The sequence below is a fragment of the Hibiscus syriacus genome, unplaced genomic scaffold (genome assembly GCF_006381635.1).
Source record: "Hibiscus syriacus cultivar Baekdansim isolate YM2019G1 unplaced genomic scaffold, ASM638163v2 tig00110332_pilon, whole genome shotgun sequence".
Lineage (NCBI taxonomy): Eukaryota > Viridiplantae > Streptophyta > Magnoliopsida > Malvales > Malvaceae > Hibiscus > Hibiscus syriacus.
The window spans coordinates 7,376,255-7,448,343 of NW_024062688.1; the positions used below are offsets into that span (position 1 = coordinate 7,376,255).

The window sequence follows — 72,089 nt, forward strand, 5'->3', positions numbered from 1 at the left end:
CTCAGAAATGGGTTGATTTAGCTGGCTTTGCAAGAGAATTAAAGCAGATTGACAACTCAACCCCCGAGCATGAGTGGAAATTAAATTGGCTTTTGAAGGAGATAGAAAAGTTCGGAGTGAAAGTTGTCCGTTATATGTAAAGTTTGTTTGATGAACCGAAACCTTTGTGTTCAATGAAAGTTGTTTTAAGATGGTCACTCTGGAATGACACCTTTTGTATTTGCATCTGGCATTTGCATTACATGTATTTATTTAAGCATTTTACATGCATTAATTATAAAAACACAGAAATAATTTATGGAAGGTTATGTGACAGTAATAACAATATCATCCATTCATACTACTTCCTCATCGTCATGAATAAGCAAATGGAAATAATGGAGCAATCTCATAAGGGATCACAAGATCAGTTGCAAGAGCAGTTAGTCGGGTCACAACAAGATACGGGGAATCAAGCATCGGGTTCTTTGCAAGGCGTATCGAATCAAATGATCCAGGTACTGGTACCACAGGCTGCTAGTAAATAGAAAATAGAGGATAAAGGAAATCAATCTCATCAGACTGGTACATCAAGAGTGATAATTTGCCCTGGAGCGTCTAACTCAGACCTAGGGACGAGCCTCATCAATTTTGAACAATTTGAAGACAAATTCAGGTGGTTGAATGAAGCCATTGAAGATATGAAGATTGTTAATGCCCCTCACAAGGAGTTAGAAGCTAGAGAACTTTGTTTGGTCCCTGATTTGGTCATCCCACATGAATTTAGGGTGCCTAATTTTGAGAAATATAATGGCACTAGTTGTCCCATAATTCATCTAAAGATGTTTTGTAGAAAGATGGAAGGGTACCTAAATAATGACAATATTTTACTTCCATGATAGTCTTGCTGGGCCAGCTATAGTATGGTATAACCGTTTGAACAAAGAACAGATCAAGACATGGGTCAACCTAGCTGATGCTTTTCTGGGACAATATCAATATGTTAAAGGCTTAGCCCCAAAACGTCATGACCTTCAAAGGATAAGAATGAAAGCTACTGAGAGCTTTAAAGAATATGCCCTAAGATGGAGAGGAGTGGCAGCACAAGTTCAACCTCCTTTGTTAGAAGAAGAAATATCATATATGTTTCACGATTCTCTTCCAGCTCCTTTCTTTGAGTTAATGTTGGGAAAGTCAACGAATAACTTCAAGGATCTTATGACAGCTGGAGAGTTAATTGAGGATGCAATCAGCAAAGGAAACTTGAAAGACACTTCTAAAAACCCAACCGATCAAAAGGAACAAGCTGATGAGGTGAATGAATGTCACGTCAAGAGCTCTCAAAGCCGTAAAAGAAAATGGGTAGCGGGTTACTCGAGATTTCCAAAGAAAGTCCCAAGATCAAAAAATGCTTTGAAAGTGTTCCAAACTCCTATCTCAGATCTATATCCCCATTTGATTGAAGGTTAATACCTCACACTGAGGCCAGTGAAAGTGCAACCAGACCCTTCTGCTCATAGCTATGATAAAGATAGTGTCTGTGATTTCCACTTGGGGGCATTGGGACATTCTACGGGAAACTGTAGGCCGCTGTTAAAGGAGATAGAGATGCTTGTGGCAAATGGGACATTAACAGAGGAATTGGTGGAACAGTGGATTACGAGCTCGAGTGGGGCATCAAAGAGCATTATGTAACATCCGTTTGAGTTAAGTGCCACGACATTAGATGGGTAATGAGGCCTCCTAGATAGGAAGAGATCATTTCATTCTATCATGAAGCTTTATTCCATTTGCAAAATCATGTTTGAACTTGTTTTTCATCATTTCTCAGTTTTTTTGTATAATGATATTTAAATAAATTCATGTTACTTTAAGGATGGTAAGCATTAAATCGAATTTGCAACTTGAAATTCTTTGAATATCAACTGAATTAAAAACTCTTTAAATGATTAGAGTTATAAATCTTTGACAAGATGACAAGGTTGAAACCTGATAAAACAAGGACCTTGACCTTATCCCCAGAAGATACAATCGAACACCATACCTTTTTATTGCAGGGACCGATATAGCCTTCTTCTATCATAATGGAATGAGCCATAGGCTTGGTATTCAGGTATGTATAGGAGCGGACAACGTAGGGCATCTTTTGTGTATGATGTCACGAAACTGAATAGACCAAACTTTTGTTGATGACGTTGAATGATGATTATGATCTTTACGGATGAAATAGTCGAGTAGGTGAATCTAGTTTAGGTCAGTTACTTGGAAATTGAACTCTAACGATGAGATTTTCTGACTTTCAACAACACCTAGACTATGACAGGTTCTTCTTGACAAGCTTAAGAAATTGGACCCGTATACCCAAATTATAATATTATATGTATACAATAAAGCTTGAGCTGTCCCTCTAGAGCAATTGGTTAAACGCCCCGGCTTTATGGACATAATTTAGCTAGCCTAATAAAGGTGATGATATTATATATATACAATAAAGCTGAGCTATTCCGCTAAAGCAATTGGTTATAGAGGAAACTCGAAAGCCCTGGCTTTATGAATAGATTATATTCAAACCATGACCTTGATCGGGTACCTGGCAATTTGGTGTATGCTCCACTGTGATTGTCAAGTCAAAGACTTTGTGATGAGACGAACCCTTCAGCTAGCCCGATAGAGGCAAATTACAATAAAGCTGATTTCAGCTAGCCAGACAATGGCAAATTAAATCAAGTTTTTCTAAATAAGGAGTTTCGGTAAAGATTGACTAAGGGAGTTAAGGAAAACCTGTTATAGTCAACTTCACACGAGCACTCAGGAATTTCATTTTTAGATCGATATTTCTGCACTGCCTTTGTTAGAGGAGTCTACGAGGCTTGAACAAATGGAAGATTTCAGAGAACTGAAATAGAAGTGTTCTATAAAGTCTAGTAATTGATTATGCAAGTTGTGTCATTTTGTCCGTATTCGATTAAAATACCAAGCCAGAAGAAGGGGCATGTTGTGATGTTCACGAAGACCGAGAAAGAAATATAAGTTTGTTGGCTGAAACCTTAAAAAATAGGAAGCCAACTGAAGCCAACCCATCAATTTTGACACTTGTCAAAGAGTTATAACTCTGAAAAATTAAATAGTTATTGATTCTTTTGATATTTTTTGAACTCATGTTTATGATTTGATTTGATTGTGAGCCTGAATTAAGGGGCAATATTTTATAAAATTCTTTCATTCTTTGATCCCTATAATAAGAGAAAAGGGAAAAACATTTTCAAACATGACAGTTTCAAGTGTGAAAGGTCCTTGAAGCTTGTGAGACTCATTATGCCTCTATTAGAGAAAAGGAATAAGCAATGCCAGAACATGAAGCATTCCACGATCTTGAAGTAGATGGTCCAAGAGAACAGAATGAATGAAGAATGAAACTTATAAAATTTCCTTGTGACGTTGTCAATTACCCATCAAAAAGAAGATGATCTCATTATTCAGAAGGGGCACATATTACAGCTTGTATAAAATGCAAGACATTTTGTTAGAAGAATTGGTCACTTCTTAAGTGTTTATGACAATGTGAATAGACGCCTTCAAACTACTTGACAACACTACTATGTAGTGACACGAGAATGAGAACATTCAAGTTATGATATGTTGGGCACAAAGAGATCCAAGAGTACCCACTTTGGGGCATGACCAGAAACCCATATCATGTTGGGATGACAAGATTCAGATCAAGAAGATATTGAGAATGAGCCTCACAACTTGAAGTGTTAGGGGCAGACCGTGAATTTGAGCAGAGCTTACCTTGTAAAGAAAATCAACTGAGCATTGATCAATGTCAGAGTCCTGGAAGAACAACTCTGAAAGTATAATTGAGCCAAGGACGGAAATGAGGCAACACAGTCGTATTTCTTACTATAGCAAGATGTTGAGAGAGAAAACACTTTCTCCGAAATAAAGAAAGAAAACAAAGACGATAAGAAGAAGATCAGAGGGCTTGTCAAAGATGCAAGTAGGAAACTGTGAGTTGCTACACGAGCATATGAAGTAGACCCTTGAAAGAATGATCAAGTAGAAGAAGATCGAGCTTACCATTCTGGAGCCAAGTGAAGATTGATTCAACATTTATGCATTCATGAAAACATCATTTGCATAAAAGAAAATGCATTACACTGATACATTTAATTGCATTAGTATTTCATGCATAAACACATGATTTTTGACAGATCTTCCAGTGAAAAGAGAAGATTCATGATGTCAAAATCCCGACAAGTTTGAAGGGAAAATTTCTAACCTCAAACGCAAGGAGTTACATTTAGAGAGGCATACCCTGAAGAATTGAGAGGTCTAATCCACAGAAGAAGCATTACTCTGAAGTGATGACCATCAGATATAGAAGAAAAACAAAGATTTTTGTGTATAAAGAAGTGAATCGATCGACTGGAAAGACTTGCACACATGAGATTGGAGCAAGTCAATCTTAAGCCTTCACCGAAGAGCAGTGAAGCAAACCATCCATAAGACCTTTGGGTAAGATGTTTTCAAAAGAATTTGAAAATAAAAAATAATGTTTTAAGAAGATGGAATTTTTGAAAACGAAGAATGCGGTTTTCAAAATTTCACAATTTATAAGTCCTTCGGGCCATCAGTAAGTCTTTCGAGCATGATGCTTAAATCTTTCGGGTCATCTGTAAGCCTTTAGAGCAAGATGATAAGTCCTTCGGGCCATCCGTAAAACCTTCGGGTAAGATGTTTTCAAAAGAATTTGAAAATGAAAAACGATGTTTTGAGAAGATGAAATTTTTGAAAACAAATAATGCGATTTTCAAAATTTCACAATTTTTAAGTCCTTCGGGCCATCAGTAAGTCTTTCGAGCATGATGCTTAAATCTTTAGGGTAATTTGTAAGCCTTCACGGAAGAGTAGTGAAGCGAACCCATAAGTAAGTGTCATCAGTAAGTCTTTCGAGCATGATGATGAAGTCCTTCGGGCCATCAGTAAGTCTTTCGAGCATGATGATTAAGTTCTTCGGGTAATTTGTAAGCCTTCGCCAAAGAGTAGTGAAGCAAATCCATCAATAAGTCTTTCGAGCATGATGATTAAATCCTTCGGGTAATTTGTAAGCCTTCACCGAAGAGTAGTGAAGCAAATTCACCAGTAAGTCTTTCGAGCATGATGATGAAAATCCTTCGGGTCATTTGTAAGTCTTTCGAGCATGATGATGAAATCCTTCGGGTCATTTGTAAGTCTTTCGAGTGAGATGATAAGTCCTTCGGGCCATTTTAAGCCTTTTCGGAAGAGTGTTGGAGCAAGCCATCAGATCATCAGATGTGAGAGGAAATTGAAGGTTCTCGAGTACAAAGAAGTGGATCAGTTGATTAAAAGAAAATGTGCACGAGGAGTCATTAACCAATTCAAGGTCTTAGAAAGAGAGATGTTCAGATGGCAGCCTAGTCCAAGAAGATTCTCATATCTAGCTGTTGCGAGACAAGATCCCGCAAGAGAAATGGATTCTCAAAGATTCCCTTAAATTTTAAATTTTTCGAGTATAATGTTTTTCAAATCTGTAAGCATACATTAATGAGTGGCAACGTTTGTTTTTCAGGTTTAACCTTCGAAGTTGAGCCTTCATGAAAGAATAGTGAAGAATAATCAAACCATAAGATTGTTCGCTACTCCCTGAAGCAAGAGGGAGCGAACCCGTAGGCAGAAGATTGTTCGAGTTTTACTCCCTAAAGCAATAGGGAGCGAACCCGTAGGCAGAAAATTGTTCGAGTTCTACTCCCTGAAGCAAGAGGGAGCGAACTCGTAAGCAGAAGATTGTTCGAGTTCTACTTCCTGAAGAAATAGGGAGCGAACTCGTTTTTAGAAGATTGTTCAAGTTCCTTAATCCCTGAACAAGAGGGAGCGGACACATCATTCGAAGATTTTTCAAGTTTCATTTATCCCGAAGTAACAGCAGAGTGCTTTAATCTTTTGAAGTTCTCAAGACCGGACAAAGTCAATCATCTTTTGATCTTTGCTCTATTCTCGTTACACGACAACGAGCAAAGAGGGGCAGCTGTAGATGCTCGTTTTTGTCCGGGGTTAGATCGCTAAACCCGACCCCAAAATCCGTTGAAGGCCCGATTCAAGTCCAATGATCCAGTAGAGCAGCCTATGTTCCACGTGAGAATTCCCTAAAATAAAAACGGTTATGGGGAGTTAACAAGCATGAATGAGAAGTTACCAATAAGATTGAGGTTTATAATCGTATGAGGAAACTGAAAAGAGGTTCGGTTTTTATTTGGGGGTAACCATATCGAGAGGACCACGAAAAATGAGAGGAATTTTTTACACCATAACAGGGGGGACATCCATCAGTTATCGCGAGGACAGAACCAAAAATAACCAGGGGAACCACGCTTTACTGTCTTGTAATAGGGGTATTCTGAAACGGAAATGAAGGAGAAGGTTTCCAACAATTGCAAAATGAGGTATTCTAAAACCTACGAAAACAGGGTGTAATAGGGGTCATTCCCTATTTTTTTTTCAAAAGCAATAGCAAGTATTGAAGGCAATTTTCCTGCTCATTTTCCTTTTAGTGTGATATGGGGTGTGTTCATGGTTTGAAACAAAAAATAAACAAAGGTATGGATTTCCTTCAACAATTGCATGCAACCATATTTCCTTTTCCATTTATTACTTTCGAATCAAAGTAAAAGAGTAAATAGATTTGGATTTTTCGAGTTACCTTGTCAGTGGGTGTCAATACCGGAGCAAGCTTTGGGGTCTGAGGTTGAGGAGTCTCGTCGGCCGTAGAACTTAGGGGTCGTTGCTTGTAGGTTCCGGGGTCGATTCTTGGGTTGTAAGGGATGAGAGTGAGATGATAGGAATGGAGGAGATAGGGAGAGAAGAGAGCATAACGGCTGTTGGACGATAAATGAGGGCTAGGTTAGCTCCTTACCCAAAATACCAGATATATTTTATGGCCAAAACGGCGCCGTTTAGTGAGTGTTTAGGGATCCTGTTTTACGCGTGGTTATGTGCCGTTTGAGCCATTCAACTTTTTGGTTTCATGCATTTTGGTCCATAAATCATGTTTTCCTGTTTCCAATTTTGCATCTTTATTTTATGCGTTTTAATTTTCAGTCCCAAATATTATGTTATTTAGTTTTTGTTAATTTAGACATTTAACTTCTAAATTGTTGCATGTTCGTTTTAGTCACTAAATCACATTTTTCAAGTTTATAATTTTATCTTCATGTTTGTAAGTGTTTCTTTTTTTTAGTCATCTGTTTATATATTTTTTTTACTGTTTACGCATTTGGCTCGTAATTTTGGTTAATTGGCATTTTAGTCTTTAAATCTAATTTGTTGTGTTTTTAATTTGATCTTTGTATTTCATGCGCATTTAATTTAAGTCACAAATGTTGGTTATTTTGTTTTTGTGATTTAGACATTAGGGCTCCAAGTTTTTACATGTTACGTTTTAGTTCAAGTTTAAGTTTCTTACGTGTATGTATGTGTGATTAGTTAGGGTTCGTTTCGGGTGTATACTTATCCTAGGTTTGAGTGATGATGATATGTGTGCATATGTTATTACGTGGTTCATAAGTATGGATTTAGGTGTAACATATATTTTTATTTAATTAATCTTTGCATGATATCATTTTTGCATAATTTACATGATAGCCTCACGTGCATAACTTGACTCTTATTACATAATTTAACTAAGGGTAATATCCTTTTAATTTAAAATTGTTGAAGTGGGCAGTCATAACTGATTTGAGGTCTACTTTTAATGATTTTAAAATAAAAGTGTATCCCGAAAGTGAAACAAAAAAATTGATTTGTCACCTAAAATTTGGGAACGAGAGATAAAGAAATGTTCGTTTATTTAAATATATCGAGAAAAGGTTGTTATATCTTTAAGATCTGGTCTCGATATTTGTAAATAATCAAACATTCTTTATCTTTCTAAAATGACTTGGTAATTTTAATTTAATTCGTTTGAGTGTTCTTGAATGTTTTAAATTTACATTTTTGTTTTATGGGATCAAAAGCCAAATTAAATTCAAATTTGTAAAGTTCATTGCAAAGACGTTAATTAATCGACTAGGTACCGATTTAGGGCGTCGTGAGGGTGCTAATCCTTCTCCATACGTAACCGACTCCCGAACTCGATTTTGGTAACGCATACCTCAATTTGTTGTTTTAATTAAAATTAATTTTTTATTTAAAATGACAACATTTTTGGGTGCCCAATCACACCCTAATCAAAGATTGGTGGCGACTCTTCAAACCGTATTTTTCGATCTTAAAGAAAATCTAAAATTTTTCGAAATGAGAGGTCTTTTAAATCGCATTTGTTTTTAAATTAAAAGAGAAATTAAGAATTAATGTGGTTTTCAAAATCTCACCTTTTAAGGAAAAAATCGTTTCGACAAATCTAAAATAGTTTAAGGATAAATTTATAATTTAATCTTCGTAGAATTTTTATTATTCAATGAGAGAAGAAGGATATTTTAAAAAAAATAAGGGCATTTTAGTCTAAAACGTTGATAATCCAACAATACCTAAGGAAATAGAGGTAATTACATTCCCAGTAATATACCTCAAAACATCTACTATTGGTAATAAAACATTACCAGGAATGAAATTTCCGGCCAACCAAACATGGGAATGTGGATTTCATTCTCATGTGAATCCCACATTCCTTGAACCAAACAACCCCTATAGGTTTTGGATTCTGAGCATAAACAAAATTGCAAGGTACTTAAAGTTCATCATCAAATAGTTGAGTATCTAATATTATTCTTTGAGATTCTGGATTTAAACATCGCATAAAGAAAAATATGTGTTTTCCATTGTAGTTGAAAGTATTTGAACATATTCTAATATTTTTAGAGTAATATTAATATTTTTAAATAATGAAAATTTTGTGTTTAATAATTTATATAAAAAATATTTTTTTTCAAAAGAAAAATTAAGATGTCATTTGACAACTATGAAGAGGGAAGTGCTTTTGGAGTGTAGCGAACAATGGCAAATGCATGTTAGAAAATAGAGCTTTTAGCTTTTAAGTAGCATGGGCGTATCACAGGAAGGTATCATGAGAAAGCAAAATGACAAGCACCCAACAACTTATTTTAGCTTCCATGTTAAAGGCAAGTATACATGTTCTACAATCCATATAAACTGCAGTAAGTTTTAACAAAGCTAATATTGCACACCAATCCATGAAGCAAACCAGGAAACAGATTACGCCGCAGCGACAGCCTCCGAGGGCTTTGCTTCGGCTTCTGTTTCCCAGAAGGTAGTCTTCTTTCCGGTCTTTGATACGGTCTGCAGAACGGTATCGGGTTGGATGTTGCCCTTTACAGTCACTTTCTGCTGCTCCAAATCTATATCATATGATTCTACACCTGAAATGTGTTCCATGACTGATATATTAGTTAATCCTATCAAACCAGATAGAATAACAGCAACTGATTATGATGGCCCATCTCTCCGGCTAAAAAGTTAGAAGTGGAATATATCATTAGATGGGGGTATGATTTTCCTACAATCCGTTTACCAATTATGGAAAGATGACGAATGCAAAATTATGCCATCATAAATCAGTATCCGCTAAAATGAAATTGCTTCCTGTCACTGAGTCCAACACCTCTCTTTTTCCTTTCTCCTTCGGGAAGTGGGAGGCAATATCCATGTTACTCGGACTCAGAGATGGAACAGGCAGCGCTAGCGAGGGAAGTCGTCCCCCTATCTTAACAATTTCAAATTATCATACAATTTAAGTATTTTATTCACCCTCAAATTTCATAAATACGTCCCTAGCATAAAATTGTGTTTGTCCTGCTCGGACTTGTTGATGAGAGGACTTGTTTATGAGCATGAATCAAATACAAATACGTATCCTACATGAGTACTTGTTTTTTATTGACATTGGTGATTGTAAAACTTAGTTTAAGATAATTTGAACACCAAAGGTGATGATTACAGAAAATGAGGGTTAAAACAGACCTTCCATTTTCCCCAGAACTCTCTTAACAGCTCCAACACATCCCTGGCATGACATGCCAACCTTGAGAACAACAGTCTGCAGATTGCAATGAATCAATGAATACCCAGTTAAGTTAGGGTCTGTTTGTTTAGCTGTAATTGGTTTTCCATAAAATGAATTACTGAAATTTGAATTACTGGAAAATGAATTACTGGAATTTGAATTCTGGAAAATGAATTACATTTCTGTAAAATGAATTACATTTCTGGAAAATGAATTACATTTTTGGAAAACATCTGGAAAACGTTTTATGATGTTTGGAAGATGTTATTTAAACATTTTTTCGGTATATTTTAGTGAAATAAAATTTTATAAATTATATTAATTATTTATTAAAGTAATAGTACTATATTATATTTTAAAAATATTAATTAGTATATTTTAATATCTTTACTAAAATATTATTGAAATATATAAATAATATTATTCATTATTAAATATATAAAAAAATTATTATATATTATTAAAATAAAAATATAATATCTTATATTATTATAATAGAATTGATTATTTTATATATATTAAAAATATAATATTATATTATAAATATTAATAATATATTTTAAATATTTTAATAATTAATATTTTGATGAAAATGATATTAAAATATTTTGTTAATATTAAATTCATAAAATAAAATTATTTTGAGTATTTTTGCTTTGAAGTGAAAAGTTCGGAAAATGACTTACGGAAAATGAATCCGTAAGTCATTTTACAGAAAACACAAAGGAAATTCTGTTACTAGGAAAATGAATTACATTCCGGAAAACGAATTACGTGAAACAAACACGGGAAAACGTTTTCCGGAAAACGAATTACGTGAAACAAACACGGGAAAACATTTTCCGGGAAATGAATTACGTGAAACAAACACGGGAATTCGGGGAAAACCAATTCCATAATTCCAATTACGGGAAACAAACAGACCCTTAATTCACCTTAGCAATTAACAACCATGAATCAAGAATGGCCCGACGGGTATGCGGGACAGTAGTTCCTCTTGAAAATTTTAAATTATCATATAATTTAGATCTTTTCTTTATATTTTCTATTAATGATCTATTTTTGTTCCTAAAATTTTATAAGTAATACCCAAACATAAAATTTTTAGCTAGTTAACAAATATTCTAATCTTCAAACATCCTCATTAATACCCCTCCTCCTGCTAACAATATATATTGATTAAATACCTCATGTACTAAATGCATAATTTATTTTTTTGATAAATTACTCGTGTAATAGTAAATTATTATTTTTTTATCCGTTTTAGAAATTAAATTTTAAATTTATTTAAAATTATATATTAAGTTTAATTTTTATTTCATTTTAATATTTTTATTTAAAATTTAATATTAAATTTTAAAAAATAAAAATTTAATATTAAATTTTAAAAAAATAAAAATTTATTTATTAAAATACACCAAAATTAATTGTCTAGATACTAAACTTATAAAATTTTTAATGACGAATACTAAAAAAATCAAACGAAAACTGATAGTTGAAATACTAAATGATTTTTACTCTTTTAAGAAAAAAGTGAAAAATATAAATACATCAATCTTCATCTCCAAAGTATCAATACCAAATCATTCCTATTCGTTTCCTTTTTTAAGTTTTAGCTAGTCATTTTCCCCTTTATCTTTGAAACCTAAATACAAATGAATCAAAATTTGATATGATGAAAAACAAAAAAAATAGATCTTTAAAAAAATTAAAGAAACAAAAAGAAATTTGACCCAGAAAATATTCCAAAAAAAAAAACTAAATAATAGAAACGTTTAAAGATTCAGCCAAGAAAAAAAAGTAGGTACCTGAGACATGGCTTTAAACTTTGGAAAAATGGAGAGGGAGGAGTAGATATTGTTTAGCGTTGGTATGAAGCAGCAAGGTCGAAATTTATAAAAGAATTGTGGTGTTGTGCACGCGCTTTTACAAATATATTTAAGTCTTATCATTTTTTCTTCTTTATAAGAATTAAAAAATAATAAAATATTTCAAATATTTTAGTTATTAAAATTTTGTTCAAGCATGGATTCGTATGGATGTATGGGTAAATTTTATCTAGATATATATAAGTTGTTATGGTAATTCTGCTGTGTAACAATTAATATATATATATATATATTATTTTCATTTTATAATTTTAAAAAAAGTTTATATATATCTTAAATATCAACTTTAAAAATAAATATATACATGAACCATTTTATAAGTGACCTTTGATATTTGATTGGAATGATATAATTTAAATATTTAAGCATCAAATAGGAATCAAGTGATCTCAGTAATCAAAGAAATTATTATTATCCATAAATATTACCTCGAAATCATTTTATATTAGTAAAAAGATATTATCTCGTAATCATCCCACATTTAATACTTAAATAGTTTAAGACAAATAAACGATTCACATATATGAATTTGATTTTTTTAAATAGTTTAAGATAATTAAAAAATAATTATTCAAGATTTTTTAATACATTAACAACATGTGTTATTTTAAAAGCGAGTAAAACTAAAATTTTTAGTTAATGATAAACTTCAAATCATATAAAGCGCATGAATTTCAGTTTATTAAACACTCGCTTTCTTGTTATTCAAGCAACCATTAACCACACTTCTACTTAAATATAGACACGTATAAAAATTCAAAAATAAGAATACAAATTTTTAATGTTTTGTTAAAAAAAATCCTGTAAATAAGTATTTTTTTTAAAAAAAATTATAAGATTTATAAGTGAAGGAATAAATTTTGAACACAAGATATTGATCTAATATTTTTCGGTAAGCTTTCAAAAAAAGTAAAATAAAAAGTGAGATCATTTTAATAAATGAGATATTTATATTTAAAATTTAGAAGAGGAGTGAGAAATTTAGGGTCTGTTTGATTCTAAAAAATATAGTCTATTTTCAATTTCATTTTATTATAAAATATAAAACATTGAAAAAAACATGTTTGGTTGTGAAATTAGAAAATAATTTCTAAAAATTGAAAAACAAAAATAAGTGATAATATAAAAATAAAAAAAAATATGTTTTCAGTATTTTCATTAAATTATTTTGAAAATTTGAAAAATAGGAAAACACAATATTTAGTTTTTTTTTAACTTAACTTGCAAATATTCAAATCATCTTAACAATAATTTTTTAACTTATGGTATCTAAAACCCTCAAAGTTTTTTTTCCAAAAAATCAATATGGTCCCTAAACCTTTTTTACTCTCAATTTGATCCTTAAACTAATTTTTTTTATAATTTTTTAGTATTTCTATATTTAATGTATTAAATATCTTAATCATTGTTTATATTTTATATCTTAAATGTAAATATTTTAAAAAAATTTAATTAAGTCTTTAAACTTTATAAAAGTAACAATTAGGTCCTCGAACTTAGTCAAAAAATCAATTAAGTCCATCTATCACATTGTCATCCATCATGTACTTACTAAACAGGATTGTGAACTATCACATCAATATTGTACGTTGTCATGTAAACTTTGTGAACTATTATGTAAGCATCATGATGGTCAATGTTTGATTCAGTTAGTCAAATGGTTATATTGATTTTTTTTTCTCAATTTAAGGGTTACAATAAGTGTAAAAAAATTCAAGGACTAAAATAGTTCCCCCAAAAAAATTGAAGGCCTTAAATACCACTAAACATATTTTTTTATTTTAATGACACTTTTCTATTTTCTTGTTTACAATAATATTTTTATATATTTTTTTTAATTTAATTGATATTCAATATGCATTAACATTATATTCTTATTACAAATTAAAATAATTTTTGTGTTATAATTTTTTTTTATCAATTTTTTTATTTATTTTTTCATAACTCGCATATTAAATTTATGTAAAAAATTTATATTTTAATATCATTGTTTAATAATTAGTTGTTCATCTAAATTTTAAAAAAATAGACATCAAATATATTTTAATTATTTGTATGTATGAAATCAAGTTTTCATTTATATTAATCAAGCATATTTTCTAATTTTCAGAAAACAAAAAACAAAAACCATTTTCTAAAAATAGAAACAGAAAACGAAAACAAAAATATTTTATAGGACCGAACATGCCCTTATAATCACCGTTTAAGTTTTAGTCATTTCTTTGTTCACCAAAATTTTTTTTTACGGCATTTAATAAATTTTTGGATAAACTACATTAGATACCATCAAACTTTAGGTGTTATATCATCTATATTGTTAAACTTTCAATTTTATCAATTATAGCATTGAACTTTAATTTTCATTTCAACTATACCACTAAATCATTAACGACATGATGACATGGCTAACAGCTACTGATGTGATTGACGGTTGTCGACGTAGACACCTTACCAAAATGACATCGTTTGGATCCGGTTGTTAACTGTTAAAAACATTTTGATATTTTGATATAACAAATTAAGTTAAATGAACTTTAAGATTTTCAAAATGATTTTCTAAGTATATTCGATATAATTATTCGAATATCAAAACATTACTCCAAATCTTTCAAAGATCATTTTTAATCCTTACTCAAAGTGTAAAATTAAGTTTTAATCTTAAAACAATTTCAAAATAATTTTACAAAGTATTTCGAACCATTTCAAAGCCAAAAATTCCAGATTGCTCAGAGGGAACCGATTCCCCCCTGAATGGTTTGGCTCCGAGAATTCCAGTATGCTCGGAGGGAACCGATTCCCCCCCCCCAGGGGGTACCGATTCCCCCCTTGTATAACGGTCGAAATATTTGAATTTTACACTTAGGGAACCGATTCCCCATAGGGGGTACCAATTCCCCCCACGCTCCAAGCTGTTTTATTAATTGTTTTCACACTAAAACGGCTATATGATCTTCACTAATCATCCCCAACGTTTAGAAGTGATTCAAGGTGTATTTAAGCAAGCTTAGAAGCCATTGATCAACAACAAGAAACATCAAGCAATTAGAATCAAGAGAGAATCAAAGAGAAAGCATCAAACCTCAAGTTTTAGCATTTCAAGCCTATTTTTCATTCAATATTCATTTTGCTTTCAAGAACACTTATTGTGCTCAATTGTATTTATTCATGAGTGTTCCTTCTTTGTTATAGAATTGTGCAAACATATTTGCCTTGTGAGGTTTTTCTTGTAAGTTTGCAAATTTGTATTTCTCTTTGAGAAAAGAGTGTTATCAAGAATTGGGGTATATTCTTGAGGGAGTTGTAAGGTTATCTCTTTGGCCTCAAAAGAAAGAACAAATTAGTGAATTTGTTGGAAAATCCTTAGTGTGGATAGCTAAGGTAGTGGACGTAGACTTTGGTTGATAAAGTCGAACCACTCTAAATCGCTGTGCTATTTCTTTCAATTTTCTGCAAAAGTTTCCACCAAATTTTTTATTGCCAATTCACCCCCCTCTTGGCCGATTCAGTCAATCGATTAACTCAACATTAACGATTTAAAAGCCTAGTGATATATTTGAAACAAAAACCAAAGTTTAATGCTATAATTAGCAAAATTGAAAGTTCAGTGACATAAATAATATAATGCTTGAAGTTCAGTGGTATTTGGTGTAGTTTACCCTAAATTTTATTATGCTGATATCTTCACAAGTAATAAAAAAACATGAACAAATTGAAAAGTTATAATTGTATCAAATCAATCATCATGCATAGTTGGATTGAAAATAACAAATCGATTTTGTATTAAGAACCACAGCATGACTTTCGGTAATAAACTTATTTTACAATATTTGATTTCAATCATTAGCGTAGACTTTTTAACCTATTTATGCATCCGCATGCAACCTTTTACTTTCATGATTCTTCTTTAATTAATACAGTGACATCTTATTAAATAGTTATAATAATTTTATTAATAATGCTAAAACATATTAAAATCACTTTAGATATAATTATAGCAAAGTAAAAACTAATTACAACATCAAATAAGATGAAGGGGTTGAGGTCAATTGTTATCTGATTTTAATTTTTTATATAATTTTATATTTTATATTTTTAATGATAATCTAATTTCGTCCTTTAAAGTTTTATAATTTTGTAACTTAAATTTATAATATAAATTATAAAATATAAAGTTAATTTTTTATTCATTGAATAAAAAGTTCAGATTAAATAGATGAATCACAAAATTTAATTTATTTTTTTTACCATATATGTGATATGATAGGCAGGGGCGGATGCATATGGCCACATAGGGGGCCAAATGCACACTCATTATTTTGGATTAGGTATTCAACATAATTCAATATATTAAAAGAAGAAGAAAAAAAATAAGAAAATTTGCATACCCATTATATTGAAAAGAAGAGTATTAAAATTTTTGGACCCCCATTTCTAAATTTCTAGATCCGCCACTGATAATAGGCCAAACCACTCAACAACACTCAACTGTCCTTAGCCTACTATGCTGCTATTCACCAAATCACCTTGCATTATTCCCAATATGGAACGAAAAATAAGCAATATATAAGTTACCTGGTACACCAGTTTTTCTTGTCAAAAACAGTATTAATGAGAAAATACATATATCAATACATACGGCTGCATCCCCTGGGAAACCCTTAACTAGTAACAAGAAGGGAAAGAGATACCTATACCCATACAGAAATGGCCCTCGAAAATATATGATAGACCAGTGTGCATGTGAAACAAGTATCTTTCTTGATTTAGAGGCAATGTAAATAAGCTACAACCTATGGGTATCTGGTCTAAAATGGTTATCATAAAATGAAAACTGATCAGGAGGCACCCCGGTTGATCTGGTTGTGGGTAAGACTGGAAATCCTTCTCTACTACGTATCTGTGGCACTTGATCAGGATAGGAGGGGAAAGTTGGATAACTCTGCAGTGCAGATGAGGGTGGGCCTGGTTCCGAGTAAGGATCAAAACGTGGATTTTGAATGGATCTCAACCCTGTCTCTGCATATCGACTGGTGAGAATTTGATCATCGTTTATATAACCAGATGCAGTTGGGACAGTGGAAAAACTTGATCTAACATCCACGTAAGGGCTACTGTAAAAACGATCACCAGTAACTGGTGGATAACTACTAGAATTACTTGACTGAGTGTTGGTATAAGAAGTGGTGAGCAGATGGTTGCTAGAAGTCGGTGCAATGCCTGCATCAGGGTAATAGCTTGCCAAACTCGACAGCAGACCTGAACTCAGAAAGTTCATTTTTGAGACCTCTGCTGAAAAGTCAGTTGGAACCCTGAAGAGTCCACTGCATCCAACAGGAATCTCTACCCTCTCCCCAACTTTTCTCCCATAAACAGGAGGTTCAATAGCTTTTAGTGCAGATGCACCCTCTATCAGCGGCGATGTATTGATTTTCTGTTGTAAAGACATCCTAGCTTGTTTGAGTGCATCCAGCACATTGGTAAACCTGCTCGGTGTTTCACGTGGCACCAGTGCATAAATCTCATTTTTGTTTCCTGAAGGTTCCGTATCTGTTCCACTCATACCAGATGTAAGGAGTGGCACTGTCTGTTTCCCCGTAGAACCATGTGCATGAGAACTGTGTAAAGGAGAATGGTTTCTCTGCAGACTCTCCTGATGATGATTTCCCTTTGTCTTGGGACCTAGGGATGTTTGATTTAGGGACACAGGAAAAAGGGAGCTGCTACAGTTACGATCCTGTAACTGATCCATATCACCGTGTGAAGGTGGAACATGGTCATGGGATTGAGTTTTAAGTAATTCTGTGGAGAAGAGAATATGTTCCCCCTCTGTCACTTGGACTCGTAAGCTACCTTTCCCAGATGCATAATGAGTTTGAGTCTTGACCTCATCTCTTTCCTCAGTGACATCTGAGTTGTTCCCAGGATCACATGAATCCTAAATAATTTTATCCAAAAAAACCATAATGTCAGTAAACACACGCAAGATATAATGCAAGCGTCAAAGCATTCAATAAACTGTCTAGACAGCATAAGATAGACATGACCGCATTCTTAATGGAGATCAGTAAAAAAAAGTGCATATAGCAATCACAAGAAAAAAAGGAGTAGATCCCAGAGGCAAAAAACTAAGGGACAAGAGATCATGTGACTGGATAAGCATGCCTCAAAGCTTACTTGAAAACTGCACTAACAGTAATGTTAGGACTAAGGGAGAAGAGTGGTTCCCTCTTCTAACTGGTTACTCGAACATGCTCCTTCCAAAGAATCATATCATCCATTTACAAATTATTCATTTTCTTCCAATTTTAAAGGAACTTAAGACATCACCATTGCAAGCAACAGGAATGTTAGGAGTAAGGGAGAAGAGTAATTCCCTCTTTTACTGGTTAGATGTATATGCTCCTTCCAAAGAATCATATCATCCATTCGCAAATTATTCATTTTCTTCCAATTTTTAAAAGAACTTAAGACATCACCATTGCAAGCAAAAACTCTTACATGGAAGCTCAGTTGAAGGAAGCAAGTATCCTCACAAGCCTTTTGTGCTCATCTGAGTGGTTAGTCCCAAATAGATATGGATAGCAGAGGAATTTACATAGGTCCACAATACCATAAGACAGCAAACAAGAATCCATCTTTAGAACCAAATGTCAGAGTTCTTTTAATTTAGATTTCAAAAGATCCGATCAAAAAGTTTGGAGAATGAACAGATTAAAAGTTAGGTTAAGTTGGTGATATATGAAAGATTTGTCAGCTAGCACTTTCAGCAACCGTGCATGTGTTCTCCCAAGAGAGAGGGGGACAGGAAGTTTTCTCATCTCATAAAAAAAAAAAAGATAACCAGTCCAAAGATATAGTTTGCTGTCAAAAAACTACAGTGGAGGTTAGCCAAACAAACTAAAATTTACCCAACTTACGACAACAAAAGAGAGAAAAGGACATCCACTTATACATCTTCCCAGATTCAATACGAGATAAGGTTTTAGATCCTACCTTTCCACTTGAGTAACCAAAGTGGCAACATGCAGTTTTTGTAAGGTTCGATTTCCTCATCATCTGTATGTATTTTTATGGAAATAGATTCCTTTGAAAATAAGATTAAATCGCCTAGGTTTTGAGTTTTGACCTTTGTTTTATCTTTAAATTTTAAATTTCCCAGCCTATATCAATAGAAAACCAGATTCCACTTATCAATTCCTCGACTGAAGTTCTTGAAAAACTAACCACATCAATTATGGCTTGAATTCATGAATTTTATTCAGCTGCTTTTGAAAAAAATAGACACCAACTATTTTACATTTCAGCATCATGTTCAGATGTCAAGCCACCATTAGTATCTAATGTGATTTACCATTAAACTTTAACAAAAAGATTACAGAGGGTGCTGCAGAACCCTGAAGATTCTGCACCGGACACGCTGCACTAAGTAATTCTATCTGATACAATACTGGTTACACATATTCTGGGCATGCATTTTATAAAAGCAACATCTTGCACTATCAGACAATATGCAACTTCATATGACGGTATGTAAGAGAGAACAAGCATCCATAATTACGGAAGCAAGGACGATAGCTAATGCCGAGTATTCAACTAGTAGAAAGTGTTTCTTTTAAAATAACTTTTTGCATTGAACACCTTCATAGTCTAATGTATACTTTAATTCCTTTTGCACCAAAACTTTCAAAATGTTCCACCACAAAAACCTTGAACTTAAACTATCATGGAATTTACTTGTTTCAAACAAATATAAAACTCGTGAAGTTTTAGTATGAAACCATAACCAAGACAAGGAAAAGAGCACAAATTATCTCTATCAAATAAGTTTTTCTTAACATACCGGTGTACTACTATTATTTTCTCTGAACTTCTCTTCCCATTCTCTTTGTGCCCTTTCCATTGCTTCATAACGGTCAATCAGTTGTGCTTGATGTTCTAGTGCCCTTTCCATATCTTTCTCCCCTTCATACCCATGAAACCCAAGACCATAAGCAGTTATACTTTTTTCATTTTTAAGGCATCTGAATGTAGATTGTCCATTGCAGGAAATTCAGAATGCAAAGTTAAAATACCAGACTCACTTTCAGAGTGATTAGCATTAACTTCAGGTGAGGTTATAAGTCCATTTACTGGTGGATCAGCCTTGTCATCATCTGATTTGGGCTCCTCCGCTGCTAATCTGATAAAATAAAGCAAGCAATAGGTAATTTTTTTACTTGACTGATGAAAATTAACACCTCTTAGGATATCCATCTTGAACATGCAATCAGTTGACATGTACCAAGATGAAGAGAATTTTCAAGTACAGTCATTTTAATAAATGAAAATGAGAAAAATAATATCCTTAATTGTAATACTATTCCATTTTTTATCTTTTAGTTCTCGTTTAAGCTCCTCTGCAACTGATCTGATAAATAAGCAATCATTCACAAATATTTGGTTTACTTGACTCATGTGTAAATAACTACAAGGAAATTCATGTCGAATACGAAAGAAATTACTATGTAAGTATGAAACAAGATGAACATTCCCAAGTAAAGATATTTTTATAACTAAAAATGAGAAGAATGATCTTTAAACAATATTTCATTTTGATCATTCAGTTCTAACATTTCCAAAACACATTAAGCTGTACAAAAGTATCAAAGTAAAAAATGTACCCTCTCCATCACCATTTTCTTTCTTCTTTTTTATTTTCAGTTTTTCTTTCTTATGTCCAACCTGAGATCTAATTACACACATCCTTTTCTTTATCATATCTTATTCAGCACTATAATGTTAACATTCTTTGCATCAGAGAAAATAACATATCATACAGGTTTTATCATCCGTAATTACAGAATAGTAAATTGTAACTATTACTTAAAAAAAGAAAAGATAAATGACATGCCACATCTTTCTGATAGAATAAAAGCAAAAGTATCATGTACCAACCTTGATTCCCGGCGTCTTATCTGCCGGCATGATTTTCCCTGGCGGTGTTTTGGGGACGAAAAACCCATAGATGAAAAACTATTTTGCCTTCTCACAAGTGAGTCTTTATACTTTTCAGGAGAATGAGAAGCACTCTTGCGGCCTTTCCAAGACAAGCTTCTACCAGATACTGAAGAAAAATCATCCGAACCTGAATGTTCCTCTGACTCTTTTCTTCTCACTTTCAAACTGACAGAGCTCTCCTCTTCTTTAAAAGGCATTTCCTTGTCAGAGCTTGAATCAAGTTCCTCAGACACATCACTTACCCCATTATTCTCCAAAATGGAAAGAACATCTGCCGTTGCCTTTTCAGCCCTCCTCCTTTGGACAGACACAATTCTTAGCTGTTCTTCCAGTTCAGCTACCTAATTTATATAAAACCCACCACTAAAAAGCATTACAGAAAGTCGATACACTTGAGCATGATATATATATATATAGAGAGAGAGAGAGAGGATAAAATACAACTACCAGACCTCAGAAGGCCTCCTTAGTAAACATTTAAACATACCCTTCTTGCCAGTTCGTCAGCTCTCTGTCTTGCACTTTTAGAGACAGATCGTTCGGACAATAAACGTGCTCGAAGGAATTCAATGGTCATATTGGAATCCTCCATGTTGCAAGTTATCCTGAAAAAAAAGGGCAAAATAAGCAGACAAAAATCAAACTGAAAATCTCAAACCTAAATTAGGTCATATACTAGATTAGGTCACCTAATCTAGTATATAACTTTATAGAAGATCAACTTGTCCCCATCTCTCTCGTTTTTACACAAAAAGCATGCATCATCAATAGTGCAAATCACAGAAAGTAAGGTAAAAAAGTCCAAACTCCAGAAAGCAAGTTGCCATCAATCCATGCACAAAGTATGAACAATTACTAAAACTAATAAATGGATGTCCCTTTTTCCCATATATATGAGGTAAGGGGGAGGTAAGATAGTAGGCTACCCCCAACACCAGGTTGAGAGCAGCTTCCGTAAGAGACCTCCGAATTACATCAAAATTTCAGTTCCTCCTTGCATAAAAATGGATTTAATTATGTGTGTGTGTGTGGGTGCTTATAAGCAAATAGGAACCAGAAAGTGTTGCTAGATAGGCACGGAAATAAATACTTTGCAGGCATCAAGAGGCTTCCAACAGAAAGAACTGCCATGCAAGAGAAAACTTCACTGAGAAACTAAACAAAAATAACAGAAACTAACCATGTTTTAGCTACACTGAAAACAATATCTCCAATTTAGAACTAGACGCAAATATATCCAAATTGAGGGCTAGCATGAGACAAAATACAACTAAGATCATCAAGACCAGTTCCCAAGTTTTCTTAAGTACTTTTTGGAAGCAGATTTTGCAAGAGAAACATCCCAAATCAAATCCCAAAGACCCTCCAAATTCTTGATCAATTCAAATCAAACACAAAACTCTCTGATCTATAAAGAGATAACTGTTTATTAGCCAGAACCAGGTTTCAAATTGGGAAATTAACACAAACATGGTAGCTAAAGAAGTCTGAAATTTTGGCTTCCTAACTCAAGTTCACACCTCCAAAAGCCAAAACAGAAAAGCAAGCAACAGAATACTAATCCAAAAACATTAAAAAGTAGCTGGAAAATAAATACGACCCATGAGCTAAAACTAATTGGAGAAAAAAAAACTAACTGAAATCATTAAAAAAAACAAGGAATTAAGAAATACCCAGATTATATGTACCTTTGATCTTGCGTTTCATGATCAGAATTCTGCATTTTTAGAAGCTGGAGACTTCGACCAGCTACACTCCAAATCTAACCCCCAAAAAAACAGCTTTTTTAAGAATTAGAGTAGGAGGAGTGAGGAAAACAGGCCTTTTGAATCAGAGAAAAGGGAAGCCAAAATGGAATTGGGGTATGACTTTTTGGTATTTTTCTTTCACTAATTTTAAGATTGAAAATGGATGGAGGGCTGCGTTGGGAATGAAGAAAAGAGGCAGAAGTTTCTTTCATTTCCTTTATTTAACCCACCCGCACTCCCACCATTAGAAATTTAAAATAACTAAAATTTAACCATTAAAACACTAAAATTATCCCATCTTTTTTAATCCCATATTTATTTAGTCTTTCAATTATATTCTATTTTTTATTTTAAAATTTGATTTTATATAGGGTAAATTACATAAAAGATCACTAATATTTTAGTGAGTTTAAGTTTTAAAAGTTATAAAACTATAACTAATATTATCGTTTTATAATAAATTAATCATTCCACCACTAATCGTAGTTATACCTGTCACATAAGGTTGATGTGGAAAGTTTACTCGACTTACCTGTTCGTTTGGCCATGTTGAACCAATATTGACAAATAATATAATATAAATCACACACCAACCGAACAAAGTCCAAGTATAAATTGTGTTGAATATCATGATAAAATTCAGTAGATAAGCCATGCAAGATGTCTTCTTCATCAACTCCATGAGTTGCAGACCATTTGTATTAAACAAAACGTCTAGCATGTTTTAATTCTTTAGGTTGTTGGTGATGACTCATCCATTCCTTAGTGTTCCTCCGCAACTCTTCATTCCTTCTAATCTTACTGTGAAGGATTGCAAATAAGAATGTAGCAAAGCACTAATTTCTTCAAATCACCCCTTTTGAAATTAGGGTTATAAATTAAAATAGATTTCTTAGAATAGTCCGACGTGACAACACGATGTCAAATAAACTAAATGAACGTGCCACATCCTATTTTTATAATCGGTGACACTTTATAATTTTTGAATCAGAATAAACGAACATTTATTTTAATGGCCATTTTATAACGATTAGATATGATTTCATTTTACTATTTGATCCCAAAATTTCATTGTTAAGGATATTGATAATCCCCTTTTACTATTAGGACCGCTCGATAAATTCAACCAATAATTTTTATAAATATAGAGATAGACACAATCTAATATCTCTAAAAGGTACAAACTGCACAACCAAATTAACCCATTTGTTTTATTTGTACACAAATATCACTCTATTTGACAAATATATGCATAGTAATCCAGTCATTAGAGCTAACATCACAGATAATCACTTGGCATTGAAAATAATCTGAATCAAAGATGCTTTTAGTTGTTTATCAGTGCATTTCATGACCAAATCCACGTATTCCATGGCTTCTGACGGGAGTAGGCCTTCCAGGAAAAAGTTAAATAAATGTGAATGAGTGACCCTCATTGTATTAAAGCAATCTTCAAATACCCTCATCTCTTCTTCTCCACTCAGCTCCGTTGCCTCCAACAATGGCAGTACATCATTCTCCTCGTCATCAAAATGTTGTTTGCAATGTTTCTGCACCTCAACAACACAAGTGATGGATCAAGCATCATCCAAAATAACAACACAAGATTTTGTACTTCTAAAATTTTAGGGTACTAAAATATATTATCATAGGAGATAAAAAAATACCTAAAATATATGATAATTTAAAATTTTCAAAAACATTTTTCTTTGTCGTCCCTCGGTTTGTCTCTAAAAATAACTATTATATCATCACAGTAAAATTGTACCTGTAACGATTTGAGGCGGTTGGATAGGTTGGAGAGGGCTTCCTTGTAGGCAGGGCTCTCGTAGTCCATAACTCCGACGGATTTCATGTCTTCTTTTATGCCATTCATAACTGGGAGGTCCCTTGCATGTTCCTCGTTTGCAGCTTTACATAGTCCTGCATTCATTTATATTTACAACACCACTTTAAAACACTCAACTTTAGCTTACATATCATTTTGGTCTCACATATACAATAACTACCCTAGCGACCACTGTCAGTCAATTACCGCTAAACATTAATCACTATACGCTGTAAGATAGTCATATATAAACGTTCGTATTTTAATCATCTTTCTTCTTTTAAAATTTATTGTCTGTAAAATTTATTAAAAATTGGAGAAAACTCATCTAAAGATTCGATATTCTAATACTGTCATTGTTCGAATTTTTTAACGAACACCCCAAATCCCCTAAAATTCAAGAAAGCTCTCAATTCTTAGAAAATAACGGGGGATTTTAATTTAATTTCATGAGTTTTAAAGAGATTTTGAGAAAATACAAATTAAAAAAATGATAAAGGATGATGAGACAAATTCATTAGTGTCTAAGGTAATTACAAAAGGCATTAGAGAGTGACGATTTTTCTGAACAACTAAAAACACATGGAAAAACTTAATTTTAATAGAAAAATTAAGGAGATAGAATACATTTTTTAACTTTTACATCAACATATGCTAACACCAAATTATCATATCATTTGATTTTTAATAAACTAGCGACAGAGTAATATAATTGAATTAATTTAAAATTTGATAATAAAATTAATATTAAACATAAAGTTCCATTGGTATTTAGTGCTACTCTTAGGATTCTCTCCCACCAAAAATATGTATGATAAATTTTGTTCAACCTTTATTGAGTGATTTAAAAATCAATCTAACCAAGCAATTATATTTAATCGATTAATCAAGTTGTTTATCTTTATTTTACTATATTCTTTAAGTTATATTTCTAGACTTACTAAGAATACTCCTATTTTTTTCCTTAAAATCATCATTTCTCCTCCTCCAAAATAAAATTAAAATTAAAATTAAATTCAAAATCTGTATAAAAAAATCATTGTCTAACCCCTAATAAATCTATTAAAATAATACGAATTTACATTTGAAGTCAATTAGCATGATCATATATAAGTTCACCGTTCTTTTTTTTAATTTCATAAAAGAAAATTACGTAATATATTTAACAGAATTACCTTTATATCTTGGTCCACACATATAAATCAATTTTTTAGGATAAATTATATGTTTAGTATCTATATTTTTTTTGTTTTAGTATCTAAAATCTATTTTTTTAATTATATGAAACATTTCGTTTAGATTTCATTTTGATATACTATCGTTAAAAACTTAACGATAATGTTGATGTGTCACCATAAGATAATGTCACATCATTATTAAAAAAATAAAAGAAATGACCCATCAATAGTTATATTATTTTTTTAATGGTGGATATTAAATTGAAATTTAAACTAAAAGTTAGATAAGATTTAAAAAAATAAAACTTGAGTATCCAAACAGCACAAAAATAATAGTTTAGACACTAAACTTATAGTTTACCCTTTTTAATGAAAATTAACTAAACATAAATAATTGTCGTTGTTAATAAAATCATACCTTTCAGTCTTTGGCCCAAAATAATAATAATAATAATAATAATAATAATAATTGTTGTTAAAATGATAACTTTAAATTAATGAAACTATTGGCTACTAAATTGCTATCAATTTAAAATAATAAATAATATTAAACTCTTAATTAACATCCAATAAGTTTAAAAGAATAAAATATTAATTTTTAGATAATATTTAAAATTTAATATTATAAATAATAATTAAATTAAATTAATTGCTTTATAGAAATTCTTATAATATTTTATTTAGTATTATAAAGAAAATAATTAAATTATAATGATGGTCTTATAATATTTTATTTTAGTATTATAAATAAAATAATTAAAGTAGAATGATTGTCTCATAATGAATTCATATAATATTTTAGTATTAAATTAGGATGATTGTCTTATAATATAATTAAGAAAATAAATAGGAAGAGAAAGTACCTGGATCGGCCATTTGGAGAAGTGGAAAGACGACTCTCTCCTCCATCTGAGCATGCTCCAACATCAATTCCAGCAATTCAGTGTAATTCTTCCCGAACTTCCGCAGCTCCATCCTCGGACTCCCCACCGCCGGATCCACCGTCTTCTTCTTCCCACGTGTCCTCAGATCCTCCGTCCACCTCACCATCCTTTCCATGTGCCACGTTATGCTCCTGTGTTGCAGCCGCGTTACCTTCACCACCAACGGCGCCGTATCCACCACCATTCCAACCTTCAGCGGCGGATGAGGGAACTTCTCCTCTATGAACCGTACCAGCGTCTCCCGGCTACCCGAAACCCTCTCCGACCCAATCTCCAGCACCAGCGTTTCGCCATCGGACGCCTCGGTGGGAACCAACTGCAGAGACAGGTTCTTGTGGAGCAACGCGAACCGGATGTACGCGGCGATTCCACTCGAAGAACAACCGTACAACCGGACGACGGGTGGCACCGGAAGAGGCATGAAACGCCTGGCGCAATCGCAGGGCGCGATCTCCACCGCCGTGGGTTTCTTTGATTTAGCTAAACAATTCCCCATCTTTAACGGATTACCTTCAGTGAGAGACGACGTCTATTTTTGAAACTACAGTAAGATAAGAAAGGGTGAAATAAAATAAAGCAAAAAAAGTTGATAAGAAGATAATGGCGGTGGTTAAGGATTCGGTTAAGGCATCAAAACGAATTGGAAGCGATGGTAAATGATTAACGATGAGGAAACCAACGATTTTGTTCTGTAAAGTAATAATATGGTATCTCAATAAAGAGAGTCGTTGGAGAGAAGGAAGAGCGAGTTTGAGAAACTTTAGAATGAAGAAATTAGGTTGAGCTTGTAGAGCAAGCAAAATGATAATAATGTTCTCTGGGTTTCTAATGGGAGTGGTAAAGTTGTTGCAGAAATGGCTTTGTAGATGACGACGACTGGCCCCGATGGCGATCGGCGATGAAGATACTATGACATTACATACTGCTCCACGCACTTCGCGTGGATCACTTCTATTGTTCCTGGGTTTAATCTTTTGGTTAAACTTCACCTACTTTTTTCCTATTTTAGTTATCAAATTATATATATTTTCTTAAAGTTAGGCTTTTTATTCTATCTTATCACCAATCATTAAAATATAATTGTAATATGGCTTAATTTTATTGATGAAAGCAATATAATTATGTGAGTTGTTGATGATTCATCTCTTATAATTTTAAAAAAATATCGCATTTAAAAATTATGTAATAGTTGGTCAATAATATAAATAGAAGGCTTAGAAAAATTATTAGAGAAAAAGGGTGAAATGAATCTGGCACCTTCCTTGATTGTTGTCAGATTTATGATCATTGTTATTATTTGTAAGTTGATATAATAAATAAGTGCAATTGTCAATAAATAGATTTGAATCTTGTGGAACAACATTTGATTCCAGAGTTTAATATTATATAACTTTGAAGGAACAATATTTGACTCATGAAGGTACAACATTTGTTCTCATAATTGATTGCAATATTATAAAGTGGCTTGATCAGAGATTTTATATTCGAAGACACTTGTTGTATGTATTGAGTTTGTGTAAAGCTTTGACAAATAAAATAAGGAGGAGATCTCGCTTAATCACTTTAATCGCAATTATTACAAAATCGCGTATTGGACCTGTATCAATTTTCTCCATGCAGCGTCTTCTTTAAAACGAATATGTTTGAAAATTTCAATGTTCGATTAACGTATTTTAAGATGTGTTGGAAAACTAATGAAAGAAGATTCATATGTAAGAAAATAATTTAACCAAAAAGACCCTAAAACCATCCATAAATTCATCGTAACTCGACTAATATTAATGGCTTCAAATTTACTTCAATTTATTTTCTAAAAAAGGTTTGGGGGTTTTTTTAGCCAAATGAAAAAAGGTACTATAGTTGGATCGAAACTATTAGTTGATCATTGATATTTTCAAAAATTACAAACTAGTCACCATAATTACAAACTATTAGTTAGCCAAATTACCATGCCACTTGTCCATATCTTCTTTTTATCATTTTCAAAGTCAAACAAGAACAAATTATTTCATACTTTCCCAATTTACCCTTGAAATTTTCAAAAATTACAAACTAGTCACCATAATTAACAATTTCGATTTAATATAGAAAATCAATCTAAATTCCAAGGATCCATGTCAAATTTCACCATTCTAGAATATAGAAATAATATTTCTAACCTCTTTCCATCATCCTTCAATTTTTCCTAATTTCCCAGTTCGATTCGATTATTCTAATATTTTACAAGACCTTATTGCTTTATAGATTTTAATACAAATCTAAGATCAAAAATCTGATTCCCACGAAAATATAATTCTTGGGGGTGAACTATTCAATTAGGAGATAAAAATTCTTTTTATAAAATTACAACTTTGGTCCCTAAACTTTTCCCATGTTTATACTTTACACCAAACTTTCAAAATTACATTTTAGCCACTATTTATATTTTGGGGTATTAAAATTCTCCCATCGTTTTAAGAAAATTCATCCTCGAATTTTCAACGTGTATTCCATGTAAGCAGATAAGAACACTATTTTTCATCTTATCGTCACTTAATCATACTAAGTCAAATAAGTGATATGGATATTTGGTAATATCCTTGTGACATGTATACACTTTTAATACATTTTTAACTTCGATTTAGGCTCATAATCGACTAAACCTACAACTCTGATACTATTAAATGTAACACGTTTAACCCGCATTCGTATTCGAATACAAGTTAAGGATGTCACATTGTTTTTATATAATATTTCCAATTGATTTTAATCATTATTTAAGCTTGAAACAACTCTATAACATTATCAACACAAAAGTCTATCTTTAATTTATCAAAATCCAACTTGTTCATCATCCACATTAACATCTAAACCAATGATTCAAGAATGGAAACAACTAAATATTATTACCAAATAATAGAGAATTTGATGTATATCATTTTTCTGTTTCATAACTTAATCCAAAAATCAAAAGAAAATGACTAAAATAAAGAAAAAGAATAAAACATACCTTACCTTTCTTTCAATATAACTCATGGCAATTTAAAGAGAAAGAGGGCCAATTTTTAGATTTTTCTTGAGAATGATCTCATGTACAATTGTTAAATAATCATTTAGATGAATATAAAATTCATTTAATGCAAAAGATTTCAGTTTGTCCTTTAAAAATCATGATAATTTCTAAATTACCATGCCACTTGTTCATATCATATTTCTTTTATCATTTTTAAAGGCAAACATGAACAAACTATTTCACATTTTCCCAATTTACCCTTGATATTTTCAAAAATTACAAATTAATCACCACAATTAAAAATATCAGTTTAATATAGGAAAAGGACTAAAAAAAACATACCTTACATTTCTTTCAGTGTAACTCACATCAATTTAAAGAAAGGTGCTGATTTCTAGATTTTTCATGAGAATTATCTCATGTACACTTGTTAAATAATCATTTAAATGACTATAAAATTCATTTAATGCAAAATTTATCATTTTGCCCTTTAAAAACCATGATAATTTCCAAATTACCATGCCACTTGTCCATATCATCTTCCTTTTAGCATTTTCAAAGTCAAACATGAACACAGTATCTTATACTTTCCCAATTTACCCTTTAAATTTTCAAAAATTACAAACTAATCACCATAATTAAAAATTTCAGTTTAATATAGAAAATTTCACTATTCTAAAATATAGAAATAATATTTCTAACATTTTTTCGTCATCCTTTAATTTTTCATAATTTTCCAGTTCGATTCAGTTATTTGAATATTTTACCGAACTTTATTATTTTATAGCTTTTAATACAAATCTCGGATCAAAAATCTGATTCCCATGAAAATATCATTATTGGGGGTAAACTATTAATTTACGTGATAAAAATTCCTTTCGAGAAAATTATCACTTTGGTCCCTAAATTTTTATCAAGTTTCTACTTTGACCACCAAACTTTCAAAATTTATATTTTAGTTACTATTTAAATTTTGGGGTACTACAGGAGCACGAAAGCACCTTCATAAAATAATACCAAAAAGTGAGTAAAATATCTTACAATTTACTTAACATAATTAAGATTTTAAGTGATAAATGACGTAAAACATGACTTTTGGGTCAGAATTTGGCAAAATGAACCGCAGAAACGGACTCAGGACATTGACAAACGTTATAGTAGACGTCTTTAAAAAAATTCAACAAAAAAGGTAAGCGTCAAATGCAATAATTAGTGGGTCAACGGGTTAATGGCCAGTTCAGTCTGGCTGGTTCACGCTTGAACCGACAAAATCACTCACACACGTGCACGATGGCGCATGAAGGGTCCTCCAACGGTCAAATATTGATGAAAACTTTAGAAAAATATGTTGTAATGCACGATGAACTATTTATCAAGGTCGGTTTGCGAAAAAGAACATCGAAGATGATGCTTTTAACGAAACTCAAAACTTCTCCTCTTTCAAAATCACTAACTCTAGAGATGATTAAAAAAATCAGAACTGTAGGATGGATGAGAGCTATACAACGAATAACAGGTTACCGATGGTGCACTTCACAACCAAAGGGATGAAAACCAAAAGCAATTAAACAAAATCTACAATGGAGGTAGTTGGGAGAAAAAGAAATAAAGAAAATACGGCTGGGGTTTGTACGAACAAAAAAGATAGAAAATAGAATGGATGGGATTTTAAAACAATCAATGGGCAATTTAAATTATAAGACATTCTACTTTCGAGAACTTTTAAATCGATACCAAAATTTTAAAACATTTTAATTCAATCCTCAAAAATGGGAATTTGACACTTGATATTGACATAACAAATCCAACTTGTCCAGAATGCTGAGATGGGTTTGACACGTGTTGTAACACCCTAAACCAGTCCTACACACATTTGACCGATGTAGGATTCCACACAAAACCACCGATGTGACTAACCAACTTATTCTTACTTTTATGTACTTTAAAATGACTCTCTACATCTGAGAGCCCTCAAAATATATATATACCTACATACTGACTCTTAGCTGACTTTGCAACTCAATACAACTAAATTCATGAATATACATGCCATTTAAGAAACTTGTTATGTACTCTGCTCTGCACTGGGTCTGGACCTCGGTCTCTCTAAAGCTTCTCAACAGCTATATCTACTAACATTCCCACGAAAACATTCGAAGGTTGAGCTAACTAGCTCAGCGCCACACTAACAACTAAAACATACTAAAAGTTTATCACTGAAATGCTCAAGCTATCAAGTCTATTGTTATAAGGTCTACTGTCTGTTATGTTATGCTTTAGCGAATATACTTGTATACTCACTCTCTACTCTATGGTAGATATCATGGTGCGGTTGAGGGTTATGCATCTCAAAGCTCACACACCCCTCTAGTATACACTGGATATGGCCTTAAGAATTATCTGCATCGAAAACCATACCCTTTACTAACCCACTATTTCTTCTAAAGAGTGTTAAGGCCTCGTAAAACATAGTTAGTCAGAAGGGCCTCGTGCCCTAACTAATGATATATCCGGATTGAATCTATACTTTCAAGTATGCAATATTTTCTAAAGGAACTCGGGTGTCCTGATCGTTTTCCCGAGCATTCAAACAAGGTTAATCTTATTTTACTATACTTTATTATCACTTTCTACATTTGAATTAGACATTAATAAGTGTTCTCACTTGTAGTTTTATTTTAGAGGAATTATAAGTTTTTGAGAAACCTCACTTACCTCTATATTTTCTCTTCACTTAAAGCCCATTTCTCAACCTTGGTATCGATACTAGCCTTACAATATCGATACCCTCACTTGTCTCTACACTTGCTCGTGCTTTAAAGCTCAAACCATATCATTGGTAAAAATACTAGCCTTACCGTATCAATACCCTCTCTGCAGTATCGATACCCTACCAAAGATATATATATATATATATACCCCTACAACTATTTCATCTATTTTAACATAACTTTACACACCTTATATAGTACTTATTCTAGTGTTTTACACATATTCGATCCTATTTATGGTCATATTATGGGTCTAGGGCCTCTGGGGTAACATTTTGACCAAATCAGACTAAAAGTATCGATACTAGCCCAAGATATCGACACTCTTACAAAAGTTTTGATACTTTATACAAGTACTGATACTTTTAAACATTCAATTATGCCAGTTTCGAAACTTTCTGAGAGTTTCAAAACTATGACCCAGAGTTTCAATACTCTTGAAAAAGTATCGATACTCTTACAAAAAAACTCATGAATCTGCTCAAAACGAAGAACAAGTATCGATACTATCCATATAGTGTCGATACTCTACCTGCAAAAGTCATAAAACATATATGAAAATGCTATATTTCAATCCCAAAAACATAGTGAGGTCCCCAAACATTATTCAAATTCTTATGTGATTACAATTAGCATAAATAAGGCTTTATATCATGCTTATAAAATAAATCATGTAATATACCATTAACATATAACACTAAGCTTCATAACTTAATCTCAAGCTAGAACTCATTTCTAATGATCACTAGGAGTATGGAAGAGTTGATAGTGTGTTACCTAGCCTCATTAGTTGCTAAAATATCCCTCAACTCAACTAGGAGTCACTTTACTTTAACTTTTGCTTTAGAACTTCACCCACCCCATTGGCTAATCAAAATAAAACTAGGGGTTACTAACTTGTATTTGACTTGTGTTGAAAACATTTTGATGTTTCGATATAACAAATTAAGTATTATTGAATTTTAAGATTTTATAATCATTTTTAAGGTATATTCGACTCAATTATTCGAATATCACAAATATTACTCCAAGTTTTTCAAAGGTCAATTTCAATCCTTACTAAAGTGTAAAATTTTGTTTTAAAGTTAAAATATTTTTGAAACAATTTCTACAAAGTATTTCGAACCAAAATCGAGCCAAAAATTAAATTTTCAAAGGGATGTACCGATGCACTAATGAATTCATCGATAAACACCTAATTTTATTGAACATCGAATGCTTTTGATATACCGATGCACATACCATGCATCGATGCACTACAGGTTTTTATGAAACATCGAATGTTTTTGATGTACCGATGCACATATCATGCATCGATGCACTCCTGGCTCTTTTGAAACATCGAATGTAATTAGTGTACCGATGCACCCCAAGTGCACCGATGCACTAGGTCTTATAACAGTAGAAATATTTGAATTTTACACAGTGTATCGATGCACCCTTAATGGTGTACCAATGCACACACGCTCGCAACTGTTTTATTTAATTGTTTTCACACAATAACAACTCTATTAACTTCACCAATGATCCCCAACGTTCATAAGTGATCCAAGGTGTATTTAAATAAGCTCAGGAGCCATTGATCAATAATAAGAAATAAGAATTGAGAGAGAATCAAAGAGAAAGCCTTAAACATCAAGTTTTAGCAATTCAAGCCTATTTCATTCAATATTCATTTTTCTTTCAAAAACGTACTCAATTGTATTCATCTTTGAGTGTTTTTTTTTGTTATAGAATTGTGCAAACATATTGCCTTGTGAGTTTTTTCTGTAAGTTTGCAAAATTTGTATTGTTCTCTTTGGGAGAGAGTGTTCTAAAAAATTTGGGGTATAATTCTTGAGGGATTTGTAAGGTTACTCTTTGCCCTCAAAAGAAAGATAAATTAGTGAATTTGTAGAAAATCCTTAGTGTGGATAGCTAAGGTAGTGGACGTAGACTTTGGTTGAGAAAGTTGAACCACTCTAAATCGATGTGCAATTACTTTCTATTTTCTACAGAAGCTTCCACCAAAATTTTTATTGCCAATTCACCACCTCTTGGCGGATTTGTCGATCAATTAACTCAACAACTTGGAAACTAAGTTAAAACACTCTATATTACTTAGTATTACTCAAAACAAACTTAAATCTCTAAGTTCCTATCAAACTCTCAAGAATCCATTTTGAAAACAAATTCCAAGATAAAAAAATGGAGCTTGAAACAAAGCTTGAATGATGAAGAGAAACATTCTTACCTTGGCTAGACAAATTTAATATTGGAATGCTTGAAACTTGGCTCTCGAAAGGAATAAGAGATTGAAACTAATGGAAGGAATGAAGAATGAGAATAATGGTGAGATATTAGGGGGTTGGTTTACGTGAATTGATATAAAAAGATGGGGAAAGATATCAACTTCAAACAAATAGATACACTACACTTTAGGCCCTTCACATAGTAACTCACTTTAAAATTATTTCTTAGTTTTAACTTTTGGGCCTACCTTAGGCCCAACACCTATATAACTTGGTCTTACTATCTTGGGAGGTCTAATTGGCTTGACTTAAAGGTCTTGGGTAGACCCAAACTACTAACCCGAGTTTCAGGGTATTACAACTCTCCTATCCTACACGAAATTTCGTCCTTCAAAATTCCCTAGAGAAAGTTTTACTTTAAAACTCTATTGGACTTTATTACAGGTCTTTACCACTAGAACATCTAACTCCGAGGGCTGAACAATCAAACCCCTATCTTAAAAGCATCGATTAAAACTCTCTCTCCTAAACTAGTTCATAACGGATAGAAGAATCATTATGACTGACAATCTATCTCCAAAATAACGATATGTCACATGTATAAAGTGATGACGTGCCACATACCACATATACATAAATGATTACATGTCATGTGTAACGTGTCCAAAGTGATGACATAACATATTTCATGTGTCCAAAATGATGATATGTCATATATCATGAATCCAAAGTGTTAACATGCCACGTGTACACAAGTGATATCATGTTATGTGCCACATGTCCAAATCGATGATGGGCCACATTCTATGCATCTATAATGATGGCATAGTGTATCTAAATTGATAATGTCACACATGTCACATGTCTAAAAGTGTTGATGTTGTCATGTCATATGTGTATAAGTGATGATGTGACATATTATCATGTCAGCGATAAGAGTTAATTATTAATTAACTAAAAATTTCTATCAAATCTGTGGATATTTTTTCTCCAAAACAAAATATTGAAGTTAAAGAACTTAAAAAAATAATAGAGTTAAATTGACTATTTTTTTCAAACATCAGAAGTAAATTTTGGTATTATGCTTAAATTTTTCATATATATTTTAAAATAAATATTTGATTTTAAATATTTTTAAAGATTAAGAATTTAAATCTAATGAAATATTAAGGATTCATTTTATTATTATACCTGAAGCAAATAAAGAATTTTAATTTGAAAAAAGTTACTACTATTTTATTGATAAATCTGAGATAAATATAAAGTAATATTTGTTCAAAATCTACTAACCAATTGATAGTAAACATTTATGCCTACATCGATGCTCGCACATGAGACCTCTAGGAATAATAATAAGTTCTTAATCATTAAAATCGTCTGAATCGTTATATGGTTGTATTACATTATTGAATTTAGTATTATATATATCCAAATTCAAACATATAATTAATCCTAAAAATAATATAAAAAATTTAGGTAGTTTATGAGGCAAAGAAACAAATATAGTTGGATCTTTGTTTCCGAAAGGAAAATAATTGGGAAATGGCTGTATTATCGCGGTCCTTTTCCCTTTATTCCCCTCTCCATTATCTTAACGTCCCATCCAAGCCTATTTCCTTCTTCCCGCAATATCCTTCTTCCTCCTCTCCATTTCCCAACCATCGGAAGCCTCAACCTCTAACTCTCTTCTCCTGCAATTGGTCTTCAACATCATCCTCCATGGAAGCTCCTCCTCAAGGTTACAGAAAGAATGTTGGCATTTGTCTCATCAATTCCTCCAGAAAGGTCTTTATTACCTTCTGTTTCTACTTTCAATTCTGTTTTTCTTTTCTGGGGTTTATATTATATGATGAGCTTTATTCATTTAATTTTTCGTTTTTTCGTAGATTTTTTCTGCATCGAGACTGGATATTCCCAATGCTTGGCAAATGCCACAGGTTCCCTTTTGTTTTGATTTTGTTTCTTTGTTGTTGTTTTTTTTTGTCTTTTCTAGTGGTATTTCTAGTTAATTGATCTGGGTTTTGATAATTTCAAATGGCAGCAGTTATTTTTATTATTAATTTTAAGAAAGATAATTGTTTGTATTGAGGGGAGTGAAGAGAAAGATGGAGAAGGGCAGGGATGATAGGTTAGGGGGCGAAAATAGATTATCAATAGAAGATGATTTAAAATTTTGAAGGGGATAGGGGAACTGCCCCAGCTGCTTCCCTCGATCCATTCCTGGAGAAGGGGAAACCCTTCACTTTGTTTTGGTGAGTTAGGAAGGAAAGCAATGGAAAAGACACTTACGGAAATTTATAATAAAATTTTGCAGGGGATTTACCTTTACTTATTTCATTGACATTAATAGACCTTTACGGGAGGACCCGTGATAGTGCTCTGGATCTATGGCTACTGTTCCATTTACTTGAGTTGTGAAAAGTGAAAACCATAATAAGTTTTTGAGATTTTATTTATGACATATGCATCGCCTTGGTGATTACTATGGGGTGTTTCCTTCCCGTGTTCAAAAATGAATTCTCTAGGCTTTCTCTCCTCTTCGCTTTGTCTCATTGTTTATCTGGTGATCGTTCAAATCTGTTTGAATTAGCCCCTTCTCCTTCCTCATCTTTGATCCTTTTGAACAACATTCTCGGCTGCCTGCAGTCAAGAGCTCCCCTACTTTAGAAGTTGAACCTTTTGATCGAAGAGCTGCGGTTAACCATACTTTGAACCTTCTGTGTAGTAGTAGCTGTTTTATGAATATAAGAATTTACTCAAATTTGCAGTTCATGAGATTTATGATAAACAGGGTGGGATTGACGACAGTGAAGATCCAAAATTGCAGCCCTCAGAGAATTAAAAGAAGAAACAGGTGTTAGTTCAGCTGAAATTATTGCAGAGGTTTGTTTTAAGACTTCCTTTTTCTTCTTAAGAATTGCATTGGTATATTCTTTTACCCTGCTAACATTACTACTAGTGGAAGAGGATGCTAAAACGCACTCTAGGGACGGGTTGTGACAAGTGCTTCAAAATTGCATTTCTTATCGGAAAGAATTAAGAGTTGAGAATATAAGTACATATGGTTTAATAAACTTTATCTTTCTAGATACTAGTCCTTTCACACCCACACCACTATTCCGGTGAAATGAATGAATAACTTTGTCATTTGATAAATGTTTAAATTATTTATAATTTTTGCAAAAAATATAACAGACAGGAATAGCTGATACACAGTTTCTTAGGTTGGAGAAAAAGGGGCAGAAATGAGACTTTAAAAAGTTGGTCAAAAGACTACGACTAAGGAAACCTAAAATACTAGCATACCTTTACCAGTGGATGTTCTTTCATTATAAGTTACTTGTTTACAGAAGTTGACTTTTGATCCCAAGCATGATCAAAAGTTTTATGTGTGCTGGTGTAGATTGAATATCATATATTTCAAACAGCTGCTTGGGCCCTGATCGGATTTTACAGTTTAGATGCATCAAAATTGTGCCCTATGACCTATCATATTAGTGCGAATGGTATGGGGGGAGCAACTTGATTTACTATAATTCTTTACCCATAAGTTTTCAACAGTTGTCTAGACTAATAAGCTTTGGAATGGAACCTAAATACCTAATTGGGCTCTTATCTTTAGTGCAACAGTGATATTGTAATGTTACTTCCGGAATTGATGTTTGAAAACTCATTCAAAATTGAAAACTGACAGATCATATTGGCAGTTGATTAGGTATATCATTGCTATGGCACACTGAATGTTCTCATACACAAAGGTTGGCAAACTGTTTCTCTAAGTCCTAATTGTTTTGGGATGAAATGGAGAAAAGCTTTTGCCAGGAAGTGCTAACTGTTTTTATGAACCGGTGGAAATCATTTTAAACCATCAATATGAATTTTTTTAGTTATTTTGACCAGTTGGAAGAGTTGTTACTCTTTTCATCATTCTACTTTCTCATTTTTTATATTATACTCATTCTTTGGTGGTTGGAACCTAATGATGCTTGGCTAAGGTGTGACTTAAATCCATAAAATACAGAAAGGGTATTGAGAAAAGGGAGGGTGGGGTAATGAGTTATTTTATAGGCCAGATAACCTGCAATCAGCCTTTTTTATGGATAGAATCTTGTTCATGATTCAATGGAGAAAAGCTCAGCTGTATCTTTCGACCTAAGACACAAAGGATTATAGTTCTTTTATTAGACTCTGACCGACTGAAATATTTGGTCTATATTACTTTTTCTATATATGGAGATTCAGGCAACTGAAAGTTCTAAATATATATAAGTTGAAAGAAAATTGAAGGTTTATATCCTTTTGTTGGTACTGGTTACACGAACATTGAGAAAACATTTTGGTGGCATCTGTTCTCCTTCCTTTGTGTTTCAGTGTCCAACTCTTTTTAACACGTATACAAGGAAGTCCAACATATGTTTAGGTTAAATTATATAATTGCTTGGTGGTACTGGGTTAACGAGTTTTACTATATTTGTGCTCCATCCGTATATATTGCCTTGCAATATGTTATTGACATTTACTTTCTGCTTTTCTTTCTTGTTTCTTACCTGGAGTGTGTCCGCTTATTTTGTTCTGCCATGCAGGTGCCTTTTTGGCTGACATACGACTTCCCTCCGGAAGTTAAGGAAAAACTGAGACGTCAGTGGGGATCAGACTGGAAAGGTCAAGCTCAAAAGTGGTGAGTGCTTGGATCAACCTTAGATCTACCGATAGCTTTCCTAGTTTATTCTTTTAATGTGTGGGCATCGGTTCGAGATGTGGCATGTCGTATTAATGATTTTCTGTTATATTTCTGTTTCCCTATTTGTTTGATTTTCCGTGCTATGTGTACTTCTCTTTTATTTACCATTAACAAACAGGTTTCTCCTTAAATTCACCGGGAAAGAAGAATAAATCAATCTTCTGGGTGACGGACAGAGAAACCCGAGTTTGGTGAATGGTCATGGATGACACCGGAGCAAATAGTTGAGTTTGTGAGTACTCCAGTACTCCTTGTAGCTTTTTTTGAATTAGTTAGGCATATAGTACGGTTCATGTTTATTTCTCATTTTTTTTTTGTTTCAGGCAGTGGATTTCAAGAAACCTGTTTACAAGAAAGTTTTGGAAGCTTTCACTCCCTACCTCCACTAATATGAACATTTCTAATGTTGACAGTCTTAAAATGGCAGTGGCTGAGCATGACGGGACTGATTGTTACTACTAAAATAAATGCTCTAGAATTTTTGATGTGGAGATAATTACAATTAGTTAGGGTGAAACCTACCTCCATTAGTTTTTCATTCATTACCATTAACCATCATTCTTAAATATGATTTACATATTTATGTTGATGATTGATATTATGGAAAAAGTAGTAATGGAATGGATCCCAACTTAAATAGTTCACGTTTATTTTAGGTCCGTTTGGTGTGGTTTTTTAAAAATCACTTTCAGCTTTTAATTAAAAAATGTCAAACGAGTAAAAAAATAAAATAAAAAATTACAGTGAAAACTGTGGTTTCAAGCCAATCTAAAAAATTATGATTTATAGCTTTTATTAACATTCACTAGAAATAATTTATTAAAAAATTACAATCAACTATTTATTGATTTATCGAGTAATACAGTTTCTAATATATATTTTTATCAAACTAATTTCGATTTCAAGTAGTAACTTAGCAGTTCATGACCAAATAAAAATTATAACAACCTAAATTTCAACCCTAACTGGTTTCTCCATTTTTATTTTATTGTTTACTGGATATTATACATGTAATTCATTTAACCATATTCAACACTAATATAACTATCCAGTATTCATTTTAATAACATAAACTAGTTTAAAAAGTATTACAACTAAGTCTAAACTAGTTTATGATCATCTATTACTAACATATATGCGTCAACTAGTAAAATCAAAACACATCAGATAGATGTTGTTACTGATGCTATAGATATACTCATTGATAAGTAGGATGTCAAGTACTCCTCACTCTGATTCATGCTTTTACATACACATGAAAATCATCACAAGCTAATGTCACGATCCGTGGGATCGGGCTCGGGACATTGGAGCAAGAGTCTCTCAAAGAGATTCAATTTGAAGTATTGGGCTTGCCAAGATCACCAGACTTAACCCATAACTTGGAGAATACTAAAGAGTCCGTTCACACTACAAGTACAAATATAAAAAGTTGCATCATATCATAAGATAATACATGAGCTTGGTAGATATGATAAGAGACAACAAATCAAAGAAGATTGTGGAGGAATCTTACGATATCAAGTGTGAACACCCACCCATGGAAAGAATGAGACTAATTGATATAATGGTGGGATTGACTTTCCTTAGATGGGGGATTTGTAATAAATTGTGTTCATCTTAACCGTTGATGTAAATAGATCAAGGCCATTGATTGTGAGGGAGCTCAAGTATAAATAGAGAGCCCCCTTCATCATTTGTAACATCTCATTATTCTATTCTCATTTGAGAGATTAATAAAGCTATGAAGTATTTACTCTAAGTTTTCTTATCCCTTTCAGTTGTTCTAAGTTCTCTTTGTGTCGTTGCCTCTTTAGTGGCTAAGAGTAGGCCCATGGTGTTTACACTTCTACACAACTATCTAACCTTGATGGCTTTAGTTTCCACATTTATTTTAAAGCTTTCGTATCCATTGAAGCCTTGAGGTATTGGTTTCGACCTTTGTTGAGTTTGCATGCTCATAATGTTTGGTTTAAGGCTGACTTAGGCGTAGAACCGATCAAGTAGCATCAAGAGGCGTCTAAGGTCGCGCGTTCCTGAGTTGGAATCTCAAGGGGCGTGACAAGTGATATTTGAGCAAGTTGTTGTGATGAGACAATGAGCGTTTGAGTGTGTTTTTAGATAGTGGTAGACCGAGTAAGTATTTAACCAATGATTTAATCACCAAATTAATCCTTGAAAGATAACAAATATCATAAATAAGTCACTTGTATTTTTTCATAAAATTTTCTTTAAGAAACCCACATGGCCAAATATAATCCATAATCATCCAAAGTGATTTCAAGTTTCAAACAACACACTTAGCATGTATTGAAGTTTCAACCATAACCTTCATCAATTTAAAGTTTAGAATATAATTCCTAAACTTTTCATAAAGTGTCATTTTGGTCACTATTAGGATTCAATCATTTGTCCTCATTTCCAAGCTTGAATAAACATGCTAAGGCATATAACATAATATTCTCATCATATCTAACATAAAAATCAATTCAAAACATCAACCTTTAACTTTTCATCTTTTTTTGAATTGATCCCTAAATGCAAAACTAATGAATTTTTCATCATTTAGAGCATGAAATCAACATCACAACACCTATTTCCATTTTCAAGCCTTGGAACTTCAAATTTCATCATCCCTTCATCCACCCTTTTCATAATTTTAGGGTTAACATGAACAAATGGTATTAAATAGAAAACATTTCAATGGAGAATAAAATTGTATTTCACGCCTTAACCTTAAATCCAATAAAAAAAAAAAAGCTCAAAAATCAATTAAAAATTACCTAGGTGTTCTTGGTAACTCACGGAAGCAGCAAAGAGATTTCAAGAATTTTCTTGAATGATTTTTTTTATTTTACTCCTTTTTTTATTTTTATAACCTAAACAAATTAAAATTCATTTTAATCCAAAATGACTACTTTACTCTTAAGAATCAATGTTCCTAATCATTTCACATGTCAACTTTATCATCCAAGGGTTGAAATTAAACCATAGAGTTAGTAGTTATCAACTTTGCCCTTATAAAGTTTTAAAATTATAATATTGTCCTCTTTAATCCAAAGGCTAAGATTTAACATGGAAATCAACTTAAATCAAATGGTCCACATTAAATATTATCATTTTAAAGCATGGAAAATACATTTTTACCCATGCCCTATCATCTTGCAAAATTTCCTGAGTTTTTTATTTGATTCAATTATCTGAATTTTTTTCGATCTTTCACCCTTTATAGATTTTAACACAAACTCCATACTAAAAATTTGAGTGACACCAAAACGTCATTATGAAGGGAAACTATTCATTTACGGGACAAAAATATAAACTTTTGAAAATTACAATTTTGTCCCTAATTTTTTTTAAATTTATACACTTTAACCATCAAACTTTCATTTTATTCATTTTGGTCACTAAAGTTTTTTTGGGTATTACATAAACTATGAAGCTTAAGGAGTTTAAGAACTAGTGATTTAATTTTAACTTTTTTAGCTTATAAATAATATGCTCACGAACATATAAACAAACACTAAACGAATATGTTCGTGAATGATAAACGAACTTGTATGCAAACATATAAGTGAACATGTTCACGAATATTAAATGAACATATTCGTGAACGCTAAACGAATTCCTTCAAAAAGAAATAAACGAACACAAACAAGATATTAAAAATTCAAACGAACACAAACTGAACTACCGAACTAAATCACAACCTTATTTGTTGAAACTCAATTCATTTATACTCCTACTCTTATTCAACCGTTTTGAAAAATTAAACCTCTATTTCAGCATTTACCTTACCCTATTAGAATTGAAGACTATAATTTGAATGCTCCACTTAATCTTAATTTAATGGACCCGCTACTTATAATGATTATTCACACATACAATTGCAAGCAAATACATTCAGAGTCATTAATTTCCAACTAAATTGATATATTTGCCAACCTATATTCATCACCAGTTTTATATGTTTCATCCAACGTTGTTGGCTTAAACAACAAAGTGAACATATTTCAATGGCTTATTATTTGAAACTATCGTTAATAAAAAAAATCATCTAAGCATAAGTTCGACACAAATACATTTAATTATTCAAAATTTTCTATACATTTAGAGGAAAATACTTAAAAAAGTATCGTATCATACGATATTATATTCCTAAATAAATACCGTACAGAAGCTATGAAGGAAAAAAGTTGACCAACTGTTTTACTATAACAAAGATCAAACCATCTCAATTGCTAAACTATATCAAAATATAGGCTGCCATGTACTTTATGCAAAAACAGATGAACAACTTAACAAGTTAGAGCTGAATTTTGGAAACATGGACAATGGAGGTCTCAATTTCCTTTTTCATGCAACGGAAGTCTCAAATTTGCCTATAGAAGAATTTATAAACAGGGATGTACTGAAAGGGTTAGCGGGGCGGTTACCTTCCTAAAATACATTTTAATATAAAATTCAGTGTCTGTTGACATATTTTTTAACAAGAATACGAGGATATAACATGTCAAGGACCCTTCAAACACAAAAAAAGAACCTTGGAAATTTGACGTACCAGTGTTGAGCATGTACTCGTATCTAACACTCACACCCAAATTCGAATATCATTGAAATTAAGTGCAATTGACAACCATTTCCAGGGACATGGAGCAAATGGTTTCATTTCTGAGATACTTAATTCATATAACCCATGCAAGTCAATTTCAAATTTTACTTTCTTTATATTTTTATTGATAATCCAATTTTGTATTTCTAAATTTTTAATATAAATTTGTATCATTGACATAAAATTCTACGTCGATGTCGATCCCGAGTATGAGAAGAACTTTTGGTTTCTTCCCCCACTTTGGGCTATTGGCAGTAGCTGGCATTGGTGCTCGAGCACCACAAAAAGTACAGATACAACACAAAGCAAGACATCATGCATGTAAACCAAAAGGTCTTTCATGTCGAAAATTTTATTCTATACGTCAATTTAACCCAAAATGAAGCAAAAGGAGCAAAGGGTATTGAAAAAGGAGGAAGAAAATGAAGGTTATTAAACTATAATATGGCGTGGTTTGATCTTTATACACGAGAATAAATATATTTTTAATGTTGTTGACAGTGAATAACTGAATACCGACCAACAAATTTAACTAAACCCAGCTAATCTCAATAAAAAACTACGCCATATAGTATTGCAAGCTTCAATACATTGAGAAATGAGAGCCATTTTAAGTGGTTGCAGGCTTGCCGTAATATCTTTAAAAAGAGAACAATTTATCCAACAGTGAAAAAACATCTTTAGTTAACTAAACTAAAACCCTAACCATAAGCCGGTTTTAATATATAGTTTAAATAATCAAAACAATAACAATAATAAATAAAGAAAATCTTCTTAAATTCCAATTCAGTAAAAGCTGAACAACGTGCATGCCATATACTTGCAAATATTTGTATGCCCCAAGCCTTTAACTCTTAGCCCCCATTGATCACAAGCCATCCTTCCCCGACCATCAATGGCAACTAGAAACAATGCGTCCACATCGAGACCGCCGTTGTCGTCGCGTCCTTCATCCGTGCATGCTAAGTCTACAACTCCGCCCATAAATCCACCACAGCCGGAATCTCTACGACCGATCTCTCTTCAACAACCATCGAATAAGCACGGATCTTCGAAATCGTCTAAGATCTTCAGGCGTTTCCGTTCTGTTTTTAGGTCATTTCCGATCATAACGCCGACGTGCAAGATTCCGATCAGTCTCCACGGGAGCAAGTTACACGATAACCATATCCACGGAGGCACGAGGATGACCGGAGCCCTATTCGGATACCGTAAATCTAGGGTCATCCTTGCCATCCAAGAAAACTCAAGATGCCTCCCTATCTTAGTCCTTGAGCTTGCAATAAACACATGAAAACTCCTCCATGATATGGGATTAGGGCTCGTAAGGATCGCTCTCGAGTGCGAAAAGCGTCCGTATGAGAAGATTAAGATCCTCGAAGAGCCGAAATAGACCTTATATTGCAATGGTAAAATAACTGGAAATGCTGTGAAGAGAGAACCGACGGATGAAGATCTAATGGTGATGCAAACGTTGCATCCTATTTCAATGGGTGCCGACATTATCCCGGCAGAAGCGACCGAGAATCCCGACAGCGAGTTGACGTACATGCGAGCGCATTTTGAACGTGTCGTTAATTATAAAGATTCGGAAACTTATTATATGATGAATCCAGATGGTAACTCCGGCCCTGAACTTAGCATATTCTTTGTTAGGATTGGATGAAAGAATCGAACATATGGCAAGTAATTAGGGTTAATATGTAAATAGGCCCTTGAACTATCTATAAACTGTAGGGATTTCGTAATTGAAATCATGGTTTTAAATTGCGGTCGCGGTCGCGTTTTCGGTTATTTCGGATTTACAGTGATTGCGGCCGTCACGGGTAACTCGGACGGCAGCGAAGCCGCTATATCGCGGCCGAAATTACGATCGCGGACCGTTTTTTAAAATTTTGATTGAAATGATAAGTGGTTTACAATTGAGTACGTACAATTTATTTTCGTAAGCCAATTTATCTTTCAATAGAGTTTTATTAGAGAAAACTATTTGGTCGAAAATGTGACTATTTTGTATTGATCAACCACGGAATCTTAGGGTCTGTTTGGAACGGGAAAAACAATTTACGAAAAATGTTTTCCCCTTTTTCAAGTGTTTGGTTCGCGTAAAACACCCAGGTCAACGGAAAATGAAATCCGGTCAATGGAAAACTGAGAGTAAAACACGGTATTTCGACTTACCGTTTGAAAAAGGGTAAGTCATTTTCCAAATTTCTCGCGTCCCTTGCTCCACACAGAGAACACGGTAATTTCTTTCTCCCGTCCCTTGCTCCACACCAGAAAATCGATCTACTATTTGAAATCCTTCTCACAGGCGAGGCGGGCGGTCGTCTTCTCAGGTATGTATCGTTTCTTCTTCTCCCTTTTCAACTTCTTTGACCTTCTTTTCTTGTTTCATCTTTCCCTAATTTTCCATTTTCAATTTCACCGACGGGAAATCTGTTGTTTATGAGCCGAAAGCTGGAACTAGAAAAGAATGAAAACCCCGAGAAAGCTTGCATTGAAGTTATTTGGAAGCCTAAATCTGGACAAATAGGTGATTTCTTAACACCCCTTTTAATTATTCTTGCATTTGAAGTTTGGTAAACTGGGAAATTTCTAAAATATGTACATTGGTGTTTAGGGAAACTAGAAAAGGAATATGAAATGATATTGAAGAGAACCCTGCAGAGTATTTGTATTTTGACTGTTAATCCAAATACTACAACATCAGTTATAATACAGGTAGGTTATTTGTTAGCTATTTGTGGAAAAGTATATCTTGTTTATGGCCGAGTTGTTCATAAATCAAGTTTTTATGTTTTGTATTGTAGGTTGCCAACGATGATGGTGTTGTATCCTTTATGCATTTCCCTTAGGATTGTTTTACAGTTTCATTTATTTGTGCCATGAGTTTCGGTTTTCCAAAGATTAGGCTTCCAGTGCTTATAGTTTTCCAAAGATTAGGCTTCCATATTTGTTAGCTATTTGTGGAAAACTATACTTTGATTGCAGTTGTTTACAACTCAGTGCTGCTTTATATAGGAATGAATTGAGTTACCTTGGTTTCTTGTAAATTTTGTTTAGATCCTATTTGCTGACATTGATGTCTTTCATAATAACACAAAATGAAGGTATTTGCATATTTAGTCTTCCCAAACTCGGTCCATTCAGTCCTTCCTGAAGGATCACCAAGTGTGCAAGGTGAACCTATTCATTGTTGTCTATTGGTCTTTCCATTTTATTTTAAGTTTACTTTGTGGCTGTAGTCACATGTAATTGCAAAGATTTTCATGTTTTTGGATATTTAAGGCTACTATCAGATAAACTGAATGCATCATTTTCATTGGCTTTCATTATGGACCAAGAACTTGGGAATTGATAATACCAGCTTCAATGAAATGAAGCTGCTTGCCTTTGAAGTCTTTCTTGCATGGAATTTGGGTGTTGTAACAACTATGATGTTTATTTTTGGCCTCTTGAAGTATTAGTTGGGCTTAAATAATATGTGATGCAATATTTGATTCTAATATATTCTTTATTCGAATCATTCTTCCAATGGATGATTATTTTTACTGCCACCAAATTGTCTGATTTTATCGGGAATAACTTGCAACAACAGTCAACTGATTCATGTAAAGCTGGGTGACTTTATAGCACGTTCAGGAATCCCTGGTCTGTTGAATTTCATGTTCTACCGGATATTAGCATTAGCCATAGTTGTACTGATTGATCACTTATTTCCTCAAACTTCCACAACCCTTTTGACCAAATTGTATTAGAAGTTTGATGTAAAGATACCCTTATTGTTTCTAAGTTGTGATCTTGCTACTATCATTTTTGTTTAATGAAAGGAAACTTTTACTTTCCCTGCCAATCAGTTTTTACTAGTCTTTAATGAATCAACCGGTTTTTCATTGGTTCGAAAAATCTTTAGATTAATGATATTTGCCTATTCGGACAGAGTACTTGTTCTTAATTCAATTGGTTATGTACTATTGTTGTTTTAAATTTGTGTACTATTAATTAAACATTCTTAGGATTTATAAATTTTTATAATATATTTTTAATCAATTATTAATATTATCTAAAATACATTTTTTTTATAAAATATAATTATATATAAAAAATGAACCTTTAAAAATAATAAAAAATAAAATTTATCCAATATGTACAGCTTCTTCATTAAAAACAGATTCTGAAAACAGTTTTCAAGAAAATTACTCAAACAGTGTAAAACATTTTACAATGTACCATCCAAACACTGGAAAATATTTTCTGGAAAATGATTTACATTTCTGTAAAACATTTTCCAGATTTCATTTTCCGAAAAACGTTTTCAGCGAACCAAACAGACCCTTACTTAGCAATAAACGAGACAATTGTGTTTTATTGTTTGAAGGCATCGATTTAAACCACTCAATGATAGAGCTAAATTTGTATATATTAGTACACACGAATCAAATTACTTCGGTGGTTAAAAATACAGTTATCATTCAGAGGTTTTATATTTGAGCACACTACAAAATATTTGAGCATTAATTATCAAATGACTAAAAATATTTAAAACAAATACTATTATCTGTAAACCGCTAAATTAATAAAAAATAGACATATTGTTAATTATTCCACTTTTTATTTAATTTTTAGACTTCCATAAAACCTCTTATATAAAGGGATCGGAATTAAAGAAATTTTCTATTGATTTTTTTTTTGATAAAATGTTTAAACTAGGCTGATCTTCTCTAAAGCTCAGCCAAAATCATGGCAATAATTTAGGGCGGTTAAATTATTTAGTCTAATAGAACAACTCAAAATTTATTTTAGGATTTAACTATTTATTATAATGAAGTATAAACTCGTCACGAGAGTAATAAATTTTAAAAAGAATATTTTTTTTATTAAAACTTATTACACCATGTGACGAGTTTTGAGTCACTATAATAATTATCGTAGATGGTTAATTAATTTATGGGTCATCCTATAAGTCCAAATAATTATTCCGCTTAGATTTTTGAGTTAATTTTACAGAGGTGTTGTGTTTGAAAGAGATTTAAATTTACATACTTTTATATATAAAAATATAGATTGAAATTAATACTTAATTGATTATTTTATTTGTATAATAAATTTAAAAGTCTGAGTTTTTTTAAGTGCATGTTTTTATATGAACGATTTGTATTTGATCGTTTCAATTTTTAATCTTATAAATTTGATCGTCTTAAATTCATTAAGTGACTTTAGTTATAATTTTTTTTTTAAAATTTTGAGTTCAAACAACAATATTAATAGATATATATTATCAATAAATAAAAAAAATTCAGATTAAACACTAATTTATTATCATTTTAAATTATTAAAAAAATTCATCGTTATCATTATCCCTCCATCCTAATCTTCACCAAAATTTCCACTCAACAGCCAACAAGCTCCCCTATTTAAAGCCCACGACTCAAAATTGAAAGATTTACATTTTAATTTGAGTGGAAAAATCATTTTCTATCACAATTTTGATAAAAAAAAAAGTGTTTGGTATTGTTTTTGGTGCTAATAAAAACTTTGGGGATGAGAAGCAATATAGAACGCTCCCTATACTAATAACAAACAAAAAATTAGGTCACCTTTGGATAGTTTAATTAAAGGAAAATTACCCAAGTCAGATCCAAATTTAAAAAATTTATAAAACAGTACCTATGCTCATGTAATGACTAACATTTCTTCTTGCTCCAGTCCAGTGGCCACCATCGAAACCCCAGCCCTCGACCGCCTCCGCCTCCACCACTCCCAACCCCGAGCTTAAATTCACAAAATCCTCACCATATACCTTATTCTTTCTAGGACCGAGTCTTCTACATGATGGTAAGCGTAACCCTAATTCCTTGATCTTTTTATATAAAAAAACAAATTTCACTCTTTTTGATGAATCTTCTAGTTTTGCAGCTGAAATTTGTTATTAATTAACTTTCTAGGAAGCATTTAGGGAAGCCATATTGCAGGTTGGCCCGCCGGAAATATTTGCTCTTAAGACGGTTCAAGAGGTTATAAAACCTCAGGTATTTTTTTTTGAATTATAGCATTGGTTATAAATCCTTGATTTTTAATGAACTTTAGTTTTTAATTTATGTTTATTCCATTTCCTTTGTATGAATCTTCCTTGCAATTCTTTGGTTTGTGCATTGCTATTATAGGGTCGTTTGTATAATTGCTATCCGGTATATTGGCATGTCTTATGCTTTAGGAAATACTTCAAATTTGTATGTAATAATTTATGAAAGGAGTTATGGTGGCAATGGGGGTGGAGATGGTGAATGGTTTTGAAATTGGGTGTTAGAATTGTCTCTTGCAAGAGATTTTAAACTGTCAGTTGGGGGAAATAAAGTTAGACACTTGTGCTGTGAGATGCTCATTAGATCCCCGTGGTTATATGCTTCACAGAGTTTAGAATTTATAGATTGTTATTTTCTCTTGTAAAGAAAAACCAAGTTCACTATTAAGCTATTCTTCTGTGATTTTCTCGAGGTTTGGTGTTGAGTTCCTTAAAATTTCTGTAAATTTTCTGATGGCATGAATTCAATGACATGTTGGGACTTAGGTGCAGATAAAGTACATACTGTTGATGCCATTCTTTTGCCTATATTTCCCCCCCTTTTTGGTTGGCATGCCTAAATTTCAGTATCTAGGTGATTGGGCATTTCTTGGTTATTGCTTTGTTATTTATTTATTTATTACCAGAAACAAACAAAGTTAGCTCAAGAAGAAAATCAATTATTGGAGAACATGCTTCGGACCTTGCTTCAAGAATTGGTGGTATGTAATCATATCTAGTACAACATTGAATCAGTACTTTTTAGTCATTCTTTTTGTATGTACATGTCCTTGGTCTTTACCATGTGTACATTATATAATGTCGTTTTACAGGCTACCCATATTTGGGTATTTATTATTTATTCTCTTTAATGTACTTTTAGGTTGTGTGCCCTCTTTGTTTTTTTTTTGATAAAGAGAAGAGGTCTCATTAAAACCCCCTCATAAACATCGTAAAACTTAGTTTTACACGGACATTGGAAGGAGGAAAAGAGTACCTCAAAATTTTATTCATTAGAATCAACACAGCAAGATTACAATTCTGTTGAGAAACCAAAAGCTCAGCAAGGCCTCTCTAAGTACACTCACTCTCTAGTTACAGAAACTCCCTTTAATTACCCTATCCCTGCCTTAGCTAAAGCATCTAACTTCCAGTTCGCAGAACACTTAATATGTCTAAAGATCACATTACGAACCAATGCAATAGTCACAATTTCCTTAATTAACTTTAGAAAAGTCATAGGACAATTTCCAGGATTTTTTTAACCACTCCAACGCTATGGCACTTTCACTTTCCAGAATCAACCGACCTTTATCACACCATTCAGATTCTACAAATAAGGAAAGACCCGCTTGGATGACTTTCAATTCAGCAAAAATTGAAGGTTTTGGGCCAGCAGCATAGGAGAACGACCCCAATAACTTACTCTCTTCATCTCTCAGTAGACCACCAACGCCACTTCCCAACCAATCTTTATTCATAGCTCCATCCACATTTACCTTAAAGAAACCTGAGGGCGGGGGAGACCAGGAGGAGGGGGACGAAACTAAGGCCTTGATGGTGGGGCAAGAATCAACCAAAGTAGGATTCCCCACCAGACAATCGAAGGAGATATGACGGTTTGGAAACTTTGCCAAGAACCAAAAAGCCAACTTGAAACAAGCTAAAAAGAAGAGATTGGGTTGATCCAGCTTCCCATTCTCAAAGATCATGGAATTTTGAAATTTCTAGATGGTCCACAAGATGGCACCAGGGATGAAGTTCAAAATTTCAGACTTTGGACATAAACTTGGCCATGCTTCTAGAAAAACTTTTGCCGAATTAGAAACCACCGAAGAAACATTCCAAAGTCGTAGAAATTGAACCCAAAGACCCCAAGCTACACTGCAAGTAAAGAACAGGTGGTGAACAGACTCTACATCCACACCACAGAACGAGCAAAGGGGGGTCCACAATCCCATTTATGCCTCTCCTTATTAACTCCGATTTAACCGCTAGTTTTTGATTAACTATATGCCATACAAAAATTTCAACTCTTGGGGGCATAAGACCACTCTAAATATTCTTCAACCAGAATGGATCATTTTCAGACAACCCTACCACTAATTTGACACAAGAGTTGGCCAAGTAAATTCCTTCACCGTTTCCAGTCCACACCTCACAGTCCTCCACCAACGAGCCCAGACTAACATTATTCAGGATCGACATGAGTTCCATCCAACTTTCCAGTTCCCAGTCCAATAGATTCCTTCTAAACTAGATATCCCAGCACCACCCATTCGAAGTAGGGGAACCAAACTCCAATACTTTCCCACCTTTATTTACAGAGAGAATAAACATGGTAAATTGAACTTTCAGCGAACATTACCTATCTAACGATAATGCCAAAGGAGAATCGAATTCCCATTCTCCAATTGTACTTTTAGACGACTCCAAACAATAGCACCAAATTCATCATCTTTCCACCAATTATTTACTATCCCTCTCCACAGCCACGAGGAGTTAGAAGGCAGAACTTTATTAAGAACAATCGGCTGAGCATCAACATTATACTTGCTGCACAACATCCTCTTCCACCACGACCCTTTTTCAATAGCAAATTTCCAAACCCATTTCCCTAGTAGAGCCCTATTCACAAGTTTTAAATAAAGAATGCCGAGGCCCCCAGCAGTTTTTGGTTTACACACCTTTGACCACTTTACCCAATGTACCCTATTCCTCTCATATGACCCACTTCATAGGAAGTTTGCCATGACGGAGTTTAATTTTGCTCAACACTTTCGACGACATTTGAGGGAGTTTAATTTGACAGAGTTTAATTCATATGACCCTTTTTCTCTGCCTACTCCATTATTGAGTTTTTCTTCGGCGAGGCGGTGGCCGCCTCCTTTGCGAGGTGGTAGCCGCCTCCACCACCGTTCTTGCTACCTTTGCTACCCTTCGACCACTTCTCCCAAGCTCTCAAAAGTTCAACATAGTGTCGTTGAACATTTTTCATGTTCTTCGAACAAGGGTTTGGTCGGGCCTTGCTCTGGTGTTTTTGGTTTTAGGGTTCGTTTGACTCTCGTTCCCATTTTTTCTTCTCGTTTGTTTGGGTGTTCCCTCCTAGCTTGGTGAGATCGATTCTCTCTCTTTCAGATGTGATTCTTTTCCTATTTCTATTTGATTGTTGTTTTGTGCTTGAGTTTTGGGTTATTTTTGACATTAGTTTCTAAGTTTTTGAGTTACTACGTGGATTTCTAGCCAGTTTTTGGAGTCTGGTTGCGATAGTGATTTCTGCTCGCATGATGCTTGTGTTAAAGTCATAGTGAACCAGTCTTTGCTTGTTTGATTAATCAGTAGAAAGGTGAGTGTTTCAGGTCTTTCCTTCGGATCTGCTCCTTTGTTTGTGGATAACCAATTTGTTTCATTGGTAAGGTTTATGGCAGAGTATGGGTTGCTATGGCGAGGCTCTGTGTGTGTTCTTTCCAGTGAAGAGGAGTCGAGTAGGTTCTAGGGTTGGATTCGTTAATGATGGTGATTCTGATAGTGATTGTTCTCAAGGTTTCAACGTCTGCATAATTGTTTGGTTTAGGTGCGTGACTGTCAGGGGTTGTGGGAGTTTATAGGTTTTGGTTTTGAGGTTTATGTCGTGGTTTGTTAACGCTGTCCTATGTCTGGTTCTACGTTCTTATAATGCTGTGTTGTTTATGCGATCTGATTTATGTGCGATATTTCGTGGTTTGGGGAGCTAAGAGATGTGTGCTTCCTGCTCTTGGTGTTAGGTTTTGAAATGGTGAGGTTGCGATATGATTTATGTGTTGTTGTTTCCATGGTTTGGGTGTGTTGTGATGCCAGTGTCTTGCGTTTTGCAAGAGATGTATTGGGTCAGCTGGGTACGATTCATTTGTATTAGTTCTCGGGTTTGTGTTTATGTCCTGCTCGAGACTTTTGGAAGATCACGTAATTTGGGAGCTGTATTCTCTGGCAGTCCTGCTAGTATTATTCGGTTGAATAACTCCTCTGTAGTTCGAGCTTCATGGTGTGGGTGAGGCGGTGGGCGCCGTTGTCTCAGCTTCGACAGGCGGTGATTCAAAGATTGGGTGCCTGAGCTTTCGGGCAAGCATTGTCTTGGGAAATAGGAGGTTGTTGGAGATGGTGCTCTGACATGCAGGTTCTCGCGTGTTGTTCTTTTTGTGGGAAGCTAGGAGATTGTCGGGTGAATGCAGGTTCTTCTTTGAGCTCCAAGGATTATTTTATTGGATGTGGGTCAGGAAAAGTACTTTTTCTTAGTGCGTTGCCTTTGGTCTATGAGTGTTTATGTTGTTTTGATATGTTGTTTAGTCTTATTCCAACGGCTTTGCTGTCTGCGTATATTTCTAAGTGTGTTCTTTATTCAGATTGTCGGTTTCTCTGTGGTGGTCTGATTATGTATTGGATCGGGGCTTGTGGTAGGGTGGGGGTATGGTCTGAATATTGTAAGAGTTTTATGTGTATTTGATTTTTACCATCTCAAGGCACACTCTTTTTCCTCCATTTAGGATTAGGGAGGTTTTGTAATGAGGTCATTGAGGTGGTGTACTTTGTTATTCTTTTATACAAAGTACCATCTTTCAAAAAAAAATAGTAAATTGGTAAGGAGCTCAACACTGATTTAATCAGCACCAACCTCCCCACAATATATAAGGTGGCCGCTTTCCAGCTAACCAACTTCTGATAGAAACGCTGCACCACCGGTTCCCATAGTACTAAGGAATTCTTTTTTGCTCCAAGAGGCAGCCCTAGGTACTCGGTCAGGAAAACTCCAATAGAACAACCAATAGCTGTTGCCCACCCCTTTAGCGTACTGTCTTCCACATTAATTCCAGAGATTTTGCTTTTATTTAAATTTAATTGTAGCCCCGAACACTATTCAAAGATAAGCAGTAACCTCTTTATATTCTTTAACTGTTTTTCTGAAGCATTGTAGAAAATTAGGAGATTGTCCGCAAACTGTAGATGAGTCAAGAACTCAAGATAAACGGATGGTCCGAGGTGCCAATCTGAAATCCATCGAACAAACCCAACTTCACCGCTTTGGAGAGTAATAGACTGAGAAATTCTCCCACCAAATTAAATAATATTGGCGACAACAAGCAACCTTGTCGTAATCCTCTAGATATCCTAAAAGAATCAGTAGGCGATCCATTTACTAAGACATAAATGGATGCTGTTGATATGCATTTTAGAATCCAGGGTCGTCACCTTTGTCCGAAACCCATGAGTTCCATGATTTTCATCAGTATGGACCAATATACCGAGTCATATGCTCTCCTAAAGTCCACTTTAAACGCCACTCCTTTCAACCCTTTCCTCCTCCAATAATCAATCCCCTCATTCGCTTAAAACACATAGTCCAAAATCTGTCTCCCCTAGACGAACGCGAATTGAGAAGAACCAATCAAAGAGTCAAAACATATCCTTAGCCTTCTTGACAGAACTTTCGACAGAATCTTGTACAGCCCTGCAACTAGGCTTATCGGACGATAGTCCTCTAATTTTACCGGATTACTTGTCTTTGGAATTAAAGTGATAAAGGAGTGATTGACTTCTTCCTCCCACCTTCTCCCTTTATAGACATCCTTGAAGAACCTTAAGATGTCTACCTTGATTGACTGCCAAAACCTCTTGAAGAATCCCATATTTAAGTCATCTGGGCTTGGAGCCTTATTACTATCGGATGAGGCAATGGCTTCCCAGATTTCCTCCTCCGAGAAAGGCTTCTCCAATAGTGATTTATGTGTCTTTGATAATTTCGCAAAATCAAGCTCTATGCTCTCTACATCAATATTTTGTATGCTCTCGACAAAATCAGATTGTTGTAATGGGTGTCTTTGTATTGTTTATGTTTGGGTTTGGTTGTATTTCTAATGTTTGGCAATAAAATTATGGGCACTCTTTTCCTCGTTCCAATGACTATGGAGTTCTACAAAACTTAATAGTTATGAAGGGGTTTTTAATGAGGCCTTATTCCTATAACAAAAAAAACCCTAACACCCCCGCTTGAATCTGGATGGGATCCGAGATCAACGTTTCACCTATTTTCAGTGTCTTCATCGAATTCACCCTACCTCTGTTTAATGCGCACTGATGGAAAAACCTTGAATTTCTAACTCCATCTTTAATCCACCTAGCAAAAGATTTTTGGAACCGTATTCGTTCTTTCCTACATAATTCCCACAATTCTCTCTTTGCTTCCCTAAGGGAATCCACCGAAACTAAGGCAGAACCATTCTGGATTGCCAATTCCATTTCAAAAATGGACTTTTCCAACTCCGAAATCCTTCCTGGAAAGTTCAGATGTTTATTGTTGGACCAACTCTTGATTGCTGTCTTTGCATCTTTTAATTTTTTCACAATACCCCGTCTCCTACTTCCATTCCCCCTTTCTTTTAGATTGAGTTCCATCATTTCATGGAAACCATCCTCCTCCATTAAGTAGTTGAAAAGTTTAAAAGGTTTAGGACACCAGTTGACTCTATTGCTCTCCAGTAAAATTGCATTGTGGTCTGACAATGACTTCGACAATAGAACCTGTTGCAAGTATGTAAATGTTGCCACGAACTTGGAGTCTAGAAGGAACCGATCAAGCCTAACAAAAGAGGGGGAATCCCTATTATTGTACCACGTGAAGCCTCCCCCTGATAGTGGTAGATCAATCAACTTGGCCCTTAATACATAATCTCTAAAGATACCCATTGAGTGTAAGTTCTGAGATTTGCCCTGCTTCTCCTCCAAAGAAAAATACGAATTGAAATCACCACCCACACAAAAAGGGCAGTCCAGCCGATCAGTACAGGATAGTAACTCTTCAAAGAACTCCCATTCTCTGCCTCTATTGCCGGTCCATATACATTAATAAAGCAAAATTGTTTCTGGTCACCCTTGAAATTTCCTCTAATTACCACAAACCTCCTAAAAACTTCCTGCACCTTGATCTCTAACAGATTCTCATCCCACATACTTACCACACCTCCAGCAGCCCCAACCGAGGGAGAAAAAGCCATCCCCCTTAACTTCCTTCCGCCCAACTTTCTTATTATCGATAGACTGAATGCCTCCATTTTTGTCTTCTGAAGAAACAAGACAACATGATTCTTACTTAGCACCAATCTTCTCACCACCCCAACCTTCTCCTTCCTCCCTAAACCCCTTATATTCCACGATGATACTGAGAAATTCATCACAAAATCAAGAAATTAAAACCTTCAAGGATCGAACGGTTAATGAACTCCCTCTCCTTCTTCTCCAGACTAATGACCTTTTCTAGAAATGTCTTTTTCCCTTCTTCGAAAGAAACACTCAACATCTTGCATACTTCCCATGTAGCCAGCGCTTCTTCAAGATACTCCGAGAAAGAAGATTTAGTTGTAGAAGAGGTTACCCTTTCTAAAGCTTCTACTAATAGGTTCCTTTTGGTTTTCCTATGCAACCTTCGAAAACCCTTGCTAGGTTTATCCCGTGAATTTCCTTCCATCAATGGTTGTATTCCTTGTAAATATGATATGAAAGAGAAATAAGCCATTGCTTTATAGTTTATTAAACAATTAAAACACAGGGATGGGTTGGGCTTTAGTAACTTAATCATCTGTGACAGTTCTAGTTTATACTATCCTGGATATTGGGCAACTCTTCCATGCTCAACCTTCATTCGATTTCTCTCTTTTCCCAATAACGTCAAAAATTTCCTTGGGAAGTTTACTCTTTGCTTGAATCATCTAAAACTTAAACTTGTAACTATTGCTTGACATTGGTGCTGTCGTTGTGTGGTAGTGCTACCTGAACACGAGTTGTTTTACTTTTGAATATCTGTATTAGAAGTAGATAAGTTGTCTTTGCAACTGATGGAAATCTTTAGTTATACCTATAAAGCATATGTGTTTGTCTCTTTTCTATTTGAATCCTAATGCATCAAATGATGGGTCACCGTCTACCTTTTCTCCATTTTCAAACTTCAGAAAGTACATCAGGCAATTCACTAGTGGTATCTTATTAAATATTAAAAAAATCAGTTTTTCTTATCGGTTATGTCATTTTAGTTAGGAAGACAGGAAAAGATTAATTTGAAGTACTGAGAATAAAATTCGTGGAAGTGTTTATTAGTTTGGAAATTATATTTACTCAATTCAAGTGGAAGGAGGTTATAAAGGAATGGGCAACGATCGCAGGTTGTGGTGTGGGGGCTCTTCCTATGACATATCTTGGTTTACCGATAGGTACTTACAGAAACTCAGATCTGTTGTGGGAACCAGTTCTGCAGAAGTTCAATAGCAAATTAGAGGGCTGGAAAGCAAAATCATTATCGATGGCAGGGAGATTATTAGTGAAGTCTGTTTTGTCGTCCTTGCCAATTTCCTTCCTCTCTATTTTCAAAATCCCTCTAAAGACTAACCAAAAGTTGAATTCTCTTATGGCTAAATTCCTTTGGGGTGACGATCCCTTGAAGAAGTGGATTCATTGGGTGAATTGGAAAATTGTGTGTCAACCGTATGAGGAGGGTGGTTTGGGTGTCCTGGATTTGTCGATGGCGAATAGAGTGCTTCTGGGGAAGTGGGTTTGGAAGTTTGCTAATGATAAACATTCTCAGTGGAAGAAGATGATCTGTTGCAAGCACAATATTAGTAATTTGTCTCTTGCAATTAATAAGGCTGTTAACCCGCAAGATTCATGGATATGGAGGGGAATTGTGAATAATTATGAGAAAAAGGACGATATTGGGAATTGTTTGAGGTCCAATTCCAAGATCCAAGTGGGGAATGGTAGATCAATCGAATTCTGGAATGACATTTGGACAAATAATTTCACCTTAAAAGAACAATTTCCTAGGATTTATGCTTTATCGATTAACAAAACGGGGAAAGTTGTGGACTTCGGCTGTTATGATAATAATTGTTGGAGTTGGAATATTTGTCTGAGGAGAAATTTATGCGATTGGGAATTTGATCAATGGATATCTCTAATGACTTTGATTGATAATATTGTTTTGATTGATACTGTTGATGATTTTCTAACTTGGTCAGGGAGTGGAGATGGTTTGTTCAAAGTTAAGGCCTGTAGATCAGCTCTTATTCGTAGATCTGGAGGAAATTTTCAGTGGAAGAAATGGGTTTGGTCTGAATTGGCTCCCCCAAAAGTTGAAACATTTTTATGGCAATTATCTCATCAAAAATTAGCTGTTAGAGTGGAATTGAAGAAAAGAGGTGTTCATTTGGAAGAGTTATTATGTCCTCTATGCCAAAAGGAGGAAGAAACAATTCTCCATTTATTTATGTTTTGTACTGTTTCTTGGGAGTTGTGGAACTTGTTCATCAATTTATGGGAGGTTAATATTGTTCTGCCCAAAGATCCCCCGTCTCTACTTAGTTCATGGTCTGTTTTGAAGGCTTCTTCCCCTATTTGGAATTTCATCCCGGGTGTTGTTATGTGGTCGATTTGGAAGGCTAGGAACTTAGTGGTGTTTGAAAAATGGAATTTTGAGAGATCTACACTGTTCTTCATTTGCAGATTCAGGCTGGCCAAATGGTTTCTAGCTAAATTTCCTAAAGCTAACATCCAGGTAGATTTATTAATAGGAGATCCAAGGCTTGCAGATGGTTTAGCAGTTAATTTGCACAAGAAGAAAAAGGATCTGTGCTGGTATCCACCTCCACCTGATTTTTATAAATTCAATGTGGATGGGGCTGTTAGAAGTGATGGTTTGCAGGGTGGAATTGGAGGTCTGTTGAGAGATTCGAATGGCTCTACCGTGATCTATTTCTCTAAGCCTATCGGACCTGGTCCTCCTCTGTTTGCTGAGTTGAAAGCCATTAAAGAAGGAATTGATCTATTTTTACATTCGGATTGGGCGTTGAAGGGAAGACTTATTCTCGAAAGTGATTGTAAAACTGCAGTTGATTGGATTTTCAGGCCTTCTGAGGCCCCTTCGTTCTTTAGTTCTTTGGTTCGGGAAATTGGGGAGGTAATTTCTGGTAGGGATATTATGGTTAGGCTGATCCCTAGGGCTTGTAATTGGGAGGCAGACAAGTTAGCTAAGGAGGGGATAGGTTGAATGTCCTTAGTGTTAGTGGTTATGTTTGGTATTTTATTTCGGGTGATGATGTAAATTATAGTTGTATGTAATTCTGGTTTATTAATATATTGAGGTACTCTTTTCCTCCTTCCGCTAGTTGCCTCTTCTCAAGAGGCAACTATGATGGAGGTTTTTAATGAGACCTCCTATTCCTATAAAAAAAAAATGATAAATTCCACTTTCAGTAATTATAACAGTTCATCTTTCAGTAAATCGACTTGATTTTGTCTGTTCAAAATCCTTAAAGTTCTTACATTTTCTCATGTGCAGTCATCTGCAGTACAGTCAGGGGAGGAGATAATGCTGTATGGGAAGTCAATTGATGATGAGGATGAAATGCAGGGTGTAATCCCACGACTTCTAGGTGAGTATGGTTTCCTGATAAAGTTGTCATATCTGTTGTCTGTAGCCAATTATAAAATTTTTCAGTACTGCAGTGCAGTTCGTGTTACATTATCATTCCTTCGCAAATCCCCATTAGTCTAGGATTTAATGTTTGAAACTTAAGTGAAACTTGGGGAAGTTGTGATTTCTTCCAAAGTGTTTAACTGTATAAAATTTAGATTCATTTTCAAGTTACAGACAGGTTCAAGCGTAGCGCTACAGGTAGGGAGATAGCTTATTCATTCGTTGATGGTGGAAGCTATTTAGCATGTGGATGGGAATTCTAATAAACCTATATATACATGTGAATACATTCAAATATGAATTATAAAGGTTTAGGCTCAGCAAAAATTAAAGTAATTACATTATGTGATTTGACATTGAAACTTTGGCTAAAGTATGTAGGTCTGGTTAATTGACCTTTTAAGATCAACTTTGATTTGGTATGGTGCTTCTGAATTGATAAGAATTGGACTCGTCAAATTTGAAGATTTGAGGGTATAAAAGATACAAAACACATGTCTCAATGATAGAAGAGGATGGTATTATTAAGTTTTGTGAGGCCTGTTTCCATTATGTGGTTTGTGAACACTAACTCATTCGTCAAGTTACATGAGTAATAGAAGAGCTAGAAAGAATGAAATAATGGATCACACATTTAAAGTTCTCTGAGATTCTAAATGGGCCCACATCCTGGTATAAATCATCTTAAATATATCAGACATTACAAAGAAACACATTTAGGAATAGAAACTCTGTTCATAAAGTTGGATTAGGATTTTTTTGGTTGAAGTCATTACTATTAAAATTATAAATAAGACCTAGATCAAGTGAAAGGAGGACATGACTCGTTAGCTTAATTTTACTCAAATAGGGAAGAATAATGTCTAGGGGGTTGAGACAAGGGTGTTCTTTATCCCCGCTACTGTTTAATCTAGTGGGTGAGTTTTTGAATTTGTTGTTATCTAAAGCAGCAGTTTTGGGGCTGTTTGAGGGTTTTCAAATAGGTTCTGATAATTCTTCTTCGATGCTGACTGTTGCAGGAGTAATGTTGTCCAGCTGCTTAACCTGTCTCGTCTACTTTCTCGGATCCTACGTGTGAAACAATCACACGCTAAGTCATCGACTTAGTGAGGCAATGTAATAATAATAACAAAGAAATGTAATGAAAATGTCATAATGATATGAACTGGGATGAAAGCGTATACTTAATCCATGTAGTTTACATCACCAATATCCTTACCTGTAAGCATATAACTTTAACATTCATGAATTTGTATTAATAAAATTTATGGGCCCATGATATCATATTGAGAATCTAAGGTATGTGAGTATTGTGAGGTTGTGCACTATGCTGTCACCACAGCTCGTATAAATGCACCGAAGTGCCGCGTAGAATTGCACCGTAGTGCCATATAATAATGTCCATAAGGACCACATAGAATTCCTTAAGAATCATATACATATACTAGGGATCAAGTATGTGTCTCCTAAGACTTCATACATGTTCCAAAGAATATATATATATCCCGAAGGACCGCGTAGAATTTTGTCCCGAAAGACCGCGTAGACCCTCTACCCTTGGCATGCCAACTATACCTATAGTTCTCATCTACATAATATGGGCTTTTACATTTCACGTAGTTTATATCGCGTAGACATGTAAATTCTTACCTTTTCACATAGCTCATATAACTTTTCCTACACATTCATGTCACATAATGCATTTTATATGAATTCATGTCATGTCTCATAATACAAATATGATCATGTATCAATATATAAAATCTAGACTTATCACAAGTCTAGAATTGAGTATATTTCTATAATCATACTATACATATGCACTCACCTATATTTCCTTGCTTTTTCCTCGATCGATCTTACTGGGCAATTGTTCGTGAACTTGATTAAGCTCTGTATCTACATAGTAATTCGTTGATACTTATTAGTATACTAATTAATATATTCTAAACTATCATTTCTTAGGCTAAAAGAAAAGTTATTTCCATCTTTTAATGAAGGTATGCATCGATGCACTATACAATGTATCGATGCATTCCCTATCGGGTGCATCGATGCACTACCTGTGTATCGGTGCATAAATGACATTCGATGTTTGTTTATTTGAGAGTGCATCGATGCACATTGAAGATGCATTGAAGCACACAACCCAGAAATCCCATTGCAAGCACGAAATTCACTCTTTTCATCTCAACTTCATCTTTCACTCCTTTAATATTCTAACTCTTACACACCTACTTAAACTGATTAATACCCATTTAATACCTCTTAACCTTACAAATCCAAATTTCAACATGTTCTAAATCTAGTTCTAACACTTCATATCATTTACTTCCACTCATGACAAGTTAAATTTAACTTCTAAATCCATTTATACATCCTTATTCAAGATTTCACTTATCCACTTCTTATATTTAATCCTTCATAACTCACCAATCTTTGAGTTTCTATAATATTTTTCATCTCCATAATCTTTCCTAAAGCTTCATAAATCAAACCCATACTTTAATTTGAAGGATTAACCAAAAGAAATCAAACTTACCTTAGGTTTGGGTGCTTCACATTGAAGAAGAAAATGAAGAAGAAAGAAGAATCAAGAGTTATCTGGAAACTCTTATTTCTTTTCCTTGGGTATTATAATACCCAATATCTAATATTTAATTATTACCTTTGCTCAATGACCCTCTTACCCTTTTAATTCTCATTCACTTATTAATTCATCCTACACCAACATCTTTTAATTAATTCCTTCACTTTTCAATTTATTTAATTTGATCATTGAAATTTTAAAATCTTACACTTTAATTACTAACCCGGTATTGAGGATGTTACAGCAAACCCCTCCAAATAACATTTTTCCAGAAGTGAACCTCTTCCGAAGTAGAGATCCCAGAATAACACTGACTTTCACAAGATTTGACAGTAAAAACCCCATCTGCAGTGCTCCTCCAAACCAGCCCATCAGGTGAACCAAAGGAGAGGGAAAAACTTGAGATGATTGTCATTAAATTAGACCACTTCTCAAATTCCCAATCGTTCAATTCCCTCCTCAATTGAATATCCCAAAGCCAACCGCAAGAACTAAATTCTCCAAACTCAGATAATTTCCCAACCTTATTTAAGGAGATAGAAAATAGTCTTGGAAAAATGATCATTAAAGGATGATCCAATGCCCAAACATCTTGCCAAAATCGAATGATACTCCCATCACCAACCAGAAATCTGAAATTGCTTCTAATTTTACTGCCAATAGGGTCATTTCTGAAGTGATTGTTCACCAATGATCTCCATATCCAAGAAGAATTAGACTTTACCTTGTTGTCAAACAACAGTAAAGATGAGTCAATATTGTATTTAGAACAAATTAAATTCCTCCAAACCGAATTCCTCTCATTAGCAAACCTCCAAGACCATTTTTCTAAAAAGAGCCCTATTTACCAATTCAATGTTCGAAACTCCCAGCCCACCTTGAAATTTCGGTTTGCAGACAGTAGACCAGGCCACCCAATGAAACTTGAAATTACCATTTCCACCTCCCATAAGAAGTTAGACATAATTGAATTTAGTGTCTTGAAGACCGAAGCCAGAACCTTAAACAATGACAAATAATATGAAGGAAGCGAAAATAAAACTGATTTAATTAAAACCAGCCTCCCTGCCATAGAAAGAGTTTGATGAAAAAATAGTAGTGCCCCCAAAACATTGGAAATTTTAAATAAAAGCACAGTTTTGCCCCTACAAATTTAGAATTTTAGTGGAAATGATAAAGTTTTACTCCTACAAAATTTAAAATTTTAATTAAAATGATGGTTTTTCCGATTTAAATTTTGAGCATTTAATTTTTTCGAGTTAACCATAACATATTTTAGCCTTTTATTATAGTCTAAGAAATATAGAAATGTGGAGATTCTTATAATAAAATATAAGTGTTCATTCAGAGTTTTTTATACAACTGTTCGTTTAGATAACTTTCCCCCTTTGACCTGAACTCCTGCATGATACACTGATAGCTTGCGGAAAATTCAATTGGTTTGCCCAAATTCATGAGATTATATTCCTTGAGTTTCTTTTTTAGGAAAAAAAAATTCCAGTTCTAAAATGGTGTCCCATGAATTTTGTTTTTGTTTTTAAACAGCTCTTTTATAAGATCCAGCCCTCTTCCTTCCCAGCAAGGTTTCTACTGTTGCACTGAATAACAAACTTGCATCCTGGATAAAAACAAAATTATAAAGATTTCATCATTTGTAATCTTTCTCAGGAATACTTTTGCAACCCTGCTTCCCTTTCAAATGCTCCTATCAAGTGGCAGAAATTTACAGCTAGTTTAATGGTATGCCCTTTTGTGAACGAGGTTTTTTTGGATCTCTGCTTCACTTTGTTGCCCAGTCAATCAATTTTGTTCAGCTACCAAAACTTGGTGATTTAACTAGGCCATCATTTATTTAAACTTTTGAGGTGTGCAGGTTGTGTTGAATACATTTGAAGCACAGCCTTTGAGTGAGGAAGAGGGGACTGAGAACAATTTGGAGGAAGAGGCAACCACTTTCAACATAAAATATCTTACAAGCAGTAAATTGATGGGCTTAGAGGTGAGTGGCATTCAGAAGATAAGATTATTTTATTTATGGAGTACACACTTCTTTAATATGTTGCCCTTTGAGACCAGTTAAAAGATCCAAGTTTTCGACGCCACATTCTTTTGCAGTGCCTCATACTATTTGACTATCTGAAGGTATTTCTATATTGATATCTTTCATGTATTCAATAAGTTATTTTTCTTCCATCCGTTATTGTAATTGATAAATCATTTGTCTGTTGTGCAAGGCTCCTGGAAAGAATGATAAAGATTCATCTGAAAGCATGGTTAGTGATTTCTTTATGTATTATGTTGTGTTTTTGGCAATCTGCTAATGTCTCTCTGCTTTTCTTAACTTACATTCCAGAAAGAAGAAATTAATTCTTGTGAAGATCGAGTGAAAAAACTACTTGAAGTGACTCCTCCGAAGGGGAAAGATTTTCTTCATAGTATTAAGCATATATTAGACCGTGAAAAGAATTGGGTAAAGCCTGAATTCTTTTATGTTCCTTGCTCTTATCCTTGGCGTTGTGAGGGTGGTTATTATCTCATATATTAATTCCGAGTCCTTGTGCTATTAGGTCTGGTGGAAACGTGATGGCTGTCAACCATTTGAAAAGCAGCCAATAGAGAAGAAAACTGTTCATGATGGAGCTAAGAAACGGTATGCGAGTGCAAGTTAATATTTATGTTTATTTTAAACTTTTATCTGTCTGTAGATAGTATATTTAAACCAGGAGGATGCAAAGAAATACATATTTCTTGCTTAGAACTTTTCTGTGTTCTATGATCCATTTTGCCTCCTAGGTTTGGGAACACTTTGCCTGGCTAATCATGTTTTATTTACATAGTTTAAATATTTGCCATGCTTGTGGTCTCACATTTCTTACAAACTATATATCTTCTCCAATTAACAGTCTGCCGAGGTGGAGGTTGGGGAATAAAGAACTCTCTCAGTTGTGGAAGTGGGCAGATCAGAATCCAGTGAGTACTTATCAACTCATTCTCTTTTAATTTTGTTACACAATAAGAGTCGGCAAACTGTTATAACTGTATTAATTAAACAATATTAATCATTGGACAATCTTATTTGTGATCTTGTGTACCGAACTTAGATCCATAACTTACTTCTACACGACTATGTTGTGAAAAATCTTATTTTCCTTAAAAGTACCCATATTGACATATATCCCATGAACATGGGAATTTTTGTTTTTGGTGCTTTGTTTATCCTCCTAATATTCCAAATAGACAAATCATAATAGTTTTATGACTTGAATTCTTTCTTTTTTTTCTTTTGGCTTGTACACAAAAGCTAATGCTACTATACTAATATATGTGTGTGCTGGGGGGGGGGTAATAAACTGAAAAGCTGTTGTCAATTAGTTCAGAAGTTCAAAAGCGACGAGATATTTTTATCAATTTGTGATGTTGATCAATTTATGATTTATATTTTCTTTTGAAAGGAACAAAACGTGTTCCTCATGAAATAATTAACTATTGGAAAGGATCATTCTTTGACATCTTGAACTCTTAAACCACCATATTAGTTCTTCAAATCTTTCTGGCATCCGGTCAATGTCAAAAAAATTAGAAGTTTTGTTACTAGCAACCATAAAGAGTAGAAGTGGTCTGGTCATGCATTTATCTTTCTTAGATTTTTCAGAGATTTACATTTTTTTGGAAGCCAATATCCATTAGACCTTGTATTTTGAATTTTGTTTTTATTCCTGTTAGGTTTTGTTCTTGTTGTTACAGAACTTTTCTCACATATCGTTACTGCAGCTTTGAGTTTTAAATGGTGCTGCATTGATTATTTCATTGCACTTAACCCAATTCTAAGTAACTAATAAGACCTTGTATCAGATATTCTCCAAATAGATTGATAGAACAAGGTTTGATCTGTATTATTGGAGTCAAAAGAGCATTCCTGTATTAGTTTTGAATTTTAAATTATTTTATGTTGCGGTGCATTATTCTATAGACTTCTAAATTTGTAAAATTCTTTTGGCATATCCAGAATGCTTTGACTGACCCTCAACGTGTTCGAACTCCTGCAATCACAGATTACTGGAAACCCTTGGCTGAAGATGTAAGTAAACTTATCTGGTTCTTCAGAGTTGATACTATAATTTGCTTGAACTGTCTTTTAATATATTAAGAGATTATGAGTCTTGTAACTGTTCTCTTGGTGCTGTTTTTTCTTTCAGCATGATGTTATAAAAAAATGATCTCTTTCGTGAAATTGGTGTGCATGTTGGATTGATTTTTATCAATGACAGTGAACCACTGAACATTGGACCTTTTTACGTAAACTAATCAATGGTCATGGAATTATTCATTAGATGCATATGGTTTTACTATTGGTATCGACAAACCTGCCAACACACTCAATTTTCTTATCTTAAAAGAAAAACGATTCTGTTTTTTCTTGAAATAGAAAACTAAGATTTTCAAATGGTTTTATTTAGATATCAATATGAGATCACAATATTGTAATCAGTGTAAACATAAGATACTGAATTACATAGAGAGGATTTTGAAGCTTTCAAATATTTTTTTAAAATGCAGGTTTATTGCTGGAAGGGCCTTCGTTTTTCTGCTAGGCGAGACTTAGAAGGGTTCTCTAAAGTATGTTATATCTACATATGGAGAGTTTTCATATATAATGGGTATATTGCAGATCCTATTAAAATTCACTGTGGTGATTGCAGTTCACTGAACATGGTATTGAAGGAGTTGTTCCGTTGGAACTTCTCCCCCTGGAAGTGCGATCAAAGTTCCAAGGTAAACCTAGTGACCGGTCGAAACGTGCTAAAAAGGAGGAGATGAAGAGTGCTTCACATCAAGTTGAGGAAAGTCAGGTTTTTCCGTCTTTCCATGTATTCATCATTTTCAGAATCAGCATTCTCAGTACTTCTAAACTGCATAATCCAGATGGTCCGAACATTTAAGATGCCTTTGATCTTATTCTTTTTTTGGCTTATGTTCATTGTGATGATTCAGTGTGAAAATTTTCTATAATTATTTTCTTGGAGATGGTATTTCGCAGAATACATTATTTATTGACGGTCAACTATAGGCTTAACACACAGTATCACAGAAGTGGATACAGAAAGTAAAAACACTTTTATGGCGTTCCGAGCCGAAAAGATGAACATTATTTTCATAGGTCATTCGGTTTTATTTTGTTTTCTTTTTACCTTTTTTTAAAATCTATTTTCCCTTATCTGGCTTTCATCTAGATTGCAACACCGGCAAGTGAGATAGAGGGAGAAGGAAACAGAGGTGATATGGATGCCTCTATAGCAGTGATTGATACTGATGTCTCTGCTGCAACGGGAAATAATTCCCAAGGGGGCACACCAACACCAGAACCAGATGAACATCAAAAGCAAAGCCCTGATATAGATGTTGGGCAAGAAGCTGGACAAGTAGAAGAAGCAGATGCTGAAGTAGAGACCGGGATGATAGACGGTGAGATGGACCCGGAAGACGAATCCGATCACGCAGGATGAGATTCAAGGTATGAAGAAATAGTTTGTGCTTTTCTAGTTGTTCATCAAGGGTTCTTAACACTAGATTTTGGGGACTTTCTTTTAAATGGAGTAAATGACTGGATTTCTATCCTAGTTTGAACTTTAAAACTGTAATTATTGTCCTTAAAGATTATTTTTTTGGGGGAAAATTGATGTTTAGAACTGAGAAAATAATTGAGTTAGTGAACTATAATTATTTGAACTAAATTGAATTCTAATTTTTATATGATATAAATGTTTATTTCTGAGTTAGTGGAAATTAATTTAAAACCTTTTCATTACGATTTAATTAAATTTTTAATAATTTAAAATGTTTTTGAAATAATATATTTTTTGAATAGTTAGAAGTGAATTCACATCTTACATACTACTTGAGCTAACTTTTAGAATAATAACATTCGCACAAAAAGGCAACTTTATACCGCCCCACACCCACACGAGTCCCTCACTCTTTGACGTCCCTCGACTTTCTCTATTTTACCTAACATCATCTCCCTTTTATAAATATCAAACATTCATAATATTTTTATTTTTAAAAAATCATATTTTATACAAAATAATTAATTATTGAAAAATAGTAGGTAAATTTAAAAAAAATTAAAGTACAAAAAATTTATATTTTAAAATATTTTTTATTATAATACATTTATTTATTTCTTTTTAAAATCATGTGTTTGTTATTGAAAGCACAAAATAAAATAATGTTTACGAATAAAGTAAATTGAGTTGATAAAATCGTTCTTATCTTTGTAGTATATAATTTGAATTAATCGAATAATAAATCGAATATCAATAATTAAATTCAAAAAATAAAATTAAATAATATCGAAACTAAAAAAAACATGAGATTCAAAACATTTTTTAAATTTAAAACTTCTTTTTTACGAATCTTTACCCAAGAGGGAATCTTCGTCACGGCTAGACGTTAAACAATTTTGGCGGTAAATTCCAGTGGCAGATTATGACGTGTCAAATTGTGATTGGATAGCGACGAATGTCATGTGCATGATGAATGTCTACCATGATGTTATGTTGGTTAATTTTCCCGCGCTAAAGAGAAAAATCCTTTTTTCCCCCAAAAAAACAAAGAGATCCAAAGTTAAAAGAGAGAAAAATACAATAAAATAAAAGATAAAAAAATTAGGGTTCTTTTGTTCTTAACTAAGATTGGAAAAAATTATTATTTTCTTTCTTACTGGGTTTTCTTCTTCTTGATCCGTTCAAAACGCTGTGTTTTGGGTGGTAGATTAGGAGCTAGGGTTTCGCTTCTCTGGATCTGTTACCTCTGTAGATCCCGGATTCCAACCGAATTTAAGCTTGAATTTTGTAAGCTTTATTTTACTTGAGTTTTAACTTTTTCACTTGGCATTCTTCAAAATCAATTCTCCATTTCCTGAACTATAAATGATTTTTATCCTTCCTTTTTATTTTTCCTTGTACGATAGCTAAAAAAATTGAAAATTTTGGCATACAATTTTATTTTGCAGTGGAGGCTTAAGTTGCTGTTATGTATTTGTAGATTTCTTAAAATGAAAATTTTATAGTGAAATTGTGTTTGTATTCTTTTGATAATTAGTGACTTTAATAGCTTGCTTAATCTTGAATATGCTGATTTTAAGTTTAATGTTAGAAATGTATGAGGGATTCAAAATCTACTTTTAGGAAATTGATGAATATGGAAGACATGAAGCCTTCAGTAACAGCTTCTGGTAGCACGGATGGCGATGGCATTGAAGCTAGATTCACTGATTTGTGCAAGGTAGTGATGTGTTCTTTTCAGTAGTATTATTTCAAATACTTATTTCTTTGTGTGTGTGGGTTTTCAGTGTTTTGTTTTCATGGTTTCCAGAATGGGTTATCTATGGATGAGAAAGCTTGCTCAAATGCTACGAAGCTATTCAAAGAAACAAAACACCTTTTATCCTCAAATGTTTCGGCAATTGGTAGCTGGATGGTGGTTTTCTTTAACTTCCTTAAGTAAATTTACAAAAGAGAATTGCATTTAGATGAACTGACTTTGTTGCATTTATTCTGTATTAGATGGAAGAAGCAGAGCAATTTTGGTTTTCATTTGTTTTATATTCGCTCAAGCAGCTGAGTGAAAACATTGAAGAAAGTATGCAACATGAGTCTGACAAAAATGGGTTTTCATTATGCCAGATATTGAGAGCTACAAAGCTGAAGTATGATGCTGTTAATTTTATGTACACAATGGTAGTCTTTCTGATTGGTAACTGTTTCAATGACAGCGAGTTTTTATTTTGTTTTGTAGTATTGTGGATTTTCTTAAAGAGTTGCCTCAGTTTGTAGTAAAAGCTGGTGCTGTTTTAAGTAACATGTATGGTGAAGATTGGGAGAGTAGACTTGAGGTATTGAAAGAATATGGATTTATGTATTAACTTGTTTTCTTTTATATATATATATATTAATTTTCTGGCCACATTTCTGCTATTTGACACTCTGCTTATGGTACTTTTATCAATTAGGCTAAGGAGATGGAGACCAATTTTTTTGCACTTGAGCCTTATAAGCAAGTACGTGCCCTTCTTTATAACCTATTCTAGGTTATAAGATGATATGTCTAAATAGCTTTGTAATGGAATTAGCATTTCTCTTTTTATCTTAATAGAAATAGATTTGCTAAATTTGATTGGATTACTTGTAAATGCATGAAATCACACTAGTAAAGAGTTATATTTATGTTTTACAAGGTTTCAGATTCGCAGTGCTTATGTTTTCTTGAATATGCAAGAGCACCCCCCCCACCCCAAACAATACACACACACGCGGCTAGGACACTAATTCCAGACTCATAAGGATGTTACATGGCTATAATTTACAGTATTTTCCTTCAATCAACTGTATCCTCAAAATCTTATTTTTCTGGTTAGTTTGTATAATTTTCCACTTTGTAAAGTAAATAACATCTGCATCTTTATATTAAATGGTATAAAAGGTCATACAAGCGTGCATTCTGGGAACTCTTCTTGACAAGTGATGCAAATATTGACAAGAAGCAAAATGCTACCAATTTGCCAGATTATTTATCAGAGTGCCATCGTTTTGGGTGGTTACTGTTTTTGGCACTCCGTGTGCATGCATTCAGCCGTTTTAAAGACCTAGTGACGAGCACAAATGGTTTTGTTTCTATACTGGTCAGTTATGCTTTCCTGTTGCTTTCTTACTAGTTGATTGTAGTAAGGCAGACTTGGTTTTACTAAGGAATAACATTTCATCCTTTTTTCTAGGGAACCGTGTTCTTTTTATAGTAGTACAGATAGTGGATTACTTTAATAATTTTCAAACGAAATGCAAACCTTGAAAGTTACTTTTAAATGTGCTTCGAAAGATTCAACTCAACTATGCTCGTCTTTGATTCACTCTATCCTTGAACATTGCTAGAGCATCAAGCAATAATGCAATGGTTAATATTTTCTTACAGTTTATGTGATTTTTAACAGGCTAT

The 72,089-nt window shown here is 33.6% G+C and overlaps 4 protein-coding genes, 1 long non-coding RNA gene and 3 pseudogenes across 5 annotated transcripts; 5 read left to right on the top strand and 3 right to left on the bottom strand.

Annotated features, from left to right (window-relative positions):
* Positions 1–9,064: 9,064 nt before the first annotated feature.
* Positions 9,065–11,893, bottom strand: LOC120119649 (copper transport protein ATX1-like). The gene is made up of 3 exons (XM_039139457.1): positions 11,827–11,893; positions 9,976–10,051; positions 9,065–9,374 (listed from the first exon to the last, which is right to left on the bottom strand). Exons 1-3 carry the CDS (start codon positions 11,833–11,835, stop codon positions 9,211–9,213), a joined length of 249 nt encoding a protein of 82 aa, XP_038995388.1. The 5' UTR covers positions 11,836–11,893; the 3' UTR covers positions 9,065–9,210.
* A 4,556-nt stretch (positions 11,894–16,449) lies between these two features.
* LOC120119647 lies at positions 16,450–22,713 on the bottom strand. Its single transcript, XM_039139454.1, has 6 exons — positions 22,593–22,713; positions 21,392–21,509; positions 20,842–21,245; positions 19,989–20,086; positions 19,748–19,869; positions 16,450–17,842 (listed from the first exon to the last, which is right to left on the bottom strand). Exons 1-6 carry the CDS (start codon positions 22,625–22,627, stop codon positions 16,691–16,693), a joined length of 1,929 nt encoding a protein of 642 aa, XP_038995385.1. The 5' UTR covers positions 22,628–22,713; the 3' UTR covers positions 16,450–16,690.
* A 1,137-nt stretch (positions 22,714–23,850) lies between these two features.
* On the bottom strand, positions 23,851–27,271 carry LOC120119648. Its single transcript, XM_039139456.1, has 3 exons — positions 26,522–27,271; positions 24,421–24,575; positions 23,851–24,202 (listed from the first exon to the last, which is right to left on the bottom strand). Exons 1-3 carry the CDS (start codon positions 27,096–27,098, stop codon positions 23,942–23,944), a joined length of 993 nt encoding a protein of 330 aa, XP_038995387.1. The 5' UTR covers positions 27,099–27,271; the 3' UTR covers positions 23,851–23,941.
* Positions 27,272–36,180: 8,909 nt separating this feature from the next.
* LOC120119650 lies at positions 36,181–39,887 on the top strand (annotated as a pseudogene).
* Positions 39,888–44,844: 4,957 nt separating this feature from the next.
* LOC120120063 lies at positions 44,845–45,615 on the top strand (annotated as a pseudogene).
* A 786-nt stretch (positions 45,616–46,401) lies between these two features.
* LOC120119651 lies at positions 46,402–46,873 on the top strand. The gene is made up of 3 exons (XR_005515854.1): positions 46,402–46,485; positions 46,573–46,673; positions 46,763–46,873. It is a non-coding gene; the product is annotated as an uncharacterized LOC120119651 (long non-coding RNA).
* Positions 46,874–49,662: 2,789 nt separating this feature from the next.
* LOC120120064 (THO complex subunit 1-like) lies at positions 49,663–68,684 on the top strand. Its single transcript, XM_039139812.1, has 16 exons — positions 49,663–49,787; positions 49,898–49,981; positions 50,661–50,735; positions 60,371–60,464; positions 61,459–61,529; positions 64,767–64,838; positions 64,972–65,097; positions 65,175–65,240; positions 65,333–65,371; positions 65,452–65,568; positions 65,666–65,748; positions 66,002–66,068; positions 67,105–67,176; positions 67,656–67,715; positions 67,799–67,948; positions 68,330–68,684. Exons 1-16 carry the CDS (start codon positions 49,782–49,784, stop codon positions 68,600–68,602), a joined length of 1,455 nt encoding a protein of 484 aa, XP_038995743.1. The 5' UTR covers positions 49,663–49,781; the 3' UTR covers positions 68,603–68,684.
* Positions 68,685–69,724: 1,040 nt separating this feature from the next.
* LOC120119652 overlaps positions 69,725–72,089 on the top strand; it is a 20,966-nt pseudogene continuing 18,601 nt past the window's right edge.

What these genes read in the sequence shown, in the direction of transcription:
- LOC120119648 (XM_039139456.1), bottom strand. Translation starts at nt 27,098, where the DNA reads ATGGGGAATTGTTTAGCTAAATCAAAGAAACCCACGGCGGTGGAGATC. An exon ending in TCTCCAAATGGCCGATCCAG is followed by an intron (nt 24,576 to 26,521) that starts GTACTTTCTCTT and finishes AAATGAATGCAG; the next exon opens with GACTATGTAAAGCTGCAAAC. An exon ending in ACCGCCTCAAATCGTTACAG is followed by an intron (nt 24,203 to 24,420) that starts GTACAATTTTAC and finishes GTTGAGGTGCAG; the next exon opens with AAACATTGCAAACAACATTT.
- LOC120120064 (XM_039139812.1), top strand. An exon ending in CATGATGGAGCTAAGAAACG is followed by an intron (nt 65,749 to 66,001) that starts GTATGCGAGTGC and finishes TCCAATTAACAG; the next exon opens with TCTGCCGAGGTGGAGGTTGG. An exon ending in AGTGGGCAGATCAGAATCCA is followed by an intron (nt 66,069 to 67,104) that starts GTGAGTACTTAT and finishes TGGCATATCCAG; the next exon opens with AATGCTTTGACTGACCCTCA.
- LOC120119647 (XM_039139454.1), bottom strand. Translation starts at nt 22,627, where the DNA reads ATGCAGAATTCTGATCATGAAACGCAAGATCAAAG. An exon ending in TAATGCTAATCACTCTGAAA is followed by an intron (nt 19,870 to 19,988) that starts GTGAGTCTGGTA and finishes ATGGGTATGAAG; the next exon opens with GGGAGAAAGATATGGAAAGG. An exon ending in AAAATAATAGTAGTACACCG is followed by an intron (nt 17,843 to 19,747) that starts GTATGTTAAGAA and finishes AAAATTATTTAG; the next exon opens with GATTCATGTGATCCTGGGAA.
- LOC120119649 (XM_039139457.1), bottom strand. An exon ending in AGTTCTGGGGAAAATGGAAG is followed by an intron (nt 9,375 to 9,975) that starts GTCTGTTTTAAC and finishes AACACATTTCAG; the next exon opens with GTGTAGAATCATATGATATA.